At 38.4% G+C, this 72,089-nt stretch overlaps 4 protein-coding genes across 4 annotated transcripts; 3 read left to right on the top strand and 1 right to left on the bottom strand.

Annotated features, from left to right (window-relative positions):
• Window positions 1–13,345: 13,345 nt before the first annotated feature.
• On the top strand, window positions 13,346–35,501 carry si:ch211-153b23.7. The gene is made up of 7 exons (XM_036569395.1): window positions 13,346–13,842; window positions 20,956–21,106; window positions 24,490–24,633; window positions 29,189–29,323; window positions 31,645–31,875; window positions 33,329–33,454; window positions 34,777–35,501. The coding sequence occupies exons 1-7, from the start codon at window positions 13,739–13,741 to the stop codon at window positions 34,993–34,995; spliced, it is 1,110 nt and encodes a 369-aa protein (XP_036425288.1). The 5' UTR covers window positions 13,346–13,738; the 3' UTR covers window positions 34,996–35,501.
• A 5,112-nt stretch (window positions 35,502–40,613) lies between these two features.
• zgc:174917 (uncharacterized protein LOC565650 homolog) lies at window positions 40,614–45,248 on the top strand. The gene is made up of 7 exons (XM_036567921.1): window positions 40,614–40,704; window positions 41,906–42,198; window positions 43,290–43,584; window positions 43,697–43,788; window positions 44,050–44,189; window positions 44,678–44,782; window positions 44,894–45,248. Exons 2-7 carry the CDS (start codon window positions 42,069–42,071, stop codon window positions 44,984–44,986), a joined length of 855 nt encoding a protein of 284 aa, XP_036423814.1. The 5' UTR covers window positions 40,614–40,704; window positions 41,906–42,068; the 3' UTR covers window positions 44,987–45,248.
• Window positions 45,249–49,392: 4,144 nt separating this feature from the next.
• Window positions 49,393–52,628, bottom strand: si:ch211-153b23.5 (uncharacterized protein LOC321177 homolog). The gene is made up of 5 exons (XM_036569394.1): window positions 52,502–52,628; window positions 51,856–51,968; window positions 50,778–50,949; window positions 50,414–50,615; window positions 49,393–49,882 (listed from the first exon to the last, which is right to left on the bottom strand). Exons 2-5 carry the CDS (start codon window positions 51,961–51,963, stop codon window positions 49,690–49,692), a joined length of 675 nt encoding a protein of 224 aa, XP_036425287.1. The 5' UTR covers window positions 51,964–51,968; window positions 52,502–52,628; the 3' UTR covers window positions 49,393–49,689.
• Window positions 52,629–53,871: 1,243 nt separating this feature from the next.
• On the top strand, window positions 53,872–63,786 carry si:ch211-153b23.4 (uncharacterized protein LOC335392 homolog). Its single transcript, XM_036569393.1, has 9 exons — window positions 53,872–54,098; window positions 55,583–55,696; window positions 58,201–59,883; window positions 59,985–60,084; window positions 60,963–61,111; window positions 61,206–61,318; window positions 62,140–62,229; window positions 62,315–62,437; window positions 62,536–63,786. Exons 1-9 carry the CDS (start codon window positions 53,978–53,980, stop codon window positions 62,752–62,754), a joined length of 2,712 nt encoding a protein of 903 aa, XP_036425286.1. The 5' UTR covers window positions 53,872–53,977; the 3' UTR covers window positions 62,755–63,786.
• The last annotated feature ends 8,303 nt before the right edge of the window (window positions 63,787–72,089 follow it).

Below are 72,089 nucleotides of genomic sequence, written 5' to 3'. Positions count from 1 at the left end.
CCTTCATGTCTCAGCGAATGTTTTGTAGTTCTGACTTTCTCTGTTGAGAGTTTTAACTGGGCCTGACATTTACATTTATACATTTGGCAGATGCTTTTAGCCAGAGTGGCATTAAATGTGGCACTGTCATCTTTAGGATGCCACCTTTGCCAAAAGTCAGCTCATTAAATTTCTGCCCTACTAGATCTGCCCCAGTCAACTGTAAGTGCGATTACTGTGAAATGGAAGTGTCTAGTAGCAACAACAGCTAAACTATGAAGCAGTAGACCACACTAACTCACAGAGCATGCCTTAAAAATTGACTATCCTCTGTTGCAAAACTGACTATAGAGTTCAAAATTGCCTCTAGAAGCAACAGCAGCACAAGAACTGTACTTCGGGAGCTTCATGAAAAAGGTTTTCATGGCTGCAGCTGCACACAAGCTGCACACACTGCACACGACTGGGTCGCAGGGGGTGCTGGAGCCTATCCCAGTGTTCATTGAGCGGAAGGGAGGATACACCCTGGACAGGTTGCCAGTCCACTGCAGGGCAAACACTCAGACATACACATTCATACCTAGAGGACATTTAGTGCTTTCAATTGAAGGAAACCCACACAGACACGGGGAGAACATGCAAACTCCCAGACAGGGGAATCAACCCCAGGCCCTTCTTGCTGTGAGGTGACAGTACTACCCACTGTGCCACCCTGCCCTGCAACGTACTTTACTGCTCTGCTCCACCCGTACACAGAATGATCGTTTTCATAGATGAAACTGGCTCAAACCTTTCCCCTTTGTCAAGAAAGTGATTGACTGATGTAAAATGTCCAACCACAGAGTGTTTTTGTGTGACAGGTGGTGGCAAATGTAGAGGAAGTCAGCAGGTTAAAAATACATGAGTGAATATAGTTATTTACGTCATGCGTATTAAAAATGTTCACATGCTTTCAGTGGAGTTTTCAGCTAAAGTGGGAGATATCCTGCGTGTTTATGTTGTCTGTGTGTTGGTTGTCCACCGTGTGGAAGACGCTCTTTGCTGAAGGTTAAACTAAGCAGTCAGATTTTCATTCTGGCAGCATTAACACATTATCCAAACTGATTCAGGAGAGTCCATTGGTTGCAGCATTTAGCTGTGCTGGGTTATCTGCTGATTGTATGTTCCTTTAATAAGAGAAAGCTGTCACGAATACAATGGACTTTTACTACCGCAAAACCTCAGTCACTGCAGTAAACCCCTTAATGCTTTACCTTAGCAAGAGAAACGTCTGAGGGATTTTATACAACACCCTTATTGATTTCCCTTTGGTAAGAGAAACCTTACCCTTCATATTTAAGTGAGAAACTTAAGGTGTTTTATGCAACCAGCCACAGGCCTTCTCGTCCAACGTCAGTGCCTGACCCCACAAATGCTCTTTTCACTCAGTGAGCACAAATTCCCACAGACGCACTCTAAAATCTTGTGGAAAACCTTCCCAGAACAGGGGAGGCTGTTATAGCCGCGAAGAGGGGCCAGCTCCATTTTAATGCTCATGATCTTATAATGTCAAACAAGCTCACATAGGTGTGATGGTCAGGTGTCCACATACTTTATGTAGCATTAGGAGTCTTGCACAAATACTCTTAAGCCACATTCGAGCTAACTTCCAGTTAATGTCTAATATAATAGAATAAGGCTAGTAAAGTGGCCTCGTTCAATTTACCAAAGCCAGCTAGACAGAATCCGCACTGCCTTATTAGTCATACTTTAAAAACTTGGAAAAGAATCTTTTAATCAAGAAACAGAGTTTATTTGAAAATGTTGTTTATACTAGGAACCAAAAAATAAATCAAATTATAACATCTTAAAATGTATTGGAAAGGTTTTTCCAATACATTAAAACTGCAGTAAAATAAAATTACTAACATAAATTGAAGCTGAGCATTTAGTAATTTTATTACAAGCAAAATTTAAACTGTCATTTTTTATATTTCTTGATCTCTGGAAATCAAATTACTCATCCATCCATCATCTAAACCGCTTATCCTTCTGGGTTGCGGTGGGGTGCTGGAGCCTATCCCAGCTGTCATTGGGTGGAAGGCAGGATACACCCTGGACAGGTCGCCAGTCCATCGCAGGGCAGACAGACAGACATACACACTCACACCTAGGGGCAATTCAGCATGTCCAAATGGGCTGACTGCATGTCTTTGGACTGTGGGAGGAAACCCACACAGACGCGGAGAGAACAGGCAAACTCCACACAGAAATGACCCTGGTTGCCCGGCCAGGAATCGAACCCAGGCCCTTCTTGCTGTGAGGTGACAACGCTACCCACTGCACCACCGTACCACCGTACCACCCAAATTACTCATGTGAAAATCAAATTTCAACTAGTAAATATTTGATTCTTGATGTCAGGAATTTGTTGTGGACATGCAAAAATTTAAATTCCACTATTACGTTAAACCAGCAAAAAATGCCATTTTCACATGTGTAAATTGTAGATTTGTTTGTAGGATCTTTTGTACATTGAAAACTAAAACATCTTAAAATCACTTCAAACATGTAATTAGAACCTCAACAGGTCAAATTACTCTTTTTTTAAATTACTCAAATCACAAGCAAAACCTACTTTCCGTGCACAGGAGGGGGATTTGTAAACAGAATTTGACGCCGTAAGAAGAGGCTGTTTTGGGTTTAGTGCCAGTTAAATCTGCCAATCTGGAATCCTGCAGATAGAAGGTTTGCCATGATGTTCAGTCCAAACAGATCAAAACGTGTCTGTTAAAATAGTGGTTACTCAGCTGAGTGGGTGAACGTGCAATTTGTTAATTACTTGCATGTGTGACTAATGATAGCCCCTGACAAGATACCTTAGTGACAGTGCCAAGTTACATAGTAACAATAACAGCCGTCATCAGATCACTGAGAATGGAAATTTAAACATGCCTGTTTATCAGTTGTCCAAAATACGGTTTAAATTTAGATTGAAATCATTTATTCAATCAGTCTGTGAAAAAATCCCAAAACATTTTTTAGTCGGAATTATGTGCATCAGAGTATGTGCATTAAAAATAAATGACTTTAATACGACTGAGTAAACAATTCTGTCATTCAACACCAAATATTAATATCTAATTCATAAGTTTTATCAGAATTTGAGAGCCAATAAGCATACTCGTTCCAAACTCTTGACTGCTGATTGGCTGCCTAAACAACTTTTTCCATATGCATATTAGAAATGTTAGTGCTTATTGTTGAGTCTGCAGTCCAGTAAATATACCCACCTCCAGCACCTCACATTCATGGATGGTTCTATACAGAACCTTTTCGAAAATTGTTCTATATAGCACCAAAAATGGTTCTGCTATCGTTGCGATGTCAAGCTTTTAACAATAGCAGAACCTTTTTTGGTGCAGTCTAGAACACTTTTCAAAAAGATTCTATACATACCCATACGCAACACATACTATCTGAAGAACCATTTCACCAAGCAAAGAAACATTTAATCAAGCAAAGGGTTCCTTGAGTGTTTATGGATCTGTAAAGAACCATTGTTTTACTAAAAAAATCCCTGAAGAACCATCTTCTACCAGACTGAGACAATCTGAGATAGATCTTTATATGTCTGGCTATGTTAGCAAAATTAGGCCTACTGAACATGATAGATAGATAGACAGACAGACAGACAGACAGACAGACAGACACTTTATTTGTCAAAGAGGGAAATTCTCCATTGTAGCAGTACAAAGCAAAATAAAGAGCAAACAAGAGCAAAATGTACAGGAGCAAAGTATTACTGTACACTATTTACAGATATATAAAAACAATTAAAGTAGAGATAAAAATAGAATAAAATGTACTAAACAATAAGAGTTATGTATGGACGCATAAACAAAGTGATAGTGCAATATTAGTGGACAAATAAACAAAATATACAAAGTGGCAGTGTAATATGACATATGATACACAAAGATATGCAATATGAGTGGCTCAGTGTACAATAATGTGACGAGGTTCTGTATAGTGCGATCGCTGCTGGTCTGAATGACCTCCTGTACCGTTTCTTGCTACAACAGAGCTGGATGAGTCTGTTTTATGATATTATTTATGATGACAACCTTCTACCACAATATGAAGTTTAGCTTGTAAACTACCAATTTCTAATTTTGCAAACTATTCAACAGTAGATTCATAGTTAGCTAGTAATACCTCTGACTGTAAATGTTCTGCATCAGTCACAGTTTCTTCCTAAAACCATTCAGTCAAGCTAAGACTGTTCTGTTCTGTTCTGTATGGATTATTGTTTTTTTTATGAAGAATCATCTGGTATCTTTCACCAAGCAAAGACACAAAATAAGCAGATGAGAAATTAACCAATATTTTGCTATCAATTAGATTTACTTATTGGTTCCCAAGCAATAAAAATGTTAAAATTCTCTTTGTTATGTATTCCAGAACTGGACAGGAGTAAGATAAGTTCAAAAGTTGCTTTTGCAAGGGTTCAGCTGCTCAGAGGTGCTGTATCATCTGAGAGCAGCATGGTATTGGACATTCTGTAGAATGTAGGAAAATGTAGTAAAACTATGTGGTTCAGTAACAGAACACAGGATCTAAACTAATCAAGAAACTGTCAACAAGAGTAAGAGAAACAAATTTGTCATGTTCATCAATAATGAAACCTGTTATTAGATACTGTTATTAACATTTTAGAACCTATGTGTCACCACAGTCCCTCCTCTGCATTCACACTTAACTATATCTTAACCCAGTTAATGTCCAGGACCCACCGGCAGGCCCTAGGCTTTCTTACACACTGCTTTAATCTAAGAATAGCTCAGTCAGTTTGTATCGAAGTCCCTGTAGCTGCTGAGTAATAAGCCTGCGAATGTAAGAGGGATCTTAAGGGGTTGAAAAGAAACTGCATGGTATGTTTCAGAGAAATCCCAGCTCTGCTACTACTTGCTTCTTGCGGGTGAAAAAGTGTGCACGTCTGTCTGAGTCACAGTCAGTGTGTGTTGGGTCATAATGTTTGTTCAGGGTCACTCTGTGTCTTCCAGTCACTGTGTGTTCCAGGTAATTCCCCAATTAGGGGTTCTTATCTTAACGGTCGCAGCACTGTTGCAGGAGTGATGCTGCAAAGAAATACGCCTAAAGAAACACAGCAGAAACCAGTTTGATGAGTGCATGTAAAGTCTGCTCTGGACGGCTCACTCAGGCCTTAAACTGGAACTTCAGAGGTAGTGGGGCAGGGTTATTACATTGTAACTATTACTAAAATAAAAAACTAGCAATTAAAAAATGCACTCGTTAACTGTAATTGGCCGTTTTCAAGGAGCTCAGTCTGCTGTTGTGTTAATTTTATTCTACTCTTATCAAATACCTACAATCACAATACTATTTATCATCACAATACTTTTAATCATTATAATACTAAAACTAAAACTGGAACTAAATAAAAACTAGGACAAAGCTATTGCAGTTCAGAAAATAAAAACAAAATTAAAACTACTAATGTGACTTTATGACCAACTGAAAGTAAACTGAAATTAAAAACCAACATTAAAAACAAATTAAAAATAAACACTAATTAAATTTTCAAAACTATAACATCCCTGGTGGAAAGCCTTGTCTCCAATGGAATAATTATAGGGAATTCTGAAAACTGATATTATGAAAATGGGATTAAAAACAATAGCCTTTCTGTTTCTGACTTAATGAATTGATTTACTCACTTTGCTGTTTTGGTATTCCTTTTTTGTTAGTTTCAAATCAAATATCTTTTATTTCTCTTCTGATAAAGATGAAAGTCATACCAAAGCCTTGAAACTATCAAAACAAACTGTTGTAAACAATAATGGCACTACTCTGACATCAAGATGGTATTCCTGTTTATTATAATTGAACGCCTGGAGCAGCTCGTCTTATTTCTAAGACACAGGTGAGAGAGACCTTATAGTTTATCCAGCAAAACTCTATGCACTTTACTGCCAAGTGTTCAAAGCCATCAGCTTTGGAAACTACTGTAAACTCCAGCTAACCTAACATCTCTAACAAGAAATCCTCCACTGATCTGATGGAGATGATTAGCGATATTAATCTACAGACACTATTAGATACCTAGACAGGTGCAAATGTGCACCTTTAAGCTATTTAGCTACAGTCAATTGGCGAAACTAGTCATCTAGTCATCATAGTAAAATCCATGTGCATTGAGCAGATTAACTGTATGATGAAATGCTTGAGCGTCCTCATCTTGATGTGCCCAAATGCTTTACAATGAGTGTATCTAAGAGATTAACCACGTTTGGGTAGGAGATAAACTGCAAATTAGATTTTTGGCTTCTCTTCAGATTTTTAGCTTGAGTTTTAAAGGTATGCGCTTAGAAAAGGTGGTTCTTCAAGGGGTCTTTAGTAAAGACAATGATTCTGTTTAGAAGCGTGAGTTCTACATAGAGACATTTGCTTGCTTAAATGGTTCTTTGCATGGTGAAATGGTTCTTCGGGTTGATGGAGAATGTGTTGCATATGGTTCTATGTAGAAGCTTTTTGAAAAGGGTTCTAAAAAGTAAGTACCAAAAGGATTCGGCTATTGTTATGTTGTCAGGCTTAGAACATTAGAAGAACTCTTTTTGGTGCTATATAGAACCACATACATGCAATCTGAAGAACCATTTCACCATGCAAATAGTTCTATAGAGAACTCATGTTGCCTTCTGTAAAGAACCTTTGAAGAACCATCTTTTTAGGTGTGTAAGGATTTAATAAGAACCAAAAAAGCAGACCAATCAGTTTTTAATACACATTGTTCAGCAGGCTCATTAGGTCACTCTCATGGGAAATTATCTCCCAAACAGCGACAAACAGCATCAGTGACTCAGTTTTTGTCTTTTCAGGGAGATCAGAGTTTGCTGAAGTTTCTAACTTGATGATATAGTGTGGCCTCTTACCTTAAGCTTAGTTAATGGTCAGTGCAGAGCATCTGCGCTGTGATAATAAACTTCTTCACAGACTCAGCAGAGGCTCCTCCACATAACCCAAGAAATGAAAGTGTGGAAGCCTCTATAAATGCCACTTTCAGTAAATCACACTGAATTGGTCAGTGCTGAGGCTCACACTTGCTTCTTGAAGTTAAAGGCACAAGTATCAGGAAACGGTGTCATTGCCTCAGGTATCATGAATGCCCTCACTCTGAAGAGATCACATCTTCACTGTAGTCGCAGTTGATGCGACAACCATAAACCTAGCCTTAGTCTAATAGGATGGACACTAATAATGGCCAAATCCTATTTAAGCCACTAGTTATCAGAAGATCTCTGTGTTACATGCACAGGATCTAAGATTAGTCATAGTGCTTCATGTTAAAGACATTTGCCGGGAGCTGGTGCTCTGTCACAGCACAGGGTCAGTGTTAAGTAATGTAGATAGAGACAATAGAGCACCTGCCTAGCTCAGCATACAACACCTGAACGAAGACGCACTGAAAGCACCATCTGATAGGGGGAGGTTTGTGTGGGAGGGAAGGGCACATTTGAAGAGGACATGAAGCATGTAGTGCGGTGAACACTGCAGTGTCTGTGTGGGCTTTGTGGATCATGTGATTCAGCGAGCGTGGGCTGAGATTACAAAGAGACAGCATTAAAAATTACTACAGTTTACTATCATAAGCAAAACTCCATTTCCTTCTGTGTTAAGTGACGTTAGGCTTCTGTTCCTTTTGCTCCCATTGCAGCCAGGACCAGGTGTCGGTCAGGTCGTACAGTAGAATGTGTTTCCAGGGCAGTAGAACTATATACAAAAAAGGTTCTTAAACAAACCACTGACCTGTGTGTAGATCATTTTACCAAATTGGTTCAAAGTTAGAGCTCAAAAAGCATTTCAGACTTTTGATTGACTTGGACTTTGGACTGAAATCCTTTAGCTTTGAGTGACCCATACCTTAATTATGTTTATTTTGTTGAAATAAATGACTGAGGATTTCATTTCGTCACTCATAACACATCCAAAACATTGCCAAATTTTTCGGCAGTGACTGTTTCGGTAGTGACAATTTTAGGTCATTTTGATTATGACTTGAAAATGTTCATGACTAGCAATCACAGCTTTGAACAGCTGTAAACACATAAAATTGTATTTTTTATTAAAACACAAAAAGGTTCATTTTTAATTGCAAAACAATGTGTTTCGGCAGTGACAACTCTTAATGTTCCACACTGATTTTCAGACTTTAGGACACTTTTACTTTAACTGCTCACCATGTGGCCATGAGGGACAGGGATGTAGTCTCACTTCCTGCTCTAAAATGCAGGGGTGTGGTTAAAATAAGGCTCTGCCAATGGACTAAAACTGTGTTCCGGTAATGACAGAAAATGTAGGACAGAATTTTTAAAGTTTTAATTCAGGGTTTGGGGCAGCTGTCTCCTGAAAAAATACCTTATAATTATAAATAAATAAATAATTATTTTGTATTTATTTAGCTTATGAATCTCAATTAATCCTTTGGGTTTAAGTTCTGAAAACTTAATTGTTATTTTTTGTCATGACAGCTTATATCACATGCTATTTTGGGGTGGGGGGCGTGGAGGGGTGGAAAACTTTATGGCTGACCAAATCAAACCTCCTTTTGGGCCCTGGTGTCGAATATTAACATCAGGTTCTTTAAATTTTAAAGGTTCTTCATGGCTGACATTCTCATTTACAAAGGAGAACCACTGAATATCCGTTCTTTTCTAGCATCACTCCAAATAACGCTTTTTGGTGCCTTTATTTTCAGGAGAGTTTTTGCACTTAGAACCACTGGCCAACTGTGTTTGCACTCAGAGGAATAAGACCCCCACATTTAACCCATCCGTGCAGTGAAACACCCACATACATGCACACTAGTGATGCACACAGGGCTCTGGTCACAGGGCTGGTTCCCTAACCTTTTAACTCAGCCTCTAAATAAAAATCATAGATTCTTAATGGGGTATCTTGTAATTGCCGTTGTCGGTGTCAATAGAACGGTTCAAATCCTCTTCCGGTATCAAATTAAAGGGTTCGAAGCTTAAACAAGAACCAGCATTCTGTGTGTGCCGTCACCAAAAGCTGCCTTATTGAGTCCGGTGGAAAAATAAGGGGTTGTGAGTAAAAGACGGAATTCACTAGACCATGGCTAACCAGTAAACAGCACTTCCTTTTCTTCCATCCACACTTTTCCCACTCCGGCTATCTGGTGTTTTGGGGGAGAGAAATCAATCCATAGAGTAACAGCGTGTAATTTGTCCTTGGCTTTGACAGAGGCTTGGGTCAATAAAGCCATTGCACCTCCACTCCTCCCTCGGCCTAATGCTAGACACAGCAATACGCTGACTGGCGTTCGGGCATGACGAATGGTGGCTGCATGGCCAGTGACTCACCCACACGAAACGGGGCAGGACAGTGTTTTTCCAGCCCTGTCCTGAGCACTGGACTGGAAGCATGCCTCAGTCACAGTCTGGAATGTGGCTTGATGGACTGTGTGATGCTGGACTGACTGCTGTCGATAATCAAATGGCCAGAATTTGTATTGTTGATTAAGAGTTAATAACAAAAAAATGAGCAGCACTTAAATAAAAAAAGCCTAAGGAGTAATCTTGTTGTAATGAAATTAAAACACTGTAATTATTCAAAAAATTCTATAAAGAATGTTGAAATTCATATAGCGGTGACAGTCTGCAAACATTGTAAACTTACATTCTAAAGTCAAAAATACCTGTTTTCTGAAACATTAACCTAATTTGTTGAAGATACATGTGCACAATGAATCAAATATGATGCTAGTAGTCTTCAAATTTATAGGTTTCAACTGAAAAAAATAATAACTTTTTGGTATGTCCAGAACAATGAACAGAGCTGTTGATTATACTATGACATTATATAATAACATTCTCAATATTTAACGCTGAGAATGTTAAATAAGTCATAATCAAATTAATATGCTGAGCTGTCTATTTGTAACATGGTAATACAATCTCAATGCAGGTAACATATCAAGTAATTGTAGTAAAATAGATCATTTCAGTATACTATGTAATATTTAACCTATTAATCTCCTCCCTATAAAAGCCTAATTTGTTATGTTTTTGTATTTATAGCAAATACATTTGTCATGTATTTGTATATTTGTAAGAAATGTATATACATTTATTTTGTATGTATATATATTGTCAAAGTTACACTGTATAATTAATAAATAAATAACAGCAATCTTTAATATGACACGAAATTCCAGATTTTGGGAATGGTAGTGTCATTCCAATTCGCAAATGTACAGCACTGTGCAACAGTTTTAGGCACCTTAGAAATTAGATTTAAAAACCCATTTATCTGAGCAGTAAGCGTTTATTTGCTCAGGCACCACTGATATTAGAATAAGTAAAAACTGCATTAATACAATAAGTAGTGATTTTATGTAAATCAAATTGTTCATTTAACCTTTCCTAAAGTTCTCCACATGGCAGCCCAGTATTGCTTGTAGTTGTCATCCAATACTTAGTTTGGCTAATCAATATTTCATTATGTTAAAGCTAGTGTGCTGGTAGTGGGATTCAAAAATCCCTCTGATGGCTGGAGGCATCCTGGAGGCATCTGGAACTGAATGTTTTTCTTCAAACAAGCTCTTTTCAAAAAAGGAAATTCTTGTTACTTGTTTGTTGCATCTATAATGTTATATGGTGATAAAGTAAAGACACAGTTACTGCCTAGATAAGTGTTTTTAAACAATACAATTAGGTGTCTAAGACTTTTGTAAACTACTGTAGATCGAGATGTGAACAGAGTATGAAAAGCTAGTAAATCTGATTGAGTGTGGATCTGAGTTGCATTTAAGTCTGAAGGCATTGCAACTTAATATATTGCTGCTGTCATAGGAAAATGCTGTAAGGTGATTTTATAAGAGAAGGAGAAACATTGGTTAATGTACCATTTCTGTTGGTCCATTATGACATATTTACACCATTTAAAGATCTGCTGGCAGTTTCCAGCGATGTAAACACTAAAATCGGTCACAGTGTCTTTTTACCACTAGACAGCAATTATTATCTTACATGTCAAATGTTTTTGGCACTGGTTGATATCCTGTCATACACTCCAGGCCAAAGTGGGAAGACAGTATTGATTAGGGATATGTGCTGCTTTTATGATTGAAGGCTTACTACGCTAAATCTAATTTTATTGGCAGGCCTGGTCTGGCGTACGACGTGCACCCTCTAAACCTGGAACTGGAGAAGATTGTGAAAAAGCAGCATTGTGTTGAAAAGCAATCTGCTGTAGCTGCATATAGACGTCATATTATGGTTACCAAAAGCAGCATAACGATGATTTACAGTGCTGTGAAAAAGTATTTGCGCCTCACCTGATTTCTTCTGTTTTTGCTAATTTGTCACAAAACGTTTGTCACATTTAAATATTTGAGTTCATCCAACTAATTTTAATATCACGTATAAATTCAACCTATTTGAAGTAATTGGCCCCCTAAAAACCTAATAGCCTGTTGTGCCACCCTTGGCTGCAGAAAATTGAAGACACTGGAAAGGGGGCGGATACTTTTTCACAGCACTGTATGTCTAATTTCAAATGCATCACAGATTGCACTTTAGAGCCAATGCAATGTACAGTAATCCCACTTTAATCCAGGAGTTTTTATTAAGTAGCCTCATCCATTTAGTTATGTTCCTCAAACAAAGTAACTGAAAGACTTAAAGGATTCATGTATCATTAAACAGTATTGATATCAAGTGGCTAATGAGTAGATTTTGTATTCAGTAATCTGTCTTGTTGAAGTCACAAGCTGTTTCACCACTTTATTTCATTTGTCAAACCTCAGTTTAAACGGCATCCAATGACCCAGATGTACAATGCTGTGAAAAAGTATATGCCCCTTCCCAGTTTCTTCTATTTTTTGCATACTTGTTGCGCTTAAATGTGTTAGTTCAATGGTTACTTTTAATATTAGACAAAGATATCCCAAGTAAACAGAAAATGATGTTTTTAAATGATGATTTCATTCATTAAAGGAAAGTGCTGTTCAGCCCTACATGGCCCCATGTGAAAAGGAATTGCCTCCTTAACTATCAACCAGTAATTCAATTTAGCATCAACAACTCATCCAGGAGGTCTCAAAAGAACCCAGACAAAGATCGAAAGAACTGCAGGCCTCACTTCCTCACAGGCCTCACAGACGCTGGGCAAAAATGGTATCCACAGGAGAGTTGCAGAGCATAAACCACTGCTGACCAAAAAGAACACAAAGGCTCATCTCACAATTGCCAAAAACATCTAAATGACACCCAAGACTTTTAGGATTATATTCTGTGGACTGATGAGTCAAATGTGGAACTTTTTTGGAAGACATGGGTCTCGTTACATCTGGCATAAAGCAAACACTGCATTCCACCATAAGAACATCATGCCAACAGTGAAACATGGTGGTGGTAGTGTGATGGTCTGGGGCCGCTTTGCTTCTGCAGGACCTGGACGATTCGTCATAATTGATGGAACCATGAATTAAGCTCCCAATCAGATAATCAAGAAGGAGAATGTCTGCCTGCCAGTTCGTTACCTAAAGCTCAAGCACAGTTGGGTTATGCAGCAGGACAATGATCAGAAGCACACAAGCAAGTCCACCGCTGAATGGCTGAAATGTTAAGGTTTTGGAGTGGCCGAGTCAAAGTCCTGACTTGAATCCCATTGAGATGCTGTGGTGAGACCTTAAACGGTCAGTTCATGCTCAAAAACTCTCCAATGTAGCCAAAATAAAGCAATTCTACAACAAAGATTGGGCCAAATTTCTTCCACAGCGATTTAAAAGACACATCGCAAGTTATCTCAAACAACTGATTGTTACTGCCGTGGGTGGCACAAGCAGTTACTTTTTCACATGGCTGATATAGATTTTGAGTAAATATTTATTTCCAATAAATGGAATGATCATTTAAAAGCTGCATTTTGCGTTTACTCATGTTGTCTTTATCTTACATGAACATTTGTTGGATTTTCTGAAACATTTAAAAGCAACAAATTAGCAAAAATAGAAGAAATCGAGTGAGGGCCGAATACTTTTTCACAGCACTGTAAACCATCACCTTATGACCTCATTCCTCAACTCTTCTCTAATGGCTAGCTCTCTTTCCATGACCAAGTGACAAGGAGTGTAGATTCACCATGAAAGTTTTCCATTCTAGTGTTTGAAAATAGGCCAGGGGTTAAAACACAGTGACGTCCACCAGCTCGCATTCTGAGAGCGAGAGGCTTGTGGTTTTGCTGGAGAGATCAGGCTCTACAGACAGAAACCCCACAGAAAGCACGTGGTAGTGAGGAGGAAATTCCCCTGACGTTTAACGTCACACTTCCTTATTCTCTCGCTTTAATAACCATAACAACAAAACACTGTCAGTCACATCAACAGCATGAAACCCTCACTGTGGATTACAGATCAATAGAAACAAAGTCATTGCTAGAACACTGGCTTTTCCCACAGCAGCTTGTGGTAGATTACCTTGTTACATAACGCGGCAGTAAAGGCTGAGACCCTGAGCGCTGCCAAACGCTGCTTTTCACGCTACTTCCTATTTTGTGGTGTTTTGCATTAGAGCGTAAGAGGCTTATTTTTGGACTTCCTGCTTAGATATAGAGTGGATTTAAATTCTGCTTTTTGTTTATTTGTTTGACTCGCGTCTGGTGACATCGTTTGGATACTCGCTTGTGTGGACACAAGTTTTAATTGGCAGAATAAATCAGAGTAAGAGAGCGGACCATGGATGGGAGCTCGTTATCTTCTCTGTCAGAAGAGGAATCTTCAACCAAACAGCATTCTCTCCCTGAGGACGCAAATGGACAGAGGACTTCAATTGACTCGGGGTAAGTAGAGTTTTGCAGCTTTATGGCTTATGGTTTGCTCTGAAACCTTATTTAATGCACTTGTATAGTCTATATACTCTATGAGGTGTGATACAAATGCCAGGACGCTATTTTAAGATCTACAATATGCCAAATACAATGTACATTTAAGTTGATTAAACTCTTAAAACACTGGGTTACACCACATTATGCAAAATGTGCAATGTGACGTTTTACAACCATTACCGCCAGTGTGTTCAGATAGAAACCCAATGTCCTTTGGAGTGACCAGCACAAACACCAGAAAGTGTAAAGTTTCTATAAGTAATTAGTACAACTGTATTTAGAACATTTTACTGTATTAGTGGCAGTTGTTCTTGAGTTTATGCAATGACACATTAACCATAAAAATACCAGACTTATTACATATTAAGGCTTATTATTCAGTAACTACAGGAAGTCCAATGCAAAGTCGTTGATTTATTCCTAGGTTATAGAAATTTGTAATAAAACTTTGGGCCTAGGTGGTCCCTGGCTAATTTTCATTAATTAAATTATACACTAATTAATTAATTAAATTATACACTAGACTGAGTGTCCTCTGGAGTAACCAGCAAAAACATGTAAAGTGTAAAGGAATTATTAGCGTATTATGTATTATGTATTATGTAATCAGCGTAAATTTGAGAAAATGTCACTTTATTTTGTAATAGCTGTTTTGAATTGTCAAGGTTGACACAATGACATTTTTCATAATATAACATATGTATCTGTGGGCTCAATAAGATTTTAAAACACTGTCACACCACATTGTTCAGACTTTACAATGAAATATAGTGAAACTGTACTGCCAGTGCGTCTGTGTGAATGTGTTAGTAACAAAGACTTCAAAAATGACCCTGAGCTCTCGTCCTTTTGAATAATTACACCACACCTAGAGTCAATGTCCTCCAGAGTAACCAGCACAAACACCTACAGAAGTAAAGGAATTTTAAGTGGGAGCAGAAACCTTAGAATTGATGGCCTTTTTGACGGAGTTCTATCATCTTCTTTCTCCTCAGCAGCGCGGTGCTGTCTACCTAATAACTCTTCAAACTCCAAAGAGGGGAAGTGCAGTATAAAATATTGGGCGATAGATTATTTTGATAACCTCTCTTAGCTCTGAAGTTCATGAGTCAGAGTTACTTTATTCCACCCTACTTTCAGCCTGAATGACAGTAAATTTTTAGTCCGCAGTTTCAAAATGTGACACTTTGATGTCCAGAAGCATCCAAAAGACTGCAAACTTTCTGAACTGAGGGTCATATTTTAGCCCTTTACAAACTATTACATAAAAGGTCTGACTACTTGACAGGCTCAGTCTAGCCTTACCTGTATTTACTGAATTTATTATAGTGTTTATTGTCCATTTTCTCTTTTTTACCTCCTTATCTGCCTCTGTTTGTAGCTTGCTAATCACCCTATTGATCCCACTCAGTGGGGACAGCATTAGTCGGATAAGACAGGGACCGTATGTTAAGTGATTAGAATTCATTTGTTCTGTCTTTAGAGTACACTCTTTCAAAAGTTGGTTCTTCAAGGGTTCTTTAGCAAAAGACAATGGCTCTGTGTAGAACCATAAACATTTAAAGAACCACTTCATGCTCTTTGCATGGTGAAATGTTCTTCAGTTTGATGGAGAATGTGTTGTATATGGTTCGGCAAAGAACTTGTTGAAATGGTTCTATTTAGCACCAAAAAGTGTTCTTCTATAGTTACAAGATTGGTGCTAAATAGAACCATTTTTACAAAGGTTATATATAGAACCATACACAACACATTCTCCATCAATCTGAAGAACCATTTCACCATGCAAAAAAATATTTAAGCAAGCAATGATTCTTTGAGTGGGCATTCAATATGGAACCATTCTCTTTACAAAGAACCCTTGAAGAACCGTCTTTTTTAAGAGTGTGGAGGAGTTGTGATGATGAGCTTCTATCCCTTGCGATGAGGGTCTGCGGGCATCAGCACCCACCTAACTAAGAAATCCCCTCCGCTCTGTGTGTGTGTGTGTGTGTGTGTGTGTGTGTGTGTGTGTACATTTTCAGTCCTGACCTTCAAAAAGCAGAGACATACAGACACCTTACAATACAGGTCAAAATGGTCTATAATGTCGCAATCTATACATTTAAAAAATAAAATAAAATAGCTGACAGATTAGGGTTAGGCTTTGAAAATTCTTTAGAATATCCATTTGAATAATTACACCACAAATAGACTCAATGTCCTTTAATGTAACCAGCACAAACACCTAAAACTGTAAATTAATTGTATATGCAAGTAGTGCAAATGCATTTAGAAAGTGTTACTTTATTTTCAACTGTTTAAATTGTCAGTGTTTATGCGACAACATATCTGCTGTGAATATTCACAATAGAACATGTATATGTAAGTTGATTAACTTCCTAATTTGCAATGAAATACAATGAAACTTAACGCGGTTTCTACTTTATAACACCAGTGTGTTTAACATGACCCTTTTTTGGTTCCTGAGTTTGAGGTTATCATTAGGCTTAGACAAGTCTGTTTATTTTATAGACTTTTACATGTATATGTATATGTATATGTGTATGTGTATGTGTATATGCATACATAAATGTACCCATATATGTACTTACACATATATGTATGAATATGAATATGTACAGCACAGTGCATTCATTTATTTTTTCCAGTCAAAATTGCCATTAAGTACAAATTAATCATTTTTCATGAAGTATTTCTGAAGAGATTAGATATAATCTACTTACTTAAACTCAAAGGAAAATAAGTGCACAGCTAAAGAGAAAAGGGGACTTTTAACTACCATTTACAAATTTGCAAATTAGCCAAAGAAGCTGCTGCTGTTCTGAGAACAATGGACTGACCACCCCAGTGTCCAGACCTCAACATCACTAAATGTGTTTGGGATTATTTGGATTGTGAAAAGTAGACAATGCAACCAAACTTTTAAGAACTTCAGAAGAAAAATATCTCTGCAGAACTCTTTGAAATATTGAAATCAAGTTCCCCGAAGAGGACTGTAGTAGCTGTAATAAAGGCAGAGTGGACACACTAAACATTAAAAAACTGGTATTATATTTAGTTCATTCATTGATGAATGAATAACTTAATGGCCATTATGACTGGAAATTAAATAATTGTAGTGTGGGCTCTGACTTTGGCAAAGTATTGAAATTTTATTGCTCCAGCACACACACACACACACACACACACACACACACACAGACAATAAATAATAAATAATTTTATAAATACATTATAAAGATACAGCGATCTTTAGTGACTTCATGAAAAAAAGCAAGCTGCCACTGAGGTTCATATTTGGCTGATGTTTAAAGAGGTAAACCCTCATCATACAGATAAAGAATAAAGATAGTGATTTCATGTATGTGTTTCTGAGGGGGATGGGTGCATCTGTACTGCAGAAGTACTAAAACTATTTACTTCCATATTTAGTCAGAGCTGCAGTGAAATCATTCATTGTGACTTCAGTCATTGAGCTTTGCCAAAGTACAATATTTCCACACTGTCACCAGCAGCAGAGAGTCAAAAATGAATGAATGGCTCATTACGGTGAAAATTTTGCAGGCCAGAATTTATGATTAATGCATAACGTGCTTTTTTCGACATTTGTTAGCTGAGGAGCTGCTGTTCTATGATGACTGAGACCAAATATTCAACATATCAAAAGATGCTTTAAATTAGTCGTCCAGTTAACTCCGTGATCGGCCTCAGACGCTCACAGCCAAAGACAGAATGACAACAGCAGCACATGACTTTTTGTCTGTAGGCTGTTGAATGACAGCATCACTGAACTGGATATTAAACTTCTCATGATGTGTGTGTGTGTGTGAGAGAGAGAGAGAGAGAGCGAGCTGCAGGTTTACTTAGGTTAGAATACAGCTAACGTTGTAGTGATCCTTCACCTAAATACAGTCGTCAACATATTCATGAAGAAAATCACTTGGATTTTAACCAAATTTAATTCCCGATTTAGTCATGTTCAACTCTACCCATTATCTAGATATTCCTTTATCACAGGATGCTCCCCAAGCAGGGAGGTGTAGTTGGTATAGTGTAGTGAGTAACACCTCTGCCTTCTACGGTGTAGGCTGGGGTTCAGTCCCCCACCTGAGCAGCACCCTACCATTAAAAGTCCTTGGGCAAGACTCCTAACACTACCTTCACCTACCTGTGTAAAATGATCAGATTGTAAGTCACTCTGGATAAGAGCGTCTGATAAATGCCATAAATGTAAATGGAAGGTAAAGACTAGCCCATGCTTCCTTTTGAGACACGCGGAGGATCATCACATTTTTTCAAAACTAAAAGCAAAAGTTAGACAGCTCAACATGCTTGGAAGAGAACAGCAATTGCCAATTCTGTTATGTCAGCTAACATCACCATTCAGGAGCTCCAACTTAATGGGTGGTTCAGATTTCAAGGTTTCAGTAGATACACTGTTGATCTAGGCCAACTCATTACTGTACAACGAATAGTTTTGGTCCTTAAATCTGAGCTGCATTCAAAGCTGTGAATATACACACACATGACCGCTTCACAGCAACTGAACTCTGTATCACTGCACCACGGCACGAAAAACCCTGATGCTGTTAATGGAATAATCTTTGACACTCTTGCTGCTCATATGGACAACTGAGTGTACAGATGAGTAACAACTCATTTTTTGTTTAAACTGAGGGGCTGGCAACTTATTTTCTGAACTAGAAGTGGGCTGGTCAACTAGCTAACAGGCTACAAGACAGCTAACAGGCTAAATAACTCCATCATTAATATCACAGGCTTGAATTAAAGTACTTACTCACTTGAATGTCTTACATGCTTCATATGTTTGTGTTTCAGTCAGAACTCGCATGAAACCCAGACTGAATCCCAAACCGTACTCCCTAAATCGCTTGCTAGCTATGTAAGCTTAGAAATTCTAGCTTCTGCAGCCAAATAATGCTAATATTTGTCGAGTGCGGATGTGTCTGAATCCCAAATGACTATTTTTAGCTGTATTTTGGACTGCGGAGCTGCAGGAGCCTGTATTTAAATTTAAATTCCTACATTGTGCAATATGTAGGGAACAGGGAGCCATTTGGGAATGAGCCCCATTTATCATTTCTATTTATGATATGTTCATTACTATATGACAAAAAAATGACTGCAATATACAGTGATGGGAGACTGAAAGTTCTTCTCCTCGTTTAGCGGTTCATGGTTGCTTGACAAAGAACGATAGAACCACACTGTAAAGAACTACAGTTTTTGGCTAAATAAATGTTTATGTCAAATATTACTAATAATAACAAATTATTTTCTGAAAATTGTGTTTTTTATTATATCTTTTGTTGTCCATCGTTTTATAAAAACCACTCGAGGCCTTGTGTTACTGCGAGTTTATCACAGAGAGGCGGTACTAGGTGCCCCACATGGTGCCTAAGAAAACCTTTCCCCATAATAAAGTCACAGTAACTTCTCGTGGCTTATTGCTTTAGCCTAACTTAAACATTAGCTTACATTAGTAAATTAGCTAGCTAACACTCACTTGGAGAAAAGAGATAAGCAGCAGCTTTAGACCTAATATAAAAAGAGCTTTGACTATTATCTTTATTAGTACATAATTGGAGGGCTGTTATGTGAAAATCAGTAATAACTGCATTATTAGTTGTAACAATGCACAATAAACTCTTTGTCAAGGCCTTTTAGGCAAATCGTCATATAAAAGTAGTATTTCAAAATATTAACGCTGTTGGGACGAAACCTTTTGTCTCCAAAAAGGTCACTTTAAAGGAAAAGGAAAAAATGTGTTAAATTTGAATGGAAGAAGATATATTTCCAAGTAATTTCAGACCATTTCTATTGGTCCATTTAAAATGAAATTTTAGCACAGTCTAGATGGCAACATTTTATAACATATCATAAAGCCTTAACAAAGTGTTTATTGTGCAGAATTACATCTAATAGTGCAGTTATTAGTCATTTTCAGAACAGAATTTCAATTATGCACTAATATGTCATAATGAATAAAGCTTAAGTGTCTAAATCTGAGCAAAGAACAAAACCTCAATAAACCCCTAATATATGTCCTTTAAATGAAGTGCTACCACATGTATCTAACATTCATTAAACTGTCAGCTAGGTGCTTTTTTGGGTTTGAAGATGAGCTGTAATAAAAGTTTTTTTGGGGGAAAATCATTATGATTGCATTAAACTCAAAAACGCTGTAAAAGTACCATAGTTTACTGTAAAAAGAGTACTTGTAATTTGTTCCTTTCCATCTCTGGAAACTTGCTTGGGCAAAAACAAAAAGTCCAGGCTGTAATCTCTTTGTGAGGTGGTGGCCGAAGTGGTGCATGACAGACTGTTTAATCTCCGGGGACCACAGGGCGGAACCCAGTTCCTCTTTCTGTTTATTGTCCTCTGATTTTTGAACAACTTGGTACGACATCATCCTGCAGCAGCGCTCAGAGGAAGCTGTCAGTTCTTTCACTGTCTCTGCACACAGGACACAAATTGGAAAGCTTAGTCATACTGTATGTAAGAGAGTTCCAGAAATGACACAAGAGCATGAGAACTGTCCAGGGGTGAGAAATGACCTCATTAATGAAAAGAAAATGATTTACATCTGGAGAGTAATGGAGAACATGTTCTTCATCACCGTACTTGTATTACTTTTAGATTTTTCAAGCATTTGGAGTTTAGCTCTATATTGGGCTACTACTTGCTTCTGTTTTGGAGTTCAGCTTTTCTTTGTGCTCATTTCATGATGACATACATTCACACCTTAATTTGAGAAGATGTTAAAGGTTGCTTTCACTTGTGACATTTTATCCATCATAGTTTCTGTAGTTAAAGTGAAGTCAGGAAATGTGGTGCTTTTCCAAATGCCTGGTCAAGTTTTGCAAGTTTTACTTCTTCTAAGAAAGCTCAACCCTGAAAATGTTCCGTGAAAGGAGTGCTCTACAACAGAAGAGTGGATCCTTTTTTTCATAATAAAACCAGTGAAGTGGTTTTTCCTGGAATAACTATCATGAAGGCGAGGATAATTGTAATTGTAATCATGCATGTGTGCGTGTGTTGTAGACAGGTGGAGGATTTGGCCCAGGGTGAGAGGCTCCTGTCGGGGGAGGAGCAGCTGACCCTCATCACAGAGAGCATGTCTGTCACCTCTGCAGACGAGGAGAAGCTTCAGCTTCTCAACAAAAACACAGAGCTCCGAAGACTCAACAAGGAGGTCAGTGCAGGCTTCACTCAGCTCCTACCACCTAAATATTTCACTTCCCACTATACACACACCAACCGGTCACTTCACTGTGTACTCCTACCTCGTTTCTACACCCTTTGTCCATTTTGTCAGCTTCACTTACCGTATAGGAGCACTTTGTAGTTGTATTATTACAGACTGTAGCCTCCTTTCACCCTGGTTTTCAAAGATCAGGACCCCCACAAAGCAGGTATATTTGGGTGGTGTGTCATTCTCAGCACTGCAGTAACACCGACGTAACGGTGGCATGTTAGTGTGTTTTGGTACGAGTGGATCAGACACAGCAGCACTGCTGGAGTTTTTAAACCATCCACAACTACCTTCTTTGTCCACCTTGTAGATGTAAAGTCAGAGACGATAGCTCATCTGCTGCTGCACAGTTTGTGTTGGTCATCTTCTAGTCCTTCATCAGTGGTCACAGGACGCTGCCCAGAGGACGCTGTTGTCTGGATATTTTTGGTTGGTGGACTATTCTCAGTCCAGCAGCGACACTGAGGTGTTTAAAAACTCCAGCAGCACTGCTGTGTCTGATCCCCCACCCAAATAATGCCCTCTTCATGGTTCCTGCATATATTTTTACACATATAGACAGATAGATTTGAAACAGTGTGTGTGTATATATATATATATATATATATATATATATATATATATATATATATGTATATATATATATATATAGTGTGTGTGTGTGTGTGTGTGTGTATTATGCTTGTTAAAGAAATATTATTTGGCTGAAGGAATCGTTAACAACATTATTCGTGATAACACACTCCCTCTCATGTTCTATTGCTTTAATATATAATATATATTTAGAAATAAAATGATGTCTTTTTCTGTTGAAAAAGTAAGTACATCCCTGGCTTTAGTATCTGGTACTGTCCCTTTTGACAAAAACAGCTTCATGTAGGTGTTTCCTATAACTATCTATCAGTTTCAGACATCTACTGGGAGACATTTTTGCCCACTCCTTTATGCGGAATTATTTGGGGTTTCACTAGGTCCTTCCACAGTTTCCTTTCAGCCCTCCCTTAGTATTTACTTGTATGTTTGGTATCATTATCCTGTTGGAAGGTCTACTTCTTCAGCTTTAACTTTTTTGGAAGATGGCCTTACAATACTCCTCAAGCTCTCACTGGTATAAATGAGAATTCATAGTCAATTTTATGATTGTAAGTTAGCCAGAGGCAAAGCAGACTCTAACCATAACATTTCCTGCAAATTTACAGTTGGCGCACTCTCAGAAATAAAGGTACTAAACTGTCACTGGGGCAGTTCCCCTCTTGTCACTGGGGTGGGACCCTCAAGGGTTCATCTCAGTACCTTTAGTCAGGGAACATAACTGAACCATAATCCACTGAATGATATGTTCTAAGCTGTACTGACTCCACACACCCCGTCTCGTCTCCAGGCTTTTATTTTACTGTTCTGTTTTAAAACCTGGAAAAACTTATTTAAGGTTCACAATCAGACCTTAAAACCACTGTTGTACCTTTGAGGGAACATTTACACTGTTTGTACCTTGATAAACGAAAAATGTACCTGAACAGAACCTTTATTTCTAACAGTGTATGACGTTCTTCTAATAAGTCTCGTAAGTATTTGGTTTTTGCCAAACATGGCTTTTGGTATTGTTGCCGAACAACTCTTTCTTACTGCCTGTAGTACACTGTTCCAGGAAGTCCTGGTCCTTGCCTAGATAATTATTAGCAAATGTTAGTGTTGCCCTGAAGTTCTTTTTCAACAGCAAAGGCTTCCTCCGCGCAAACCTCCCACATAGATCCAATTTGTGCAGTTTTTTTCTAATGGTAGATACATAGACCGACATTCACAGAGGCAAGAGCTCCCTGTAGATCATGTGATAAAATTTTAGAGTTCTTAAAGATTTCTTTTTTAACATTTTACCATTTGCCCTTAAATTTGTCCTGGACATGTTGGCAGTGGTTTCAAATCTTCTCTAGATGGTCTTCCAGACAGTGTCTGTATTGATTTCTGATATTTTACAAACATTTCTCAAACCTCTTCCCAGACTTATAGGCATCTACAACCTTCTCAGAGAGCTCTTTTGATCTAGGCATAATGATACCCCAAACTACAATAACGATGAACAAATCCAACTCGATATCTGAGGCTTAAATAAGACATAGTCCTCCAAGATATTATCTAATGGTGTTCTAATCATTAGCACCTAATTTGGTGCCCCTGAATTCAATTTGACACATTTGAATACATGATATATACATAGGGGTGTACTTACTTTTTCCACATAAGGGCATTGTGTTTCTGTATATTTGATGTAAAAGGGAATCGTTTAGGTGTCATAAGTTTTGATCTACAAACATTGTTCAAATGAAGATTAGATATCTGTGTGTCTTAATTAGCTGAAAAAGTCTAAACTTCTCATGTGGTGTGTTTCCTAAAGGACAGTCCATGTGTTCAAATTGGTACAGAAAAATAGAAGTGTAAAAAATAAGTGTTTTTTTTGCGGGGTGTGGAGATTTGCTTTCAGTTTTTCAAATCTGCAGGGATATTTTTCCATATCCCCAAAGTTCAGTCTCAAGTTGGTTGCATTTTTTGTTTACAGCCCAAGTAAGTCCAAACTCAGTCAATGAGATTGAGATCTGGACTTGGGATGGTCAGTCTATTGTTCTGAAAAAACCTCCTTTGTTTGATTTGCAAATTTTCTTCTATTTTTGTCTATTTTCTTGGCATTTTTTTCAGACCTGTAGCGTTATCTTCTTACTGTAATGATGTAAAGATGGACAGAAACACCTTTTAAATAGTGATTGCTCTCTTGATAAAATGAGTTATTTCCAACTCCTACAATGCCATAAATTTGTTAATGAATGAAGTGCACCAATATTAATTATTTTAATCATTTGACAGTCATTGTAAAGTATCTAAAACTACATATGTTGTACATTTTGCAAAACAGAAGTCAACATTTGCTATGCAATGTGAAGAAAGGGTCACAAATTGGATCCTGGGAACTTGTAGACTAAAAAGTGCCAAAAGGACAGCTTCTCTTAATTCAGATGTTAAAAGCATCGTCTGCAAACTAATGCGAAATGCTGAAACGCTGAGTATGTGCAGCGATGAATCCCCCATGTGCCTCCAAAGGCTACCAAGGGCTTTCGGCTGTGATAAAATTAGCCTTTTTTGATGTACTGTCTCCTGCCTCCCATCCTGCTTTCACTTTATGACACCAGGATGAATACAAGAAGCCTGAGGAGCTGTGGAAAAGGCTTTGGGTGTGGGGGGGTATGAATGAGATTGCTGCACTCACTCCCCTGGATCCAGCGTCTCACTGCAGTGTGTCTGTGTGTGTTTTTATGTGTCTGTGCGTGTCACAGCTGATGAAACTAAATGAGGACTGGGACCACATCTACCGCAGCACCAGCGCGGGCCTACAGCAGCGCGTGGCTGCTCTGGAGCAGGAAAGCACAGCCCTCAAGCAACTAAACAACAGACTCCTGCTCAAAGTGGAGCATGAACAGGTACTGCAGCACACACCGTAGTGTCCACTGTGTGGCGGTTCTCAGCCCTGGTGGCTATTTCACAAATCAGGATTTATTAGTAAGCTGGTTGTCTTAGGCCAAAAGTAAAGGCTGTCCAGTAGCAGGTAGCCAGGCATTCTGTTCAGGTCATAAATGTAAAAGAAACCTCTGTGATAATGTTCATTTCTGCTAGTGCTCTTATGGGATTCCAGCAGCTTGTTAGCACTCAGCTTGTAGCAGTTTTACAGTGACTCGTTCAGTAAAGAGTCCTGGCATAGAGCTGTTCCTGTTCCATTTCTGGAAACTGACAAAAATGCATTGTACTCTGTGATTTATCAAGAACTTCCAGAAGACCTACAGAGAAGTTAATTCTCACAAGTTTGGGCCCACCCACTGAAAATCAAAACATTCCACTGTCACTTCCTAATTATGTTAGTGGCTAATCTGACACATTAGGCCATCAGTGCAGCTCCTGACGTCCCAAACAATGGTTGAGCTATACAGACAAGTTGAACATCGCTGGTCAAATGACAAATGACATTTTGTTGATTTTCTAAGTGGAAATAACACATTACAAGGCAATTTTCTTCCAATTTATGCACAATGATATTTTAAATACAGCAAATAAACAATAATTGTGTATTAAAATGTGCAGAATTGTAGAAGATTAATTGTTGTTGTTTTAATTTAGTTTTAATCGTAGAAGATAAATTGTTGTGTATTCATTTATTTTCACTTAGATAATCAACAAAACTGTAATTTGTCTGGGGCGCCTAATCTTTTGCATACCACTGACTCTAACTAGCTAGCACAGAGAAAATATACCCTCATAAGATAATTTACCATCAAGCATTTCAAGAAATGGACCCTTTTGTTTCCAGCCAATCAACAATAAAATAAGAGTATTACTACAACACTTACATTTAAATACGACAAAAATGAAGATCCTATTAAATGAAAATGAACTAAAAATTACAAACATGTATTTTCACAGAAATTGTCAGGCCTTGTACTGACCCTACTGAAATGTACTGACCCTACTGATGTAAACAAACATTTAAAGGAATATTTCAGTGGGTTTTTTTCAGCCTGTTCAGTGTAGCATATGATCAATCATGTGTGGTGCATAAAAAGGAAGAGAACACCCTTTGAATCAAAACACACTTATAATAGAAACAACTGAGAAGATCTTTCATTAACTGCCCATTGGCTTCTTTTATAAGGAAGCTTCAATTCAACGATTTTCTGTTCTTCTACTGAATACAGGGAAATATAGCTAAATGATTGTCTATTGTAATACCTACAACAGCATAAACACTGAATCAGCCGAAATTAGGTCATAAAAACACTGGATTTAAAGACACTTTGGACTTTACAAAAGGCAACAGCTCCATCTGTAACTGATGTTTTAACTTCAATTACACCAGGTTATTTTCTGCCTCATCACACCATACTACCAGCCTTTAAAAAGGAACATTTTAACATGTTTTTCCTTTCAGTTGTGTTAATTTTAACACAATAAAGCAATTCCAGCTGGCAGAAGACGCAGGGCACCCCTGGCCTCCACTCAGACTTTGCCTGTGCCCACTGCCCTGCATATTGTTGTGTTTTCCCTGCTCTAACACAGCTGGCCTAAGTAATCAGCTAATTAACAAAGCCTTCCTGAGCTGAAGTGGCTGTGTTTAAGCAGGGAAAACACTAAAGCCTGCGGGACAGTGGGACAGTGGGACTCCAGAACCAGGCCTGGGAAACACCAGTCTGGTACAATAGTGTACTGATTAGAGGCTGTATAGAGGCTTTTTACTGAATTGGCTCAAAATCGAATTGAAAACTCATTTCAAATTTGTAATTAACTTAAATTTTAGATTTAAATCGTTTTGCTATACGTAAAATATGTTTGTCATAAAAACACATGACTGAACAAGCCTTTTTGTGACAATCACAACAGCTGTTCTCAAAGTTGTCATAAATTGTCACGACTGAAACAATCACTACCGAAGCGTTTGGTAAGGTTTCGGTAGTGACTGTTTTTTGACAACTTTGAGAACAACTCAAAAATGCTAGTCAGTACATGGCACAGCAAACACAGCTGTGAACAGTTGTACACACATAAAATCATAATAATTTTCACTAAAACTGTGTTTCGGTAGTGACAGTTCTCAAGGTTCCACACTGATTTGCAGACTTTGGGACACATTTACTACAAAACAAGGCGATCTTACTGCTCACCATGCAGCCATGAAGTTTTTTCCATTTAAAAATTAAGTTCATGGTAAATCTAAACATTTCAATTTCACTTTAAAAGACATCAAAAAGATCTTTTAAAAAATGTAAGTATTATTTTCACAAGTTTAAATTTAGGGGCTAGGGTTTGGGACAAACACCTCCCAATAGAAAAGACCCTATAGAGAATGTTTGTTTAGATTTAGCTTATTACTGTCTCAGTTAATGCCTTGGGTTTAATAAGATCAACTATCTAAGGTCTGATTACTGAATAGTGTTCATTTATTTATTTTATTATATTTTTTTGACTATAGGACTGCAGTCTTATTCAGTAGAATGGTCCATGTATAAAATGGTTTGTGGTTATGAGGCTGTGTTCTGATGTTTCAGGCCTTTTTTTGACATGCGGCCATACTTTAGCTAGCTTGTCCACGCTCGATCGCTATGTAAATAGGACCACATGGTCACTGGTTGGCTGCCTTTGCATACTCGTTTAGAGGGCAGCTAAAGTGATTTGTTTTGTTTCACAAGTTGTTGACCCAGTGCTCAGGCTTATTAAATTTACTTGGGTGATAAAACGTGAATTATTATAAAGGTTCTGGCCAAGTATTATGGGTCTTGGCAGAGCGACAGGGATTGTGATGTGCAATCAGTAGATCGAGGGTATTTCAGTTGCTCCAACAGTTGAAGTGTCTGCAGGTATTTGTTCCAGCCATTCACAGCAGCACTTGATTTCAGTAATTAGGTATCCTGCTTTGTTACAGAAGAGAGCCATTAGTGAAATCAGGCGTTGTGCAGGGCCTGAACACTGAGCTCCCTTCAGTACATGTTGCGCGATTTGGTTGGCTGCCTTTGTGACTTGTTTTTTATGTAATGGAATGGAAAGCATCAGCTACTCGGAAGAGCTCCAGTGCCCAGGCTTCTGCAAGCCACCTCTACACTCACCGTCCACTTTATTAGATTCATCCACCTTGTACTTCCACTCACTGCCTGTTTCATAAGGTCCATTTACCTTACAAGTTCACTACATAGGTGTACAATTACACACTGTAACCCAGCATCGATCATGTTCAGTTTGTTAGACATCCTCAACGACATTCATCATGAGTCAGTACTGACCACAGGACCACAGCTGACCAGATACTATTTGAGTGGTGGACCATTCTTAACACAGCAGTCACACTGTGAAATGCAGATTTCTAAAAACCTTCTAAAATAAAAAAAGCACCTCTGCTCCAATGTTCTTTCCTGTTGGCGTCCCTACACTCTCAGAAATAAAGGTGCTAATCAGTCACTGGGGCAGTTCCCCTCTTGTCACTGGGGTGGAACCCTCAAGGGTTCATCTCTGTCCCTTTAGTCAGGGAACATAACTGAACCATAATCCACTGAAATGATATGTTCTAAGCTGTACTGACTCCACACACCCCGTCTCGTCTCCAGGCTTTTATTTTACTGTTCTGTTTTAAAACATTCGGTTATGAAAAGGTACAAATACGAACTTTTCACCTGGAAAAACGTATTTAAGGTTCACAATCAGACCTTAAAACCACTGTTGGAGCTTTGAGGGAACATTTACACTGTTTGTACCTTGATGAACAAAAAAGGCACCTGCACAGAACCTTTATTTCTAACAGTGTAGGGGATTCTAGGAACATAATAGCGCTAATCTAACAAACATTGTTTCCCTCAAGTGATGCTTTTCTCAAGAAATTCCTTCCATTGGAAATCAAAACATGACTGGTCAACTCCAATATCAGTCCCTAATTATGTTGGTATGTTGGTATACGGTTAATCTGAAATGTTAGGCCTCCAGTTCAACTCCTGAAGGTCTAACCAATGGGTAAGCTTGCTTGGCTGTATCTACCTAAATACCATGGATGAAAAATATCAGATTGCGTAATTTTCCATTGGTCATTTCAAGATATTAACCCCTTTTTTTCCAAACAACAACATGGTTTAAATACAACAGACATGATGATCCTATTGAATAAAGAGGAACTAAAGATGATAGAAATCTTTAGGCCTCCTCTAAAGGCATAGAAGGCTCGGAGTCCCACTGATGACATGGTGGCAACATGCTAGTGTATGTGGTGCTGGTACATGTGTATAGTCCACAGACCATAAATATCCAGGCAAAACCACTCCTGTGCTTAGAAATTGACCACTGATGAAGAGCTAGTGGAACACAAACTGTGCATTAGCAGATGAGCTACAGTCTCTAACTGTACTCCAGAAAGATGGACGTGTCTATAGGGAGTATAAAGTGCTATTTATTTGCCTGTATCCAGCTGTACTAATGGATGTGCTGCTTTCTGTTTGTGTGTTTGTGCAGAATAAAAGTGAGTATTATGAACACACCTTGATGCAGGAGCTAAAGAAGAATCAGCATCTTCAGGAGTACATCCGCCTCCTGGAGAGCCGCCTACACCGCACTGACACGCTGAAAGACTGGGCTTTGGGGACACAGGTAACAGGCATAGTTTGTTTATGTCCATATGTGAACTATGGATGGAACCAGTTTTAAACCCTACATAACAAACGTATTAGTTTAATAGTAGTAACTATTTATATTAGTCACTGAATAATAAGTCTTTAGATTATGACTATAATTCATACACATGTACACAACCCAATCATATTCATGCCATTTCTTATTTTAATCATTCTGAAAGCATGTATGACACTGATGATCAGTCATAATATTGCAAGGGTGGGGGGGCTAAAAATGAAACCCCATGTAGCATCATATTTGAGAACCTCTTCCCAGCAAGGAAATTAATGAAATGAGCTGTCTAGATACTTACAGGTCAGAATGTTTAAATGTTGATGTGTACCACTACCTAATGGCTATAGCAAACCAACAGAACAACCACAGTGTAATTCACATTAGCACTGCCCTTCTTTCAGTTACAATATGAACAAAACCTGACAAGATTGAAGTTCCAATCATTATTAGATGATTCTGTGAAACGGCAATTTGCAAAGTAAATGAATGAATGCTCCAAATGTCCCTGTTACCAACTCCAAAAGCACATCTGCAGCTGCTACATCACCACATTAAGCTTAGTGCTAATATAATACTGCAAACCCCATAGGAGTGCTAATAGAAATCATTATTGTTGTAGTATTGTAATTTGGATAAATACAGGCTTTATATGAAGCTAGTTAAGCATTTCTGCACTAAACATTGACTTACTCACACACAATGCATGCTGGGAACTGTAGTGCAGCTCATGGTGAAATGGGCTAATATTAATAGAAAATTTAAATAACAGGATTGTGCTACAGGCCTGACTTGTAAACAGGGTCCTAAAAAATATGTGAGGTTAGACAAGAAGTCTATCACATAATTCCTGCATAATTATTTTGGCTGTGGTAACATTTGGTAATATGTTACTTCATAGCAGACGTCATATGCTGTTGTGAGTTGTTATGGGTTTGATTTTGTTCAGTAATGTCATTTCATCGTCATGACATATCCCAAAATATTTGATGTCAGGATCACAGGGCTAGTTTCATTTAATAAAGTACAAGCACTTAAGTGAAATATTGATGGGTTTGTACTACTGAGAATTTTCAAATCATAATACTTTTACTTCTAATCAAGTATATTAGTGAGTAAAGGAATCTACTTTGTACTACTACTACTACTAATAATAATAATAATATTAATTAATAATAATAATAATAATAATAATAATAATAATAATAATAATAAAATGGTAAGGTTCCAAGTTCCTTTTTGGAACTTTACCATTTTATTTCAGACCAAAATGAATCCCAAAAGAAAAGAATAGAGGAATAGAGAATAGAAGAATAGAGCCTAACAATCTTCAGTTCCTATGCTGATAGATTCTGGATTTACAACCCCAATTCCCAAAAAGTTGTGACACTCTGTAAAATGCAAATAAATGTAAATAAAAACTGAATGCAATGATCTGCAAATCTCATACATCCCATATTTTATTCACAATAGAACATAGAACACGTATCAGATGTTAAAAGTGAGACATTTGACCATTTCATGAAAAACATTAACTAATTTTGAAATTGATGGCATTTATTTACATTTTACACTGCATCCCAACTTTTTGGAATTGGGGTTGTACTTAGAAGGTCCCCTACAGTTCTACAAGTTACTCACTACTTAGTTTTTGATCTGATACTTTTGTGCTTCTACTCAAGTTGTTTTTTGGCAGGGTCCTTTTACTTTTGCTGCAGTCATTATTTTACCCAAGTATCAATGCTTTTACTTTGGTATTGAGGGTACTCTACCCACCGCTGGTCATGACAGTGTATGTCACATGCTAATTTTTGCTAAGTGTACTGTAATTAGCCATCATGACATCAAACATTATGACACATTAACTGAAATGGTAATGTCACACTCACAGTACTGGACATAATCTGTCATGACAACTCATCACAGCATTTGACATCTGCCATGTAATGTTTATGGCATGATGATGTCAGTGTTATACAATGATGTTTAAACAGTAAACCAACAATTTAGCAGACTTTAACTATAACTACGAGCATACCCATGATAATTCAATAAAATTTCCTTTCTGTCACACCCCAAGCATGTACATTTGTGTCCTTAAGCTACGTACTGTAGTACCACACACTGATATGCTGCTGGTTTCAGCCAAAGTCAAATCTCAGCTATAGCATGTCATGATGTGTGACTCATCATTTTCCCTTTCTTTTTATTTCATCTTCTTTTTTTCTTATCTATTCCAATTATAATCATTATTTCCACACCTGTCCATTATCTTTCCATTCCAGAATACATCAGCAGTTATCACACCTCCAGAGACTCATCACCTGGAGCGAAGCTCTAAGCCCCCCACAGGCTTAGTGTCCACCCCGGGGCTCCCCACCTCCACAGCCCCACCTTCAGAGTCCCGCCAGAGGAACAGGTCCGGCCGAGAGGTCCCCGAAAACCACAGCGGCCAGACCAATGCCTTCAAAGAGGTGCAGGACCTAAAAGAGCAGCTGGAGGCCTTGAGGTGTCAGGTGAGTGAGTAGCATTAAGTCTGTGGGTCAAGCTGCTCAGGACATTTCACCCTGGGTCACGCTTCAGTGATAAGAAACAGATGGAATTGTGTCAAGGATAAGTGGCTGTTCTCTCATCTTAAAGCCATCCGTACCCTGCAAACACTCGGCTCGTGGCTGAGTGGACAGACAGCACCACCAAGTGGACATTTTGAGATGATCTGATTTGTACATCTAGAACCTACAGTACCATTCAAAAGTTTGGAAGCACTTGTCATATTAATATGTATTAATAATTTTTTCAATTATAACTTACATACTAGAGTATTATAAATTACACCCTGAAAGGTCTTTCTTTTGATATTTCAATTTTTTGTGAAGAACAAGAAGTTATTAGATAATAAAACAGGGATAATAATAGGAACAGCGTCATTGATTGGCAGCCAGTCTTTTTCATACTTTGTCCCTGTACTCATATCCATGGGTTCCTTTTTTATGAACTGCAATATTTACTATAATAACAACATATAATATTTCATACTTATGTTTCAGATGCAATGTTGTGCAAAAGAAACCACCTTTCATGTATTTTATTTCCAGGTAAAACAACCATTTAGTACAGGATGTTCATTTTTCAGGCGTTTCTGAGATTAGATGTTAGATTAGATTTAGATTAGATATACTTGCATAAGGAATGTGAAAGTCAAAGAAAATGAGTGAAAAAAAATCCTTTTTTTCCAAAACTGGACTGGAGAAAATGGGACTCATAACAACCACACGAGACCTATTAGACCACCAAAAGTGCCCCCATCAGATAAACAGCACTTAAAGATTTCATCTCTGAGACAAAAACAAGCTCCACTCTTACTTCAGATCTGAAAACATCCACAGGTGTTTCTGTCCATCCTTCCACTGTGAGAAGACGACTGAGCGCTGTGGGTCTGAAAGGATGTTCTGTCAAGAAGAACCTCACTGAGAAAAGAAATAGACAAAAAAGAAAAGCATTTGAAAACCAAACAAAGCTGCAGGATTGTCCACACCAGAGACCCCAAACCTCAACATTACTGAATGTGTTTGGGATTATTTGGATCGTGAGAAGCAAAAAAATGCAACCAACTTCGATCACTGAACTTTGGAGGTTTCCTGTGAAAAACTGAAAGTAGGTCTCCCAAAAAGAATGGAAGCTGTGATTAAGGCAAAGAGTGGACACAGTGAATACTGAAAATAAATGAAAACTGTAATCTGGCTGGGATCCAGATCAGTGTAGGTCAATAGAAGCTGTGGACTATACAGCGTCCACCTCAATGCTTTCAGAATTGCGTTGTGTCTTTTGTCTTCTCCTGGGCTCCCACACACTGTTCCAACTCCTCGTCATGATAAGGTGAATGATGTGTGTCAGAGTGAGAGCAGGACTTGTGTGAGGGCTCTACTAGCCTAAAAAATGAAACCATTGCCATTTCTTTCTTACTTCCAGACTAAAATCTATGAGGCTGACTACAAGACAGAACACAAGGACCATGAACGCATGCTCCAGGAGAACAAGAGGCTACGGCGGCGAGAGGGAGAGATGCGCCAGCAGATGGCGCTGTTGCAAGAGCAGGTGATTTAGAGATATTGACTCTTGGATAGTATCTGCTGCTGTAGTTGGAAAACTTTATCAGAAGCCCTACTGTGTAGATCCACCTTGCTTGTGTACAGTTGGACACTGTAGCCCATCAAGTTTATGTTGCATATCTTCTAGCCCTTCATTAGTGGACAGTTTGTGACCACAGAGTTGCTCCTGCTGGACATTTCTGGGTGATTGACTATTCTTAATCAGTGAAAATCCCAGCTACACTTCCCTGATACACTTGTACCACCACCACAAACACCACCTTGTCCCTGTTATGGCTCTGTTGAGAATTATCCATCACCCAAGTAATCACTGTGTGGTCAGAAACTGACCAGTGATGAATGGAGTAGAGGATGGCTGACAACAGAAGGGCTACATTATGTACCTGTGCACTTATGTAGTGTATATAGTGGACCTGTAAAGTAAGTGGACCTTATAAAGTGACCACTGACCTCGAATCACCAAAATTGTAACTTTACAGAAGGAGAAAACAGGTTTAACTTCAATGTAAGTTAATGTAATGAGATTTTCTTCCAGGTGATTTTGGACCATTTTTGTTGGCTAAATTGCCATGAAGGACAGCTGCTGTTTCAAATTATATAAAAAAATGAAAAATGACAAAAGTAGATAAACAAGGTTTCAATCTGACTGCAATGATATATAGTACTGTCCAAAATTTTAAGCTTTTGAGAAAATTAGTAAACATTTATTTGCTCAAAAACACAAATAATAATAAATCAAGTAACGTTAACACAATTAGTAGTGATTTTACATATGTCAGTGTTTTTGTTTAACCATTTAACCCAGTATTAATTGCAGTTATTATCCAATGCTTGGTTTGACTAATAAATGCTTCAATATTTTAATTATTATTAGAGATAAGCTTTTGTCTGACAGCAGCGATAGATAGATTGACAATTACCATCCACTTCTTTGCAATTTCCGTTACTGACCCCTTTATGGTCACTTCATCATATGTAACTTGATGAAAACTACTTGCCAATAATTGGGTTAATGTAATACATTTTACTTAATTGGAAATTATGTACATATTTAAATCATGTAAATTCCTTACATTACTTATTTTAGTGTAGCTACACTTTGTAGGTGTGCAGTTACTGACTGCAGCCCATATGTTGCTATGCACAGTTTGGCCAGTGGGTGGGAGTAGAAGGCAGGTAATGTGAAGTGGATGGTGGGTGTTTATTGCATAGAACCAAACAGTTTTCTAAGAGAAGAACATCAGCTTGCTCTTGAATTGTTAAGAATCCACTGGGTAGCTAACAGGGTCTTTGTTCAATGCCCCCCAGCTGAAGGTGTATGAAGATGACTTTCAGAAAGAGCGCTCAGATAAGCAGCTGCTGCAGAGGCTCCTCATGAAGAAAGCTCCAGGCGGGAAGGACCCCGTGCTGGTGCACCGCTGCAACAACGACCAGGAGAAACCCCACGGAGAGAGGAGGAGGGCACGAGACGAGCAGAGGGGAGCTTACGTGTGCCCCAAACACTGTGAACGTCATGGACAACTTTAGTAGCACGGAGACACATGCACACAAACACAGGAATATAATGCAATCTCAATAGAAGCTACATATTAAACATCTTACTGCCTTTATAATCATTCAGCTGTATTTATTTGACACTTTAGCTTATGTTTGTACATCTTTTTCTTGCACTTCTTTTTCTTTTTCTTGTACCATTTGCACCCAAACAGACACACACAGGCATTTTTGTTTGACAAAAAAAAGAAATGTAATTGAAACTGAATAAAAGCTATTTTTGTACACTATAAAATATATTTATTTGTGGTTTTAAATGTATTCTTTTTCTAGCTTTTGTCAAACATCCTTAAAAAAGGTGCTATAAAGGGTTCTTTCAGCGATGCCATAGAACAGTGGTTCTCAAACTGTGGTATGCGCATGCCCACGGGTTTGTCGAACGACTTTGGGTTACATCAAAAAATTCAGACATTGTTCTTCATTTAATTTCATTTACCCAGCCACACGCAGTTACACATTCACTTCCCCGATACAGCCAAACAAACAGCTTCCAGCCCTTACGAACTCAAGCTCTAATACTCCCCTATTACTCTCTTACACAGGTTGGGCTAGAGAGGAAAGTGTTTCACTCCAGACCCAGAGAATGTGTAGTGAGGAGAACAGCCACTCGGGAATGTCTTCTAGGTTTGTCAAATGCTAGAGGAGGTTCCCGAGTGAATAGGAAACAGACAAAAGAGAACATCTGCACTAGAACACCAGAACTGGACATCTGCAATGTGAAGTATGATTCGGTTAACTGATGAATCTAAATTTGTAATTGAGATTATTACTGAGATTACTTTGATTGTGAGCGCAACCAGCTTCTAAGACTGAACTTTGGAGGTGTGGAAAAACATCCCTGCAGATTTCTTTGATACACTGAAAGCAATTCAGAAAAGAACGGAAGCTGTAATAAAGGTAAAAAGTGTTCACACTGAATACTGAACAAAGATTCAAGCTGGATTAGTTTTCCAGAGGAGGTCCGGTGATGTGAATAGTGCGTGATTTGACTGGATGATTCAAAAGGGATAAACAATCTGTGTTATTTCCTCAAAATTATCCCAGATAGCCTGGATTGAAACATCATTGCGTGGATGTTTATGTCAGCATTATGCGTCAGGTGCCACACTTCCAAAAAGTAATAACACGTTGTGTGTCTTAGTGCCATATAGACTAGCATAAGGCTAGTAAAGCAGGTTCATTCAACTCACCAAACGCTGCCCAACAAGACAGAAAACGCATTTCCTTGCAAAAGGTACTTTAAAGATATTTAATTTTGATTTCAGTGTTCTTTTCATGAACTTGAGGATTAAAGAAATCTGTCAAATCAAGCTCCGTTTAGCTGTTAGCCCTGTCTTCAGGTCAAAAAAAGAGAAAAAAAAATAGAGTTGGTGTTTTCTATCACTTCATTTTGTTGTTACATTACTGTGATGTTGACACAAACTGGGCTACTATAACTGAGGGAGCTCTGAGTTTGACAAATTCTAGAAGGTAATTTACCTCAGAAATATTACTTAGCAGTGTGAAGGGTCAGCCTGTGCTGCCAGCTGCCAGCAGAGGGCGATGGCAGTGAGGCACTTTTACTCCAGGAGACTCAAATTCCCAGAAAACCAAGGGGTAATCAGCACCAACCAGGCGCACCTGTTGGTACCGGCATTTAAGGCTGTAGCAGACAGCTCATCCTGTCACACCTTTGTAGAGGGGTGACTGGTACGATACTTAGCCCAGGTGGGTATTTAGATAAAAGAGAAGACAATCAAAGAGGAGAAAACAAAGCACTGCTGTAGGTCAGTGGGCCGAGAAGAAAAGAGAAAAAGGAAAGAAGGAAAAAGAAAACATTGTTTTAATTTAAGACGAGGAGAAAAGAAAAAGAAGAGAAACAAAAAAAAGAGAAAGAGAAACGAAAAAGCTAAAATATGGTCGGCTCCCCATCTCTCCTTTGAGAGGTATTTTGGTTTGGTCATTTATTCGATTTTATTCCGTGGCAGGGCGCTGGGTTTTCAAGGCCAGTGTTGCTGGTTCAAATCCAGCTGAGAGTTACTCTCCTCCAGCAATACACAGCACACAACACACTCACTGTCCCCAAATCATTACTCATTACACCACATCACACTGTAAAACTACCATTAAAGTCAATAAGTCTGTTTCTTGTCATTTTTTAAGGCCTGTCCTCACGGGTTTTCCTCTCTGCGCGTGGGTCCACTCCCAGACCGTTCCATGACAAGCAGACTTTGCAGGTTTGTACTTGATTAAAATCAAAGATCCCATCAGTAATCACTCCAGTAACAGCACCTCCCCAAGTAAAGCTAATCCAGCTGGGCTTAATTTGACACTATGTTTAGTAGTTGAGGTTTATGTGAAATTTTCTGTTAAATATTGTATGTTTTCTCTTTATTTTTTTCCCCCTATCCTGAAAATTTTACTTGTGCATAATGGCCATTTTGACTGGAAATAATTTTTGCAACAGTTCTAAGAGACCAGCTTTACAGGCTCAGTACTTCCACACTGCACTGTACCTACTGACATCACCAGTTATGAAAAGGCATAGTGCTGTCCACAAGAGCCAAACAAATTATTTTTATCATTGCACTGGACACCTGCTGACATTTTACACTATATAGGCATAAGTATTGGGACACCCCTCCTAATTGAGTTCAGGTGTTTCAGCCACACTCATTACTAACAGGTGTAAATTAAGCCCGTACAATCTCCACAGACAAACACTGGCAGTAGAATGGGTTGTATTGATGAGCTCAGTGACTTTAAACAGCACTGTCACAGGATGCCACCTCTGCCACAAGTCACGCAAAATTTCTGCCCTGCTAGATCTGCCCCGTCAACTGTAAGTGCAATTATTGTGAAATGAAAGCACCTCAGAGCAACAACAGCTCACTATTCCTGCCTATTTTCTGTTGAATCATCGCTAAAGAGTTCCAAATTGCCTCTGGAAGCAACATCAGCAAAGAACTGTGTGTTAGGAGCTTCACAAAATGGGTTTCCATGGCCAAGCAGCTGCACACAGGCCTAAGATCAGAATGCACAACGCCGAGTGTCAGGACAGTGATGTAAAACACCCCGCTACTGGACTCTGGAACAGTGAAATCATATTCTGAGGAGTGACTTCTCTATCTGTCAGTCTGATCGACGAGTCTGGGTTTGGAAAATGCCAGGAGAACGTTACCTGCCTGACTGCACTGTGCCAGCTGTAAAGTTTGGTGGAGGAGGGATGATGATATGGGGCTGTTTTTCAGGGGTTGATCTAGAACCCTTAGTTCCAGTGAAGGGGAATCTTAATGCTTCAGCAGAACAAGACATTTTGGACAACTGTACACTTCCAACTTTGTGGGAACAGTTTGGGGAAGAACCTTTCCTGTTCCAGCTTGACTGAGCCCCAGTGCACAAAGCAGCTCCATAAAGGCCTGACTGGGTGAGTTTGGTGGGGAAGAACTTGACTGGCCCTCACAGAGCCCTGACCTCAACCCCATCAAACACCTTTGGGATGAACTAGAATGGAGATTGTGAGCCAGACCCTCTCGTCCAACATCAGTGTCTGACCTCACAAATGCTCTTCTGGATGAATGGGCAGAAATTCCCACAGACTCTACCAACATCTTGTAGAAGCTTCCCAGAAGAGTGGAAGCCGTTAGAGCTGTAAAGGGGACCAACTCCATATTAATGCCTATGGATTTAGAATGGGATTCATAAAAGCTCCAGTAGGTGTGATGTGTAGGTGTCCCAATACTTCTGTCCATGTAGTGTATCTTGAGGTCCTGCATCACTGGATGTAATGATAAAACACTGAATGGTGTTTTGGCCTCTGTGACCACTGAAATTTTTAACTGCCAGAGTTCAGATTTAAGATCCTTCAGAAAAACAAAGAAACAGGTGAACAGTGAGTTTCAGGATTTTCGGTAAAACAGTTCCTTCCTGGTCACTTGCCTGTTAGTCAACCGAAGTACATGTGGAGTGGGCGAGGTGGCAGCAGGTCCTTCCATGATGTCATTTAGTCGTTTTATTTTTTTTATTATTTTCCTTTTCCTGTCTCAATTTACACCATGTTGTGCTTTTTTCCCCAAAACCTACAGCTTCCTTGTATATGAGCAGTAGCACTTGAGGTCAGGCCTTCCTCAAAGAACCTGTACACTCTAGCTACTGCAGGCACCTGAGCAGCGGAGCAAGTATAACACGTTTTTTTATTAGAATGAAAAGTTGACTTCCAGTGAAAAATACTTGCATTTTATTGGGAAAAGTACCAATATAGTCTGCAGGGAAATATTCAGGTTTTTACTGAATAATTAATATTCAGCACTCCAATATTAAATTCAATAATATATATTTTAATGTAAAGTGACCTAAGCTCAATATGTCTTTGTGACATACATATGTATTATACTTAATTATTACTATTATTATTACTTACTTACTTGTAATGTATAATAAATGTATAATAAAGGAAAAGCAATCACATTTCACATTATTTTTTTCATATATCTTGAATATTACAGCTATGATTATAACACAATGATGTTGATAAGCAACAGATGTTGACTAGACATAAGATGGACATTTACTCAGTCCCATATACTTAAGATAATAAGTATAATGTATAATAATTTATATATTCATATTTATTATGATATAAATTCACTTGAACTCTATAGTTCCTGCGCATGGTGGATGCAGGATGTACTATAAAGAGCCACTAAAGTTCTACCAGAAACTCAGTACTTGAGGGGGTTTAGACGTTGATACATTTTCTTCTACTCAGGTTACTTCTGCTTGAGTCACTGCGTCAGTGAGTAACAGGGCCTCTGTATGAGGAGGGGAACACAACCCACTCCCACAGGAGGAGAACAATGGACCTGTTGACTTTGCATGGTTGCTTGTCATTCACATGAACAATAAAGGAAAAGAATGCGTGTGGTTGGTCTCACCTTAACGCTGAAGTCCACATGACAAAGTGGTAAAATTAGCTGTATGAGGAAATAATGTTAAATAACTGTGTAGTTGTAGTTTAACAATAAGTGGCGTCAAAATTTGACAGGTTTACGATGAGAAGACGCGGAGTGAGTCACTGAGAAATTTCCAAAGCTAAATGGTTTTATCAGCTTGTTCCTTAACTGATAAGAATCTCAAGCAGTTCACTGAGGTTGTTAACAAGAAAATACTGTTAACTACTACTACTACTACTACTAATAATAATAATAATAATAATAATAATAATAATAATAAAGAAGAAGAAGAAGAACAAAAAAAATTGTGATGCAATGGCCAGTAGATGGCGCTGCAGCACACCTGTCCGCTGAACGTCCTGGGTTTTTTGGTTGTCAGATGCTTCTTCCTTCTTCAGTTACTGTGTTACATTTCAGGTCACACTGTATTCTAACAATTCCTGAAAGGAAATCATTCCTTTGATCTTTCTTTGGGGTTTCCACTTCACTATTCTGACCTGTTGTCATTGTCATACATCTATGACTCAACCTCAAAGATGATGCAGTTTCATTTCAGATGAGCTGCACCCTTTTTCTTGCTTTACATGCTTTACAATAAACCCAGAATAAACTTGCAGAATGAAGTCATCAGTACTATGCATATTCATTTATTATGGAAAGCTATGATGCACTCAGAGTATATAAGCGTGAGGAGTTCTACAGCTGACAGCAACGTTTCAACACTGACATCTGTGAGTCAGCCTTCGAGCAGGTAGTAAGACCTTTTGTTTTCTTAAAGTTTATATATATATATATATATATATATATATATATATATATATATATATATATATATATAATATTATGTGTAATCATATCGCTGTTGTCAGAAGAAAACCTTGTATTTCCAAAATGGTAACTTTACAGGAGAAGCAATATAGACATGGATATAAATACACAGATATTGCATTATGTCTCAGCACTTTCTCTGTCTTTCTCAATACTGCGCTGCAAAGAATATATTAATATGTGAAAGCGTCTAAAATGTAGACAATATATCTAATATTATTATAGACAAAGAATATTATGATTTATTTAACCCATGTCTAGACATCTAAGAAACACTTTACTTGAATCCTAATGCATAACAGTGACAAAACCATGCCACACACAGGTCAGGACAGATGTCATATGTCAACATTATGACATGTCTTTACAAGTAATGGTAATGATAACACTGTTTAATTACTGAACAAAAACGTCATGACAGCTCAAATATATCTGATATCTGGTTATGTCAGCGTATGTAGCAGGATTAAAGTAAAGTGTTACCAACATTTCTATTTGTTCTACTTAGTAACTGAAATAAAACTCAAATGAAATGATCTGCACTTGCTAACATCACTTTGTATTAAGTGTACATTTGCCTATATTTAAGATGCTAACTTATCACTTATCAACATACCATTTCTTTGCAGTGTGGCTGCTGAAGAAACACTGAGTTCATCTTGTAGATTAATGTAGGCTGTGCTACACCTAAACCTGCTTTTTAAAAAAATGACCTGGGGCATAAACAATCTTTGTGTGCTGTGTCCATTCTCAATTGGCAGGTGCCTGCTATCACTAGCAGGTGTAGTGCAGTCTGGTATTTTGGGGAATTTTTTGGGGAATAATTTGTTTTTCTCAAGTAGCATGCTGCTATGGATGGTGCCAGTGTTTAAGAGGTCCCATTAGGGAGTTGGTCTTCCACCCATTTGCGCAATAGTAGGATGTTTTAGCCATTAAGCTGCTCATGCAGCACTGGCGGAACTCTCTGCTGCTCCATAAACAGCCTAGAACAAATTTGCTTTTGAATAAGTAAAAAGGAGAGAAGGAGGAAAAACACAGACGAGTGATTTTTAGAGGAGGAAATGCCTCTGTCAGGATGTCTCTTAAATGTTTGGACTCACAGTTCTCTCCTTCTCTCTCTCCAGAGGCCTACACTGCATAAAAGCAGCCATTCCCTCGTCACATTGACACAGACAACATCTACAACTCAGGCCCCTGAGGAACAGGAAGACCGACACAGGTAGAGGAGAGTGTCCACAGAGCTGTCACAGTCACCAGAACACTTGAAGTTCTCCAGTGTCTCCAGACATGAGCGGAAAGATGACAGATGTTCAGGCCCAATATGAGAAGCAGGGCTATCTGACCAGCATTCCCATACTGAGTGCTGAGGAGCTACAGCAGGCCAGAGACGCATTTGCCCTGCTGGAGAAAGAGTTGGGTAAGTTCTGGACTGTTTGGAACTGTTTGGAGTGAGAGAGAGAACATATGAGTAAACTAAGATGCTGCACTTAGGTGTGTATTCAGTCAGTTCTCCACCAGAAAGGGATCTTTCAAGCAATGCAATAGTAGAACCACTTTTGGTTCCCTGAAGGAACTTTTAAGAGCATAAGAGAAAGAAAAATGTTCTTTAGGCCATTCTGGCTTAAAATTAGATATAATAGCTTACTTGTTATTGTATCCAGTATTTCATAGTGCTACATCCCTCAACGTCAGTTTTGACAGAATTCATTATTGTATATATTTTCATGTTTTTCATTCATTAATGTTTTCTTACAATACCCGGCATACATCACACAGATCCATCACAAAATCATTGAGGATCCTTGTGGCATCAACCATTTCTCACTACTTGCTTAGCGACCTGAGCTTTAGGCTAATAAATACAACCAAACTAAGATTAATGCAACTCTTACCTTGAACAAAATCATAAAGAAACAAACAAAATAGGTGCCAGAGACAAATACTTCCTCTTTCAGCCAGGAAAAAATGAACCAAACTGAGGTGAGGTATTCTAAAAGCCAGGTTGAGAAATCCATTCCGTCCATTTCAATGATGATTTGACCACAGTTACCACAGTTAAGCAGCTGGAATAGGATATTCAGCTTGCTAGCAGTAATGTTAGCTAGTCTATTTGCCTGCTTATGAATCAAAAACACTTCAAAATAGCCTGTGTCCCAAAAACCCACCCCAAAGCAGTTGTAATTCCTCACATTTTCCAGAGATACATCATCAGAAGAGGGTTTTTCTAGTCTTTAAATAGGAAAACTGCTCTCTAGAGACTAGTGTGACTCCACTGTATGATGTAAGCAAGTCTGCAACAGATGTAATGATGCTTATTTTTCTCATTTTGCCTTTCTAACAGTCTTGGTTTTGATTGGAAATTTCATTCTTGGTCAATATTGACCATTTCTGTCCATTCATTATGAAATGTTCACACAATGGAACGGAAAGCCAGACGTTTCAAGTGGTGTGCAAAGAATAGATTTTGCAATCATATTCACTCAGGACTCATGTCATGTGCCACTACAGGTGAGGACTACACCTCCTACAGCCTGCACAATGTCCACATGGAATACGACTGGGTCATGGCACTAACTAAACACCCCAGAGTTCTCGAGGTGATCACAGCGGTTCTGGGCCCTGACGTGATCCTGCTGGACTCCCGCTTCATCTGCAAATACCCAGTGTTCAAACAAAGCCCTGCCAAGACTCATGACAGCAATGGCATCACTGCTTACAATCAAGAGAGTGAAGCAGAGAAGAGCATGTCTGATCAGAACAGCGACCCTGGGCTTCCATACGTGGCCTGGCATCAAGATATGAAGTAGGTGGAATGTGATGTGAGAGTAGAACTAGACTGGAAATATCAGCAGCTTTATAAGATCTTCATGTTTTTTGATATAAGAATCATGTTGTAAATCTGTCTTTGGTCATAGGTACTGGGGACTTGATGGAGGGCCAGTTGTCTCTGTCTGGCTGGCCTTGGATGACTCTCTGGAAGATAATGGTGCTTTACAGGTCATTCCAGGTACAGAACCTCCAGACACCTTTTCACACTTCTCCTCCTCTTCAGCTCAGCAGTTCTCATGGCAACTTTGAGCTCCTTCTCCTAAGTCAATGCGGAAATGTTCCTGTAATGATATTTTCTCAGCTTCAGCACATTCTAAAAATAAAGGCTCCTTTCAGCCTGAGCAAACATGGGCATCAAAACACTCTCCTGGATGAACGGCGCTCTGGAATCAGGATTAGCTATTAAAGTTAATTGTAAGCTTTGCTTCTTTTCCAACAGGAACTCACTGCTCTGGCCTTCTGCCCCATCGTCAAGCCAAACGCGCTGGCAACATGCTGAGCGTCAATCAGGAGATCCCAGAGGAGCTGGTGCAGAAAGAAAACTCTGTGCTCTGCCCCCTACTGGCTGGGCAGATGTCTGTAAGTAGATGCATGTGTAATGTTCTGTTTTGGTGAGCAGGATCTTGTGACACTTCCTCAAAACAGTCCTTCTCAAACAAAGCTTAGAGATGGCTAAGAGTCAAATGCAAAAGTTTGGGTACCCGGTCAAATGCCATGTTGTGATGCTTTTCTAAATGACAACAAGTACACATCCTCTGCAGGGAACACACGTCTGCCTAGTTTAATGCACAAATAGTGTAACATAAAATGTGACCCTATGCAAAACTTATGGCACATTTTATAGTTTATATTTCATTATTTCCAAAATGTTAACTTAGCAAAATTGTAATAATCCATATTTCAGTTACCTGTATTGGATGTTTTGACTTATTTTCACTTAGAAAATCAGAAAAACATGTAATCTGATTGGGGTGTTTTGCATATGACTGAATATTACACTAAACTGTGTCAGTACAAAGTATTTCAATTTAACAGATTCATAAATATCTGACATTTGCTTTATGTAGATCCATGATGGACTCTTGGTCCATGCTAGTGACCCCAACACATCAGAACGGAGGCGCTGTGGCTTCGTGATCCGCTATGTGCCCACTGCAGCCTACCCGATTCAGGTGAAAAATCCTTTTAATATTAAATGTTTGTAATACGTTTTTCATTTGGGAGAGAAATTAGATTTATAAATGAAAAATCATGCAAAAAGCTCTTCTTTATGTCTTTTGCAGGATCCTGAACGACCCAGGAGTTTCCCTGCCACAGTAGTTGTTAGTGGACAAGACAAGTATAACTACTTCTCAAAGCAAAAGCCTGAACTGTGATTGCATTACTTGGATTACTGTATGACTACATACATCTACAGTGAATTATCTATTTATAATAATAACACAATGCCTATGTAAAATTTTCATTCTTTACTTTTACTTGTTACTGATGTTACTGTTGCACAATTAATTACAGAAGTTTGAGTAATTATTTAATGTTGCTTCTATCTACTGTACTGTATGTTGCATGATGTTGAATTTAAGCATTACGTTTGCTGCAGTCTGTTCCCTTCACTGACTTGAAATTCTAAATAAATTATTTGACACACTTTACTAGACGGACTTCATTGTTCAAAAAAGTTCAGTTTTGTATGTATCACATGTACTACTTTTATACCACACTCGGGCTCAGAATTGCCTGTTAACAAAAAACAAAACTACCTACAAATATTATAATATTGTTACTTACAGCATAGCTAATTGATCACTATGCTGTACTGATTTATTTGAATTATGAATTATTTATATGACATGATAAAGAGAAAGATAAAGAACAGAATAGGTCCAAATACAACTAGAGTTTAAGAGAATGTGATGCATTAATTTTGTATTTGCAGAAATTATATAAATATAAAGCTTCAAACAGTACTGTTGGGTTTTTAAGCTGAATTTATGGGTTGGCAAAGTAACTGAACAGCCACAAGCAATAAAAATATAGAATAAAGAATAAAAAATCATTTAATCTGTTTTTCTGGCCTTGGATTACACAAATCAAGAAAAAAATCACATGCTGTGTTTATTTTAGATTTTTTAGAGTTGCATCCCTAAGATATGTTGCCTTATTAAGCTGGACAGTTTGTCAAATAAATTTATTTTTTTAATCAGGTTTTTTCATAAGTGAAATAAAATCTTGGTTCCTGTGTTTTCTTGTCTAATTTCAAAACATGCACAACTATTAATGTTTTGACATAAAAATGTGCATAAAGTCAATCCAACTGTTATCAAATATGCACCAACTAGTCATAAATAGCCCCCTTGAATAACAAACTGTCAAAAATTCAGTGTGGCAGTATTTTGGAAGACAAACACACAAATTCAAATATGCTTTTAGAAAGCATTTTGTTTGCTTGAAAGCCCTGTTCCTCAAAGGAATTACCTACCACCACTGCTCACACATTAGACAAGCTCTCTATATTATCAACAAGCTGTTATAGGAATTTTAATTAATCTCAAAGGTGTTGGACAGGGTTGAGGTCAGGACTCTGTGCAGGCCAATCAAGTTCTTCCACACCAGTCTCTCCAAACCATTGCTTTATGGATTTTTCCCAAAGTGCTACTAAGAAGTTTTAAGCACATAATTCTCTATAATGTGGTTAAATGCCCCTATGTTGGACCTAAGGTTCCAAGCCTAACCCTCTAATCAAATCAAATCACATTTATTGTCACATCACATTTACACAGTGCAAGGTGAGCGAAAATCTTAGGTGCGTAGCCCCCTTGTAGAATATATATGTATGTGTGTGTGTGTATATATATATATATATATATATATATATATATATATATATATATATGTAATATGTATGTATGTGTATATGTATGTGTGTGTATGTATGTGTGTGTGTGTATGTATATATATAAGAAAAAAATATAAGAAAAAAGAAATATATATGCACATACTCTTAATATATACATATATACACGCTAATATACACTAGTATTCCAATGTACAGTTTTGTCCAGTAATAAGATATGAAATTAAACTATGATTTGTACTGTTGTGCACATTTCCGTATGTGCAGTTAGTGAGTCTGAGGTAGATAAATGAGATGCAGGTAAACAGGGGAGAGAATATTGATATAGAAATCCTCCAGATTATACAACAGAAGATGTACAAGATGTGAGTCTATGTGTGTAAGTATAGATTTGCTGGATTGAAGGTGCTGTAAGATCAGAGTGAGTCTGTTGGTGTGGGTGAGGTGTGGATTGTCCATGGAGATCATCATGATGATGACTCAGAGGTGCTATAATGTGAATGGGTGTCCACATACTTTTGGTCATGTTGTGAATGTATTTTGTACAGATGCTAAATGTATCCCAGGGGATGGGTAGAGGTTAAAGTCTGTTATACAACATCATTATGAACATTATTTACAACATATTTCTTTGTCAACCTGTAAAGACACTGCTCATATTCAGTAATATGGAGTTTAGGTTTGAATTGTACAGAAAACGTACAGAATAAAAGTATAATTACTGAGCACTTGCATAGCATATTACCTTCAGGCACACCTGTCAACCAATCTCAGATGACTTGAACCATATTGTTCACAAAAAAAATGGCATGACTGTGAAAAACTCTTGCCGCACCACCTAAAGCGTGTCAGAGTGAGCGTATCCTGTGGGCTTTTTGAAGAGTTGAACAATGTCACTATTGTTCAGTTCAAGGCTCGTCATTTAAACCAGTTTGGACACTCAACAGTGAATTCAGGTGTATAGTATGACATTGTTTTACAGGGCAGCTGTGTTGTTAATGATAATGTAAAACCACTGTAACCTCACTGACTGGTGGGACCTCTGAAGTTATAGGCTGGGTGTTGATGTGATCACAGTGTAGTCATTTATGATCAGTGCTGAGTTAGTTAGTCAAAAAGTGTAAACTTAAGCAAATCACGTAACCATATTTGTAATCATTGCATTCCATTTTTATTTACATTTTGCACAGGGTTCCAACTTTTTTGGTAATGGGGTTGTAATAATATTCCTCACATTATGCTTGTGGGCTTTGTGGCATGAATGAAACAGTCTGGCCTGTTTGGGTCAGATTTGACCTCTCTTTACTTTGGCACAGGGATCTTCAACCATTTCATATTAACACGCAGTCTGATTGACTGCCTTGACAGACAGACTGCTGGTTGAGTTTACAGTGGTGGAAATTAAAAATAATGAGACTACAGTTCTGAACATCAACTCATCCTACTTGAGCCTCGTCCATTAGGTGCGCTTGTGGTCCTTTTTGGTCATTTCAGTCGTAAAAAAGGGGGGCTCACGAATGCCTTCTATGGGCCCTTAATGTGGCCTTTAGCAGAATCCAAATGATTATTTCAGGCTTTACAGAGTGACCTTGTAACTCCATATTTTGGTGTGTTTTCTCTGTACTCAGTAATGCTAATTCTTTCATTTTTGACAAAAAATATTACATCGTGCTGCGTTAAATGAATTGCTTTAACTTGGCTATGCGCATACCAAATCATTTAGTAGTCTTGACCACAATAACTCAACACAATGACTTTTATAGGATACATATATATATATATATATATATATATATATATATATATATAATCACCAGTCTATCGCAGGGCAGACAGACAGACATGCATACATATACAATCACACACACACTCACACCTAGGGGCAATTCAGCATTTCCAATTGGCCTGACTGCATGTCTTTGGACTGTGGGAGGAAACCCACACAGACACGGGGAGAACATGCAAGCTCCACACAGAAAGGACCCTGGTCACCCGGCTGGGAATCAAACCCAGGCCCTTCTTGCTGTGAGGTGTATAATATAATATATAATATTATGGCAAGCCAAACAGGAAATATTTAATGAACATTGATATATATGGAATGAACATTGATATATATACAATGAACTTTGATATATATGGAATGAACATTGATATATATTGAATGAACTTTGATATATATACAATGAACATTGAAAAGTTCATTGTATATATATCAAAGTTCATTCAATATATATCAATGTTCATTCCATATATATCAAAGTTCATTGTATATATATCAAAGTTCATTGTATATATATCAATGTTTATTGTGTATATATATCAATGTTCATTAAATATTTCCTGTTTGGCTTGCCATAATATATATATATATATATATATATATATATATATATATATATATATATATATATATATATAAAATGCATGTGTGTGTACACCGATCAGGCATAACATTCTGACCACCTCCTTGTTTCTACGCTCATTGTCCATTTTATCAGCTCCACTTACTATAAAGGTGCACTTTGTAGTTCTACAGTTACAGACTGTAGTCCATCTGTTTCTCTGATACTTTGTTAGCCCCCTTTTACCCTGTTCATCAGTGGTCAGGACCCCCATGGACCCTCATAGAGCAGGTACTATTTGGGTGGTGGATCATTCTCAGCACTGCAGTAATGCTGTGGTGTGGTGTGTTAGTGTGTGTTGTGCTTGTATGAGTGGATCAGACACTGCTGTGTCTGATCCACTTGTACCAGCTGCTAGGTAGCAGGGAACACATTAAAGGTTCAGCCTTAGACAAATGTATTTGTTAAAGATGAGACATAAATCATTCATTTAAAGCAAAGTGATTAAAAATTGTGCATTTTTTATTTCTTTCAGCTTAAGTACGGTTGCACAAGTTACATTAAGATGCTGCCGTATTCAAAGAAACTTCTAATTTCTAATTTATTTGTACATGATTTAGGGTCAAAATCATGTTATTGAGAGTGAAAGAGATTTCATTACAACCTATTAATGACACAAACATTTATTTTATTGACATGTATTATCACAAAAAAAAAAACATTTAGATGCAGATGCAGGTAATTATGGTTTAAAGTCAAATTCATAACCACAAATAAATACCATCTTCACAATAAGAGACAAGACAGTATGCAAATAATAGACACAACAAAGGACATTTCACAAGTTAAGCCTGAGCAATCAGTACAGAGATGAATGAAATCAGACCAGTTTAAGAACTTCTGTGACCATCACGCCCAGTCCATCAAAGATCTCATGTATGGGGGCGTTGCACATAAAGGCACTGGTAGTCACCAGCTTATTCTTCTTATCCACATGCACTTCTCCCACATGCTTGTTAACGTGCTTACAGCCCAGCTCCACCATTGACTTGGCCACACCGGCGTATGGCCACCTACAACAGCAACAGAGGGAGAGAAGATCAGTATTGCAGGTGATCCAACATGTGAGAATGGTGACATGTTCCCAGCATGCCGCTGCTGCAGTGAATAATAATGCTGTAAACTATAATGACTTTGGATGCTCATTTTACTAATCTGCACTGAGCTAATTTGAATGTTTTAAACATAATAAACAGAACATGAGGATACATTTTCACCTTTGTAACAAAAAAATGGTGTAATTTGATATTAGTCAAATTTTGACCACTATTTCTCTCCCATACACTCTGCCTCTAGAAGAACCACCTCTGGCTCCTTCAAATCCATGCAGTGGATGGCTCTTTACAGAATAATGAGTTTAAAGGACAACCACGTAATGTAATTCTGCGAAGAACCTTTAAGTGGTGTAGAACCTTTACATTATGTGTGTGTTAAGTTCTTTAAGCCTGTAAAAGATTCGTTACGCTCACCACTCTCTTGTTAAACATGCTTTTTTAGGGAACTAAAACTGGTTCTTATGTCATCACTTAAAGACGAATACTCACTTCTCACATTCGCAGTCATGGCCTACGGTGAGCTCACAGCCGGGGATGGCCTTTGCAGCAAGGACTGGAGAAATGCAGCACATGGCAATAGGCTTGCCTGCCTGGTGGAAACTCTTGATGACCTTCTCGACCAGAGGTTTCACTGAGTACTCTTTTCCTTTGGTGGCCCAGTCGCTCAGGTTCTTAGCTGCTCCAAACCCTCCTGCACAGAGCAGCACTCAGTTCATTATTACACTCCTTTATATGAAACGTTATGGATCTCCAGATCTCACATACCAAATGTAGCTTCAGTTTAAAATAACTTCAATGGCTGCTAATAATGGCTGGTTTACTGTGTGTTTGGGTTCTAAAATGTCAAACTGACCTGGAATGAGGAGAACATCATGGTCAGCTACGGTTAGCTTGGCCAAGTCGGTAACCTCTCCTCGAGCAATGCGGGCACTTTCCTCCATCACGTTCCGCTTGTCTGTCACAGGTTTTCCCTCACAGTGGTTCACTACATGCATCATATCAGCATTGGGGGCAAACATCTGGACCTGCGGTAGATAGTGGCCTTATTTGATGTTCAGATGTTCCCCGCTTTGGGGTTTGGGGTGGGCAATATGGCAAAATTATAACGTCATGATACCTCAAGACATTTTGACAATACACAAGATGTATCGCAATGTTCAGTTTTACTGATGTTTGAGTAGATGGGACAGACAAAATTTTAAATTAGTGCCATGCTTTAAAAATGCTATCAATAACTATGAATTCAATGATACAACATCTTATATACAGTCCTATATAACAGTTTAAACACCCCCAAATGACATGTTTGGTTGATTTTCTAATTGAAAATAAGTAAACACATAATCTACAGGGAAGAAACTTAAATGTGGCACTTTTCTGATTTTTGATTTTATTCATTAAAATGAAACTTTAATATTAAATGTGCCATAATGTTTGCACAGGTCACTATTTTTCCCTCAATATATTAAATTTAGCAAATAAACCGTAACTGTGCAAAAGAGGATATATATCCTTATTTTCACTTATTTTCAACAAAACGTGTAATTTGACCAGTGGTGCCAAAACTTTCGCATAACTGTCCTTACCTGTACTAACAATCCAATTAAACAAGCCAATTATGCTGTATTTGTGATCAAACATGCAGCTGGTCAGCAGTCTGTCAGCCCTGACAATATCCACAAAATTCCATGAAAAGCATGGAACATAAATTGTCATGTTATCACGATAACAATAGGTATCGTCACATCGCCCACCCCAGCTCAGATCTGATGTGCAGATGCTGTGTAATAAGAAACTTTGTAGGCCTGGTAGTCTCAATATCAAACTTACAGGAAGGTAATCAAACTATGCTGCCACAGGTGAGAACTGATACCCTACATTTAAAAATCTGATACATGATATGCTTTGTGTATGACTTTATCCCAGCTTACCTTAACACCAGCCCGACTAAGGTGGACCAGGATGGCAGAAGCCTCGTGGATCTCTGTCCCATCATAGACTCCACAGCCAGCAAGGATTACTGCTGCACGCTTTGCCATGGTACCTGAGTAGCACACCCCAACTTATTGATCAGCAGCCATCAACTGAACCTCATTATTCAAGAAAAAGGCGATTTGCTAGTTGACTCAGTGCAAATATACTGCTTAATACGCAGCTGAGGCAAGGCCAAGTGATGAGGTACGTGACAAAGGTAAACACCAGGTGGCCGTGACACAGCATTTTGCAGTATTAAATATTCAAATAGAGCTGGCAGCCTCTGGGGAGCTTTTTCCAGGTAACGTGTAACCACCTCAGTCTCCAAGCAGCTCACATAAACAAGCTCAGCAGAGGGCAGCAAGTGTGGAGATGGCCAAGTAGAAACGCAGCATATCATAATTAACTCATCCATCACTGTGGCTGCAACTGTGTTCTCAAAAACTATAAACCCTTTTCAGCTTGGGTCTTAAAATGATCTATGTTAGTGCCTAGAATACAGTTCAGTAGTTAAAATAGTTCAAATAAAACAGCTTTCCTAGTTCAGCGGTCTCAGTTCACTCTCTCAAAACTCAAAATAGTTAACTGGAACATATGACTCACCTTTTGAGGAAGGAGAGGAGTTTGTTGAGTCGCTGGAAGCCCTGGAAGTGTCTCGGTTACCACACCAAACAAGCAGAACGGCAGTTCCTTTATATGCGCTCCAGCTGTAGTACCTCCCACTGAGGCGAGTTGAACCAGAGTAGACACACCTTTTTTGGACAAAGGGGCTCCACATGAGAGCTGCCGGGAAGGAAGAAGGCCAATAATTGCCTCAGTTTACTTAGTAAGATAATGCTTAGTAATGGCAGCAATCCTTCTACAGCATCAATATTGATGCTAGTGTTGTATTAACTACAGCAGACAAGGTAACACACCCCAAAAAAGAAATGATATCTTGGCATGTGAACATTGATATATAAATTCATTTTAAAAGTGATGTAAACATTATGAGATTGTTCAACTTATTTCTTGACATTTTTCACTGTCACTTCATGTTTTACATCTAATATCTTTTTCTATTGATAATCTTGATATTTTTGAGCCATATGTCTTGACATACAAGACACAATGGCTTAGAACAAGTAAAAGCATCTGGAAATAAGCTGAATCCTCTATTCAACAAGATAAGGGGAACTACTGGATATAAGAATACATGTTCTGTTGAAGTTTAAAAAATAAGGTAATGTGCTTTTTGAGTAACTTAAATATGACATTTCTCTGCAAACTTTGGCGCACAGCTTCTGTTGGCTGAGTTCAACATACAAAAGGGTACGACGTAAAACGCAAACGGTGCTATCACTTTTGCACAGGCCACATAGTACGCTTTACCATGTTGAATTTAGCAAATAAACAGTAATAGTGCATGAGATCGTGCTGGAGTGTGTTCTCTGTAGGGGACGTGCACTTATTCTCACTTAGATAATCAACAAAACGTCATTCGACCGGGGTGCCTAAACTTTTGCACACAATGATTTATTCACAAGATTTAGGATGTTTTGCCAAGAAATGATTTTGAGCAGTGCAGTGGTAACAGGAACCACCTACTGATTCTTGTCCGTGTTTCAAAATTGGTTTTTAAAGACAACCCGGAAAACTTATTGGAATATTTTGAGCTCTTCCAGTGGAAAAGCAGATATTAACATTTCTGGATTTCCTATTTGATTCTGATTTTCCTATTCTTTCCTATTTTATTTTGTGCAGCATTTTACAGTAAAAGAGAATGTCATGCTTGTGAGAACCTAAACAAAGCTTTATTTATACTTGTAGTTTTTTGCTTTGTTTTTGATGTTAGTTGGTTTTGTTTTGTTTTGTTTTCCATTTTAGCCTCTCCAAGAGCTGCTTGGGAGCCTTTGAGCTCTGAGCAGCTCGTTTATGTAATGAGGGTTTGTACCTCTTCTCTCGCTCTGACTCTCCAGAGCAGCCGGACTTTGTTCTGATGATGACTTGACGGAAACTCACTCCGACCGGGAAGTTCCTGGAAGGTAAAGCGTCTCGAGCGGCGTGAAAAGAGACGGTGACGTCACGAGATGTGACGTAATGCGACAGAACTTGTCTATAAGACGCAGCGCGCGGCTACTTGGCGCTGTTACTATGGCAGCTGCTCACTCTGATCCGCAATCGCTGCATTTCTCCGTTGGTGTTTTGGGGATCTCAGCCGGTAAGTCGCTCAAACCTGGAGCACTGCAGACTCAGAGATTCAGAGACTCGGAGAAAAGGTTATTCACACACATACAAGATAGATAATTGGCTAAATATTAATATTAAACATACATACATACATACATACATACATACATACATACATACATACATCATCTAAACCGCTTATCCTTCTGGGTCGCGGTGGGGTGCTGGAGCCTATCCCAGCTATCATTGGGCAGAAGGCAGGATACACCCTGGCTAAATATTAATATTAAATATGTGTATTTTAATTTTGTTTCATTCTTTTAAGACGCAGCCTTAGATAGCTCTTCAACGGTTCTTTAGTAAAGGCAATGATTCTATTTAGTCCTGTATAGAACCATTTGCATGCTTAAATGGTTCTTTGCATGGTGTAATGGTTCTTCAGATTGACGGAGAATGTGTTGTGTATGGTTCTGTGCAGCACCTTTTTGAAAATGGTTCTATATACCAAGAAAAAACAATAGCAGAGCCCTTTTTGGTGCTTAGAGAACCAAATACAACACATTTTCCATCAATCTGAAGAAATATTTCACCATGCAAAGAACAATTTAAGCTTCCACATGGTTTTTAATATAGAACCCAATATAGGTTCTCAATAGAACAATTGCCTTTACTAAAGAACCCTCGAAGAACCCTTGTTTGAGGGTGTGTATGAAAGTTTTGCTTGCATTTACAGTGTTGAACAGTTTAGAATCACTCGTATTAATAACTGCTCTATGTTTTCAGTAGTGACTTGTTGTACAGTGTAGATTAAAGAACGTTTTTTTTTGGGGCGAATCCTAACTTATGTTAATTAATAATAAACAATATCTGTTTATAGCAAGTTATCAGTTATGATAACGAGTTATCTTAACGTTTCAAATGAGAATAATTCTGGAAGTTTACTTTCACTCCATTCTCAGTGTTTTACAGCTTCCTCAGTCTTCAGAATCAACTACAGCCTGGGCGCATCTAACGTTTCAGTTTTTCACAGCTTACAGTTGAAATTTCTAAAGTTGTAGCATTATAATAGAATCATTTCATACATTTATCTTCACCATTTCGTGATTCCAGACCTCTGAACGCTTGACGTATGTTTATTGTTTATTTTCTCTTTGCTGTGATGAAAGTAAATGTGTTCATTTTTGTATCCTAAAAAATCTCGTGACTGAAGAAGCAAATTCGAGAAGTAGCCATTATTTTTGTAAATGGTAGAACATTACTTTTGCATGTTTAGATTGTCATAAAAACAAGCCCTGTGGTCTGCTTTCTATTTATTTATTTATTTATTTATTTATTTATTTATTTATTTATTTCGCACCGTTTAAACAGTTTCACTACACTACATACATCTCGCCAGTAGAGGGCGTCTAACGTTACTGTATTACTGACAGGACAAAAGGAAGGGTTCAATTGCTGTGTAATCTGTGTTAGAAATCAATACAGCAGTGTGAAACAAATTCTCCTTTTCTGATGAAGGTTCTTTGCTGCTTCTGGTCCAAAACTATGGCAGCTCCCCTGGCAAACACCTCATCCCCAGCACTGCTCTGGGGATTGAGCTTCTTATTATTGCTGCCCTACTGGCCTACGCAGGTAAGGGTCACCAAAAAGAACACGATATGTATATACATCAGGGGAGAAAGGTACTGTAAAGGTACAGTAAAACAAAGGTCCATCTAAATATTTCCCAGTGAAAAGTTACAAATTTGTACCTTTTTAATAGTCTAATGTTTTTAAACAGAACAATAAAATAAACAATTGTAGAGAAGGTGTGGGGATCCAGTACAAGGTAAAAATGTTACTGCAATGGATTATGGTACAATCATGTCAGTGACTGTACAGTACCTTTTTTTCCAAGTGTGTACACATACTTTAAAAAAATCATAATTTTATATAACACCCATATTTATCTGTGACAAATAACGGTAATGTAGAAATACACTGCTTACTCACAAAACAAGCCAGTTTGTGTCCAGTTTAAACAGTCATGTCAAATACAAAAACATCCTTTAGGAATGCACCTCAGTAAATTATTTTATACTCCACCTACTGTCACGACATACCCCTGTAAAGGAGCAGGCTGAAACAGTAAGTGGAGTATAAAGTAACTTTTTGATGTACATTTTCTAAAGGACATTTTTAAAGTTTACCTTTTTTTAATTTAGTGCAGTAAACAAACATGAGAAACATCGACACTGCTAAAAAAACAAAACAGTTCTTCTCTTAAAGGCACAAACACCAAGGTGGGAGATAATGATGTGGCAGAAAATGGCAGAACAATCTGCGCATTTTCATCATCTTTATTTCTGACTCTTATTTATTGTTTACATGGCTATAATTATAGTGGCTAACTAGTAATAAAATAAAAAAAATGCGAAAGCTTTTATTTTAAATTTGACATAATATGCTACAACCTAATGCTAGCTCCGTTAAGTTAAGCTCCATTTTTCTCACCGGCTCGGATATGTCCTCATCCTCCACAAGCAGCTTTTTCATTTTGAAGTCAGGCTTTATTGTCATGTCAGCTCTATACAAGTACACAGTGAAACAAAACAACATTCCTCCAGAAACAACAAGTGCGAGACAATACGATACTGACAATACAGTACAATAAATAAATATGAAAGACTTACAATAAATACTAAACAGAACACAGGCAGCACACGGTACTGAGAGTATGTGGAGCTGTGCAAAGGAGGATGGAACACACTATGACATATTAGCAGATAGCCTAGCATATCGCTGTTGTCGGAAGAAAACCTGACGTCTCCATTTTTGTCGTTTTTCAGTTTTTAAAATAATTTGAAAGTACCTGTTACTCTTTACATTGTGTGTAAATTTCATGATGAATGGACCAAAAGAAACAGCGCAAAATGACTTTGAAGAAAGTCTGGTTCCATTAACTTACATTAAAAGACAGAGAGATCACATCACTCCCGTTTTGAAAGAGCTGCACTGGCTGCCTGTATCATTCAGGATAGATTTCAAGGTCCTGCTACCAGTCTTTAAAGCTCAAAACAACCTGGCACCTGCTTACATCACAGCGTGTCTGTCTGTTTATGTTCCAGCACGCAATCTAAGATCTGCAGATAGTGGCCTTCTACAGACACCCTCTGTACAATACAGGAAACAGGAAACTGACTCTTTCAGTTATTCTGCTTCTAAACTGTGGAGCTCAGTTCAGCTTTTATTAGACAGTCAAGCTCAGTGCTCACTTTTAAGAAGCACCTAAAAATGTCTCTCTTTAAATTAGCATTGAACTAAAACTGAATGTCTCATGGTTTTTATCTTGTAATTTAATTTTCATTTTCTTCTGATTCTAATTAAGTATTAATGATCTTTTCTATAACTATGTTTTATCACCTGTCTGTAAAGCACTTTGAGCTGCCACCGGCATGAAAAGTGCTTTATAAATAAAATTATTATTATTATTATTATTATTATTATTTTTATTATTATTAAAAGTAAAGTATGTTTTTTCCTTCTTCTGTAAAGTTACCGTTTTGGAGATACGAGGTTTAGTTCCGACAACAGCGATACATGAGTCTGACTGTCACCTTGGTTTCTGCTCTCCATCTTTACATGATTCACATATAAATAAAAACTGCTACATTAGTAGTGCATGAAAATGAACTCTGTAGAGCTCTGCCGGTTGTGTCAGTCAGTCAGTCTCATTCACACAATCATGCTAAAATCAGATACGCTAGTCTCTTGAGGCCGATGTTAGCCTCTCATCCAATTTTCCTTTCCACCTCAAGCACTGCAGCAGTTACACGCTAGAACCTGTGCAGGCATTTGAATGTAACCGCTACATCATTTAAGGTGGAACAGAAAATAAGACTAACTTCTACTGTATGTGAAGTACTGCGAGCTCACAATGACCAGCTCAAAACACAAGACCACCAGTAATTCTAGTGGGTGTGCACACTCAGGATCATCCCTGTAGTGTGTTTTTCATTGGTGAAACTTGGGGTGTTACAACCCTCCCTACTTGTTAACTGAGTTAGTATTGCAAAATAATTTTGATATCAATTATTTGTTTCTACAATAGCACTTTTTGTGGTACTAAACAGCACTTCTCCTCTCTTTTGTTCTAGGAGTGCGCCGGATTTTATCTCAAAGCTCCCTCTTTGCCAGTTTGTGTCTGACGGTGTCTGCCCTGTGGTGTGGCTCAGGGCTGATTCATATACTTGCAGGGGAAAATATAATCACCACTGAAAATGAGCTGAGAAATGCGATGGTGCCAGGGCTCGCTGCTTTTACTCTAGCGTTGCTTGTCATTTGTTTAGCGGCTGTCCTGCAGAGGGAGGTTGTCCTTTCCTTCATTGCCCTCAGCATATGTTTGGCATGTGCCCATCAGATTGCCGGCCTAGCTAATTTAAGCTTTGGCCAGTCAGCCACTGCTGCCTGCTACCTTTTGGTCTGTTCAGTGACTGCTTACTTTGGGAGTGGACGCTTGTTGTCCTACATAACCCGTGGTAAGATTCAACCACCAGGGACAGATCAACAGAGTAAAACCAGCTTGAAGTCAGCTCAGGGTCAAGAGGCTAATAATGTAGTTGCAGTGGGTTTGGTGATGAACTTGTTGTCAGCCAGCGTGCTGGCTTGTCCCCTGCTTGGCGTGGTCCCTCAGCTCTTCTCTGGCCTTGTTCCATGGCTGTGGACAGCTGGGGTCTTCCAGCTGGGTGTCTGCGTTCTCTCCTACAGAGCCCTGGACACCCTGGCCGCCACCTTCTACGGCTTTACAGCCATACTGAAGTTTTCTGAGGGGTACAGCGCACTAGTAAGAGACCTAACAAACCAAGAGCCCTATTCCCCAGTGCCCTTCCCTACTGTTTTCTCAATCCTCTTCTTTGTCCTGGCTTTGTTTAGTTGCCACAGAAGTTTACTCGATGGCCTCTATCAGCTTTTCTTCGTAGCGTACTGTATAGCAATCGCTGCCCAACCCAGAGGCTTTTTCCAGGGAGGCACGCAAGGTGTCCAAGCAGCTATATTCGTGGCAACTGCCCTCATGCTTCTAGTGACCCTCTATAACAAGGCATCTCCAAAGAAGATTCCCACAGGTGACAGTCTGCTCAAGAACCTTCTGAGTCGCAGTGGTAAATTCACGCTACGAACCCAGGACAAAGATCTGCATGCTCCCTATTTGGGCTACTCCAAGTATGCAGATGCTGAAGTTTTGGGCCATGGCTGTAGTGTTCTGGCAGCTTTTGCCATCACTGCTAGCACAGCCAGCCAGGATCCCTTGGCGGTTTTGATTTTGCCATGGGCTGTGGTTTCAGGTGGTTTGCTGCAGTTGCTCTGTGGCTCAGTGGCCTTTGCACGAGGTAAGACTCTGGAGAGCACAGCCTTCATTCTCTATGGGGTCATGTGGACAGTTTGGGGCCTGACACGTTTCGGTGGCCTCTACGGTGATGTCCGTGGGTTCCACGTAGCAGTGGGAATCATCAGCTTCATGCTTTTCAATGTTCTAGTGACAGCGGGAGCCCTGTTCCTAAATAAAGCCTGGTTTGTCTATGCATTATCATTTGAGCTCATTCTCATTAGCTTCTTGCTGGATGCAGTGGGAGCGCTGCCATATGGCTATGACATCGGTGTCACCATCATCTTTGGTTTGGTCAGCTTCTATTTTTTCTTGGCCAACTTATTCAACTGCACCTTCCAGACTCCACAGCTTCCATTTGGTGATCCTCTGATCAAGCTGAGTGGGTTTGGTGGTGGCAGGGACAGCTGTCCTCATCTTCCTGCAAGGAAAGCTACATCTGTGCAGCAGATTGCAGGTGAGATGTCCATCATTGGAGCAGGAATTCAAATTAAAGTCTGAAATAGCTGACAGTTGGTGTACAGGCACATCAAGATGACATCTTTTATATGTTTCCAGAGATTATGAGGAATGGAGGAATATGCGGAATGCCCACTGACACAGTCTATGTGCTGGTGGCAGCTTGCAATCGGCCAGAGGCTGTCGAGAAAGCTTATAAGTAAGACCTGTTCTTTCTTAATATTAATAGAAATGTAATCCAAAGTGTAAATAAACTACTATCACTTTAGACCTGTAGAATTCCAGTTTTTATTACTGTCATTTTGCTGTACTGTTTAAATGCAATGATAATTAAATGGCTTTTACATTTAATTTGCATTCTGACACAGAACGGTCCATACTTTGTATTTCAATGCCAAGAAATAATAAAACCATTACAGAAATGTAGAGGATGTTCGGTACCACTTTAGAACATGACTACCCTCACAAAGTGTTCATGAATGGTTTTTAAAATAGTTTATTGTTATTAATCGGGTCATACACCTTAATCATTCATAGGCAGTTATAGTACATAAATAAAACTGGAAACAGTGACACACATTCATCTGTGCTGTGAAAGCTCAGATGTTGCTAGTTATTGATCTTACTTTCTCTTTTTCATCAGTCAGCATAAAACCTATCACCTTTATCACATGTTCATTAGACATCAACAGCTCACTTTTGACCTTTTACTAATGTGTTGTAACTGTTTATTCATGCTTTTTAAAGTGTTTATGGCCTAATCGATAACCACTAGAAACTCATTTAAAACCTTTTTATGAGCTCTTTACAAGGGTAGTCTTATTCTGAAGTGGTCTCAGATGCTTTTTTAGATGTTTAACATCTTCTACTACTACAGTGCAAACTGTAGTAATAACTGAGTTTTTATGAATTTCTAGAAGTGTATAATAAAAGTTTGGACCTGCCAGCAGGTTCTGCCCATTGAAGAGGTTACTAGTATTATGCAAATGACATCAGGAGATCTGGTCATTTTTACAGAATGCAGGTTTATCCATTTTTTTCTTTTAATCTTCTAATACTGTTCCCTTGTGCACACAGGGTGAAGAAGCAGGCTCAAGAGCGTCCCATGTCATTATGGATTTCCTCCATCAAGCAGTTAGAACCAGTCAGACAACAGATCAATCCAGTGCTGTGGGACTTCATGGAGGCTGCTTGGCCCTCGTCAATCAGCCTGGTCATTCCTAGAGGTGGGTTTTATTGGCACCCTGTCATACGGTACTGCTGTCAGAGAATCAGGTGCCTTATTTGAACTGAATTTACGTTCATCTCTCTGTTCCGCAGCCCCATGGATGGAGTTCTTTGGTTTGGGTGATTCATCAAAATATATTGGCACCCCACAAAGCATAGCTATCAGAAATCCTGACTGCACTGTTGCGACGCACCTTATTAGCTTGGTATGTTTCATATTTTATGGTATATAAACTCATTATGACAAATATTAGAGTATCTATAATGGAGTTAATGGTTTTAAACAGATCTGTGAAAACACCTGATATTAATGTATATCAAGACACAGTAAACTAGAGCAATGGTGCTAGCATGCTAAAACTCAGTAGCACAAATGAAAATTTAGCAGAGGTGTTTATTTGTAATCATTTATTACACACTTATTACAATAGACAGTGAAAGTATTTGTCACTTTGCTTGAGTGATGAAAGAATGAGCTAATTAGCTAACACTAACAGTGGAGCTAACTGGTGTAGTGGTAGATGTTGATGACTTGTGGGTTTCTGCATGAGGTTTGGATGACCTCATGCATGGATGGGTTGATCTGGATGAGCTGACATCATCTACTGAGTTTGTCAAGGTAGCACTGTGAAGATCTTTATAGAATATCTTTTCATAATTTTTGGTTCTAGCTAATAGCAGCTGGAACAGTTAGCCTAGTTACAGCTCCAACAACTTTGCCTTAACCACATTCTTAACAATGTGTCCTTGGCAATGTGCTCACACAAAGCCACACATGTTTTGCTGTAGCAAACTATGACATACTAAAATGAATTGATCTTATTGATTTGATGGGCAAAACTGTCATACTTTATAGTCTCATTAAAATATTTTCTTCATAACTTTCTGTGATGCAGCGTAATGAATATGGATTTCAGTATTTGAATATGTACACCTGGAACTGTTAACCCAGTCACTGAGCATCTCCCCAGTAAATAGCTATTATAATAATTCTTATGTTATTTTTCCAATTTCTCCTGTGTTCTAGGTCGGTCCTATCGCTGTTACATCAGCCAACCCGACAGGTGAAGCAGACACAACCCATCATAACCAGGTGTACGCCAAGCTGGGTGATAAGGTAAATTCACAGTAGTGAATGGACTAAACCAGTGAAATGAAATCCATATGTTGGGCAATGTGCAAAAATGTATTCATATGTGCAGGTCGATGGAGTGCTATGTGACGGACCCTCACCAGAAAACATTGCCTCTACTGTTGTGAACTGCACTAAGATTGATAGTGGCCAAATAGGCTTTTTCAGGGTTGGTCTTATACCTAAATCAAAGGTAATTTTCACCCATTCCAGAGCTAAAATCTAGACGTGTAGTTCTGGGTCTGTTCAGGTGTATTAAGACTTCTCCCTTTGTTCTGTGATCTTCTCAAGGTCCTGCAAATCTTTGAGGAGATTCAGAGAAAACATCAGCATGGGCAGGTGAACAGCGGTTTCGAGGCAGACATCACAGATCCTGAAAGAGAATCCAACACACAATTACCAGATCCTGAAACAGACTCAGGCTTAAGCCAACCAACCTCTACAGGGTCGCTGAGCTCACTGGACCTCAGCCAACATGGCAATGAGGAAGATGAGGAGGAATCCTTGTAAATGCTGCCAAACAGTAACCATGATAATAACATTTTAGCTTGTAGATTGTTTAGAAAAAGATGCATACATTAAAATCACAATTACAGGTTTGGAAACAAAGAAATCACAGTGAAAGTGGCCAATTTATAAGGAAATAAATGAAAGTATCTATTATTATATTATACAGTGCTGTGAGAAAAGTAAGAAAATGATAAAGACATTTATCTGGGCAGTAAGCATTGATCTGTTTAGAATGACCCCTTGTAATAAATACAAATGAACAATTAAACAATACATTGTGATTAAATGTAATGTCCATGTATTAGCTTAATCCTGTCCAATTCTCTCCCCACTAATTTACAGTTACCATCCAATACCTATGTGCCTGGTCAATCCTCAGTAAATTAAATAATGAAATCATGTATTAAAATATGACAAACCCATTAAAAAATACATTGTGCTGAATTTACATTTAAGCACTGCTGAAAAAAAAACTTATAACCATTAAAAGTTTCTGTTGGTTCCTGGTGGCATCTGTAATAATATTTTGTGTTTTTTTTCTGACGGGTTGATATCCCAGTGTAAAAGATTCTTACTGATTCCAGATGCATTTGATGGTTTCCTAATGGGATCTGATGGTGTCCTGCAGTAAACTAGTGGTCTGTAACCATTAAACCAGTTCCTATTAGAAAGCAAAACCATCAAGTTTTACTAGTTTTAATAATGTTATACAGTGTTTGACTGGAAAAAAACACACACACTGCCCAGATAAACCATTTTCTTGGCCACCTAAGACTTTTGCACAGATACATGTATGTAGAATTCTGTGATGTTGATGTATTGTGTAAATACAGTGTATATTTGTATGATGCAAAACTCACAGCAGTGTATAGCTTGATTTCCATTTGTCTTTTATTATGCACTTTATTGCCTGTATCAGTGGAAGGTCTGTGGGTCTATTTTTATTTGTTGTACATTATTTATTTCTAAGTGTCTTTAATAAAGTTTGGTATTTGTCCAGTAAACAAATTGCACATACATACAAATACACATACAAATATATACACATACAGCTTTCATCAGGCTGGGATGTAACAGCATAGAAGTTTTGGGAACCTGTTTTCAGAATACAGTAATTAAATATGTATTTAGTCCACTTTACATTTTCAAAAGTTTCATAATACAGATACTTTTTCCATTAGAAGAACACTTAGAAGAACAATTTATGAAAGAAACACTAAGTGCTTGTTTATTCACTGTGTGTAGCAAACACATCTGACTCTAAAGAGGACTGTAAAGCCTGAGTAGACTGATAAATGAATGTGATAAGCTAATAATCTCAGCATTACTGAGCTCTTCTGAGGGATGAACTGAACAGTATCCTCTGACATGGACATGGATTCATTTTATATAATCCTAAAAACTGTTCCGGACTGTGGAATCCAAATAAAACTCACAAATTACAAAAGATGTGAGCCTTTAAGTGAGTTCCTTTGAGCATAAGGCTGGTTGGTTCTGCTCGGGGGACTCTCCGAGCAGCAGTGGACCAAAGCATGTGATGAAAGACAAAAAAGAGAATTTCAGAATGTCATTCAAATGCTAAGCAAATTTCTCATGAAACATATTACCAGAAGAATTATATAGTGTAACGGTGGCAGACAGAACCAGACGCTCACAGCAGAGGCTTGAGTTCAAAACTTTAATACGGAGGCCAGTCCAAACTCACATGAAAACCAGAGAATCAGTACAGGACAAAAGGGCAAGACTAGAATCGTGGTCATAAACAGAAAATGGGTCACACAGTAATAGAAAGTAGCAGAGTGTAAACGGTCAGTACGGACATTAGTGTGGCGATACTTCGCAATGAACTAAGCTAAAGCCGGGGCTCATACGAACGCATGTAACAAGGAACAGGTGTGGATGATTAGAAGTCAGGCGATCTGGAACAGGGATAGGTGGATCTCTGAGAGTCCTGTGTTATGTGTTGCAGCGAGGCGTAGTCCTGAGCAGCAGGGTTGGCTGTGGGCACAGCCAGGTCTGAAGGAGGCATGGTAGAGAACTACCAAACAATAGCAGCAAATAACAGTGTGAATTAGAATAGAATTAGAATTCAGAACCATTAGCCAACTGTGTTTGCACACAGAGGAATTAGACCTCCGCATTTAACCCATCCATGCAGTGAAACACCCACATACATGCACACTAGTGAACACACACACTAGGGGGCAGTGAGCACACTTGCCCGGAGCGGTGGGCAGCCCTATCCACAGCGCCCGGGAACAGTTGGGGGTTAGGTGTCTTGCTCAAGGGCACTTCAGTCATGTACTGTCGGCTGAGGGGATTCAACCGGTGACCTTCCGGTCACTTTACCTCCAGCCCATGACTGCCCTATAATTTGGGCAAAAATATACACATATAATATTATATAATAATATATAACAGTTTTTCTAACATGTCTTTTCAAGATGTATTCTTAATGTATTCTAAATGTATTATTATTATTATTATTATTATTATTATTATTATCTCCTATTGTCATCAAATCTTTATCAGTATAAAACAAATAGTTCCTGTCCTAAAATCTGATTGAGCCGCGTGCGAAGCTGTTGTAAAATCCACAATATACGCACACCTATGACCGCAACACAACTACTGAATTGTATGTCACTGCGCCACGGCAGGAAAAACCCTTGTGCTGTTAAAGGAATAATCTTTGACTCTCATGCTGCTCACATGGAGCACTGAGTGTACTGATGAAGTAAAAACCTGTTGTTTGTTTAAACTGAGGGGCTGACAACGTATATGCAGCCAAACAGTGCATCGTTTATCGAGTGTGGATGCCTCTGAGTCACAAATGACTGTTTCTTAGCTGTATTTTGCTCTGTTGGGCTGCAGGATCCAGTATTTAAACTGCACTACGTGGGGAGCAGGGAGCCGTTTGAGATTTAGCCTCAGTGTGAGAAGAGGGCACTGCTGGATTGGTGCTAAATAAGACTCACAGTGGAAATTTGATGACCAGAAAGTACTTAAAGTAAAGGTTTTTGCATTAAACAGTACTGTGATATCATTTGTTCATTGTTATACAACAAAAAGTTTAAAAGTTCATGAAGTGACCGAAATATACGGCGATGGGCGACCGAACGTTCTCCTCATTCGGTGGTCCATGGTTGCTTGCCAATGATACCGTACTCTAAAGAAACTACATTTCTTGGCAAATTATATTTTATTTTTATGTTGTATGTTTTTTTTTTTATTTTATTTTTTAATTCTATTTGTATTTTAATGTTGGCCGCTGTTTTATAAAAGCAATAAGTTGAGGTTAAGCAATACTGCAAGTTTGTCACGTTTTTGGCACTCCGCGTCGCGTCTTGCCTAAGAACACCCTTCCCATAATAAAATAGCAGTAATGCACAGCCTCTCATGGCTTATTGCCTTATTATAGTGTTGATTTTCCACTTTAGACTTAAACATCAAGGTGGACCTACTCTTTGAGCCTGTACGTGTGACGTTAACACATAAAGATGGATGACGTGGTCCGAAAAACAAAATCCAACCTGAGGCCTCTGACTTTTGACTGATCATTTCAGGATTTACAGTGACTCACAGCAGCGCATGGACAGCATATTTTAGTGTGTGTTTTTTCTCCTGACTCATAATGTTACTTTCATTTTTAACAAAAACATCTTACATAGTGCTGCTTTAAATAAATTGGTAAAAGTTTCCAACATGAGAATTATAATTTGATGTCATATTAAAATACTTTCTATGAATCCAACCAGGCTGAAGGAAAGCAGGCTTTGTTTTTTGTGTAATGTGTTCTTTATGAACCAATAAACAGGGTTGAAAGGCGTCTTTGTGGTTCAGGGTGAGGCATTTAGAAGGAACTGTAAACAAACGGAACCTGTAGCAAAAAGGCCTGTAAAACTGACTGATTGACTTTAAAGAAAACACCAGAGAACGGGCGTGGCTGAAAGACAACTGTTTATGTAATACGAGTTTTGACAGCACGTGTTTTAGCATTCAGCCTTCTCTAAATTCCTTAGAGAGCGGTTACCTTTCTCATCACTCATACCTCCTACTGCCTAAAGCCATAGCACAAACACCGTAATCACTAGGTGCATTTGGTGAACCCGTTTCATTTCAATGTGTACAAATTGGAACAAGTAATGCATTGAATTGTGTACTGGGTTACAATGTGTATGTAATTTGTAATCATTTTTAATAAAACATTTTACTTACTGCCAAAAGTAATATAGGTTAACAGATGAAAGGAAAACCTTAATAAATGAGTGGAGAAAAGTAACAGATGCTCCCAGAGAGGTGGACTGCATGATTTAACTAAGCAGTTAAAATCAGTTAGTGCAATTAGTTTGATATGCAAGAAAAAGAGCAACTGTTCATCAGGTGACCAAGAATAACAATGCAGGACTAGAGATGCACCGATACCACTTTTTCCCTTCCAATTCCAACACCGATACCTGATCCTTTAGCATCGGCCAATACTGAGTACCAATACTAACTCTATCTAACCTAATTCACACATAACTCCTGATATTTATCCAGTTACATTTTTAAAATATTTTATTTTGGTAAAATCTGTGTTCTGCATCACAAATTACACACTCAGCTTGGCAATATGACACTTGCTGTGTTATATTTACTAGATGCTTAAGAAAACTTATTTTTGTTTATTTACTGCATTATTTACTATATTTAGTATTTATTATTGTATAACTAGTAATAAGAACCATGTTTAACAACTTAAGTAAATGTAAAATATCTTTATTGTGCGGAACAGTTAACTACTGAGTGATACAGCTGACCAACGGAGGCGCACTGCGGGTGGGGCTAGTGGACACACAGGCCCGGCTAGTGGGCTGCTATGCTGCTATGCTAAAGGCTAAATCCAGACTAAAGGCTATCATTATGCTGGGAGTCCAGCAGTTTCTTCCACTCTCTCAGTAACATTAACTCAGACTGTGAGTGACCACACAGCGGCAGACGAGTGATTACTGAAAGAAGCAGCTCAGCTGTTCAGGTAAGCTACTTCATTAGCATGTTCTTAAGACCAAAAACAGCCATTACAGATTCTACCATGAGCATTTTTACTGCTGCTTGTCATCCCACATCACCAATGTGGTGTTAAGCTCTGTCTACTTGTGCTCATGCATGCGTCAGAACTTGCTTAATGGTATCGGTCGTAGGCATCGGTACCCCATCACTGATGCTGATGCTGCAATTAAGTGCCAGAATCTGTGTCGATACCGAAACTGTATCGGTTTCGGTGCAACACTATGCAGGACATTATCAAATTGTGTTAGAAAGAACCGTTTGTCAAAAACCACATAGAGGGATATAATAGTAGGACTGTAGTGCTAAACCCCCATTACAAAGACACATTTGAGAGTCTAGTGGTGCACAAATTACAGATGCTGCTCTAGAGATGTCAAAAAAAGTGATCAGATAAGTCACCATGTTCTCCAAAAGTGGGCAGATGCATGTGTGGTGTACAACAAGAGAACGGTGAAGGCCTGAATGATTGACCCCTGCTGTATGATGGTCCCATGGCTCTGTTATGTCACAGGGGGTACTTTGCTGGCATGGTTTGTCTCCTCAGATGGAACAAAGTCAAATCTGGCCATTTCACTTTATCCAATGATGAAATATTTCTATCCTTATAGGAGTGAATATAGCCAGGGGTCACTGAATGGAAAGATGAGTATGAAAACGATGAAAAATACACTATGGCTTTCACAATCACCAGATTTCAACTCAATTAAGAGAAGAATGGTGCTCCATCCCTCCAGTTGCATGTGTGGTAAGGTAACACTACTGTTCCTTTGTATGTTATGCAATCACAACCATGAGTGAGGAGAATCAAATTAATATCCTCTTATTTTCTCTCCTCAGGCGAATGAACAAGAAAGGTTCCCTGTGTTGATAAATAAAGTGTTGGCTGTTTGAGTAGCACCGAGAGCTGATGGATACATTGAACAAAGCAGGTATTGTTCACTGAATTTCAATAGCGCTTCCTCCTAACTCTGTTTGAACTCATTTCCCAGAAACGGTAACGTTTAAGTGAAGAAAACCCAGTGGAACTGGGGCGTATAGTTATATTGTACAGGAGCATAAAATAAGTTTTTTAATACAGAATTCCAGTGAAGATTGTCACACCTTCATTCAACCTCAGTCAAATTCCATGTTTTCTTCATTTTATAAGCAAAAAATAGTTAAAACATCATCTAACTTATTTACTAAGTTAAACAGATGGTAGAAAAGTATGAAATGTGCCACACAAAAGGCTCGGGCCACATTTTTTTCCCCAATATGATAAATTCAGCAAATAAACAGTAATCAAGGACAAAAATGTGCAGAAGTATGTTCTCTGTAGAGGATGTGTGCTTATTCTCAGTTGGGCCTGACCTCTGCAATAAGCTGTTTAGAGGGCTTAGTTGCTTGGCTATGTGATGCACAGCTCCAGGTTTTCTGGTGTCACTTTGGACTGTTGATTCCTGCCACTGGAGTCAGAGGTGAATCCTCTGGATCGTCCTTTACTTCTTTCACCCAGAGAACATCCATTATTTTCATAAACAATCTAACACAATTTAAAAGACCACAATACACTTCTCCACTGAGCATCAGTCTGTTTCAGATGAGCTTGAGCCCAGAGAAGTCGGCAGCGTTTCTGGACGTCGTTGACAAATGGTTTTCAGTATACATAGTGCAGTCTTAACTCACGTTTGTGGATACAGCGATGGACAGTGTTGATTGACATTAGTTAATCAAAGTATTCCTGAGCCCATGTGGTGACATCCATCACAGAATCATATTGACTTTTAATTCCCTGCCGTCTGAGGGACTGAAGGTCATGGGCATTCAAATGTGTTTTTTTGGCTTTGCTTTTTAAACATAAAGATTTTTGCAGATTCCCCGAATCAATCTATCCATAGTGCTATATATATATATATATATATATATAATTTTTTTTTGTTTTTTTTTTAACAGTCATTGAGGAATGTTATTCTTAAGCATCCAGACCATTTATTGATGCATTTCTTGTCAAAGTGGTGACCCTCGACCCATCCTCCCCCATAAAGAACTAAGTCTTTCCTGCATGCTCATTTTGTATCCAAGTATGATTACATCATCTCTTTTAACATGTTTTCTAAACATTTAACAGCGTTCCTAGTCCTAAATTTACTCAACCAGAAATTGAAAGTCTTGCAGCTATATATGTTAAAATGAATGTATACTTACAAAACACAACAAAGTGAATAAAACAAAACATTGAATATCTCATCTTTGTTCTGCTTTCGTTTAAATACAGGTCAAAGTTTCACATACTGTCCCAACTTTCTTGGAACTGCGTGTGTAAGACTTAGACTAACTAAAGACTAATTAAAAATTGGGTTTTGGCTGCCCTGCATTGTGTCTCATTCTAAAAGCAGTTGAGACTGAAACACTCCTTATAACTTCAGTGAGGGTGGGGCTAAACTGCCCTGCTGAATGCTGAACAGGTAGACATATGTAAATGTTATGGTCATTGACAAATCACAAAAACTATTAATTTAAAACAGACTGTTTTTGAAGTTTAGTTTCTGTATATGGACTATTTGTACTGGGGCGTGAATGATATCTGATGTGTCGTGAACATATGAAATAATGTGAACATAATAAAAATAATATGTTTTTTTTTTTCAAATTTCTGAAAAAGGAAAATAGATTTTTCTCTGGGCCCTAAAACGCACTGTGGTTGTTCATTTCAGTGAATAAGAATGAGAATCTATTCAATGATTCATGTGTTCACTCATGACCTCTTTTAATCTTCATATAGAAACAACACTGCGAAACACAATCAAAGTTACAAGTTGTGCTAACAGTGGACTCTTAGAGCTCATCCTCAACACCAAGATCTACCTTCCATTTCAATACAGGTTTATAAACATGCCTTCGTTAACTTGCCCTCTACATCTTCCGTTGGGGGAATCCTCAGTTCCATCCTAAGGGCTGTTCCATTACCGCATCAGCTCAGATGACTCTTTGGACCAGTGAGGGATACAGTCAACATAAGGCCTACACAACACAACAACAAAGAAAAGGGCAATGCATCACACTTAAATCAGACAAACTATTAATTAATTACTAATTATTAACAAAGTTTATGTAAGCTATGCAAAAAGAGCTGCACAGTGTCCTTTTGTCCATTTACATAGATCACAGTATGTCATGCAGTGTCAGAAACCACATGAGCAAGTCTAAAAGAGGTTACTGAACAACTCAGCGTAGTTTGTGATTTTAGCATGCAGTTTGCATGATGCTAACTGGTGGCTATAAGCTTCCATTCCTTCTGAAAAAAATAGGAATTTCATTCTGGTCTAAGCTGGTTTCTGCTGGTTTCTGCTGGTCTACTGCTGGTTTGCTGGTCACCCAATATGGTCATGCTGGTTGACCATTTATACTATCATTCAAAACACAACATATGTTGGTTTTGTGGGTGACTAGCCATGCTGGTCTATGCTGGTTTTTCTAGCTGGGATGTAGCTACATTAGCCTTGTAGGTCAAGAAACAAATGTAGGACATCAGATGTGCCCAAGCGTACATTTGACTTGACTCAGACGTTTGATCTCCTACATCTGGGTCAAAGGGAAGTTGTTTAAATTTGTTTTTTTAGACGAACCCTGGCTTTTACATTTGGAAACTGGACACTTGGACACTGGACTAGTACCAAGACTACATCATCAGTTACTGCCATTCTCATGGTGAAGTGGTCTAGTTTTAATTACCTAGTTGATTTCCTGACTTGGATCCTTTTTAGCTTCTTATCCAGAAACACAGATATTAGTCATTTGTTCTTGTATAAATATTTGCATGTTATGCTGATTGCAAAATATTGCTTTCTGGTATTGCTCATTTGTATTGTTCTTTGTGTATTTAACAGATTTTTCTGATGCCATTCATGAAGGACTTCTGCGTGTGTTCATCAGTCCGTTGTACGTGTTCATTGTCCACGTCCTGTCAAACCTGCAGCCTCTTTACTTTCTCTTTAGTTCATTGTTTTCCCAAGACAAACAGCTCATTCATCAGATAAATACTTTCCTCTCTGTTCACCTGAGGAGTATCATTATTTTAGGATAGGAACCTCTTTCACTTTATTTTCACTTCATTTTTGCAGAGATTTTTATTTCATTTCCTCTCTTTTTATGTTATCAACTGGCAAATGCCAAAAATCTGGTACACTTTACTTAAAGGGTGTCTACATAACATATTCATACCATTTTACATAAACACTTAACACATAACATGTTAATGAATGTTTAAATCAACATTTTTCAAATTATTCATGTTTTACATGATA

This window comes from Colossoma macropomum, unplaced genomic scaffold (assembly GCF_904425465.1).
Source record: "Colossoma macropomum unplaced genomic scaffold, Colossoma_macropomum, whole genome shotgun sequence".
Lineage (NCBI taxonomy): Eukaryota > Metazoa > Chordata > Actinopteri > Characiformes > Serrasalmidae > Colossoma > Colossoma macropomum.
Note: the sequence above shows the minus strand (reverse complement) of the source record. Positions and strands in the feature narration are given on the sequence as shown.

Coding starts and splice junctions, on each gene's coding strand:
- si:ch211-153b23.7 (XM_036569395.1), top strand. CDS start 13,739: ATGGATGGGAGCTCGTTATCTTCTCTGTCAGAAGAGGAATCTTCAACC. Junction 24,634..29,188: donor TCAAAGTGGAGCATGAACAG/GTACTGCAGCAC, acceptor GTGTTTGTGCAG/AATAAAAGTGAGTATTATGA. Junction 31,876..33,328: donor TGGAGGCCTTGAGGTGTCAG/GTGAGTGAGTAG, acceptor TCTTACTTCCAG/ACTAAAATCTATGAGGCTGA.
- zgc:174917 (XM_036567921.1), top strand. CDS start 42,069: ATGAGCGGAAAGATGACAGATGTTCAGGCCCAATATGAGAAGCAGGGC. Junction 43,585..43,696: donor GCCTGGCATCAAGATATGAA/GTAGGTGGAATG, acceptor CTTTGGTCATAG/GTACTGGGGACTTGATGGAG. Junction 44,190..44,677: donor TACTGGCTGGGCAGATGTCT/GTAAGTAGATGC, acceptor TGCTTTATGTAG/ATCCATGATGGACTCTTGGT.
- si:ch211-153b23.5 (XM_036569394.1), bottom strand. CDS start 51,963: ATGGCAAAGCGTGCAGCAGTAATCCTTGCTGGCTGTGGAGTCTATGAT. Junction 50,616..50,777: donor TGATGTTCTCCTCATTCCAG/GTCAGTTTGACA, acceptor TGCTCTGTGCAG/GAGGGTTTGGAGCAGCTAAG. Junction 49,883..50,413: donor CATGACTGCGAATGTGAGAA/GTGAGTATTCGT, acceptor TTGCTGTTGTAG/GTGGCCATACGCCGGTGTGG.
- si:ch211-153b23.4 (XM_036569393.1), top strand. CDS start 53,978: ATGCGACAGAACTTGTCTATAAGACGCAGCGCGCGGCTACTTGGCGCT. Junction 55,697..58,200: donor TGCCCTACTGGCCTACGCAG/GTAAGGGTCACC, acceptor CTTTTGTTCTAG/GAGTGCGCCGGATTTTATCT. Junction 59,884..59,984: donor ATCTGTGCAGCAGATTGCAG/GTGAGATGTCCA, acceptor ATATGTTTCCAG/AGATTATGAGGAATGGAGGA.